This window comes from Vanellus vanellus, assembly GCF_965231255.1.
Source record: "Vanellus vanellus genome assembly, chromosome: 5".
Lineage (NCBI taxonomy): Eukaryota > Metazoa > Chordata > Aves > Charadriiformes > Charadriidae > Vanellus > Vanellus vanellus.
The window spans coordinates 810,770-880,408 of NC_138910.1; the positions used below are offsets into that span (position 1 = coordinate 810,770).

Here is a 69,639-nt window from a genome sequence, read left to right on the forward strand (position 1 = left end):
TACCTTTTATCTTCTTATCCCCTGTGGATAAAGGGGGCAACGCGAGTTTACTGCAGAAGTGCGGCTGCTCTGAAGAATGCAACTCCTTTTTAAACCTAAAACTTTAATTAATTTGCTGAGTGCTACTGATCCTGACCATGTAAGGGTTCTTAACCGCTTAACCAGCTCTTGCCCCGTGCCCAGACCTAGGCAACCCCTCCCTGAACTCGAGACCCTGCGCCAAATCTGGGCAAGGCACAGCCGCAGCACTCAGCCCCCGGTGAGCAGTGAAGAGGCCGACAGCCCACTGGAGGCCCGGGGAATAGTCTGGTCCCAACCCTTTTGGCCTGATTCAGCACCGTGCAGAGCGAGCTGCGGCTTCTCCAGCGCCAGAGCTGGCAAAACCTCTTTGCTTTAGCAGCAGAGCCTCACGCTGCTGCCCTGGTGCCGGCGAAGGGGACACAGGCACGACCCTGCTGCTGGTCCCTGTGGCTCCAGCACTGCCCGTGGGGCATCGCAGCGACCTTCTCCAAGGGACCAGATTCATCATGGAATCACAGAATGGTTTGGGTCAGAAGGGACGTTAAGGCTCACCCAGTGCCACCCCCCCGCCCCGGGCAGGGCCACCTCCCCCCAGCCCAGGTTGCTCCCAGCCCCGTCCAACCCGGCCTTGAACCCCTCCAGGGATGGGGCAGCCACAGCTCCTCGGGGCACCCTGCGCCAGGGGCTCACCGCCCCCAGAAGTGCCTCTGCTGCTGCCCTGAGGCCTCTCCCCCTCTCCCAGGCTGGCTTGCAGCTCTCCAGCCGGCCGTTTCCTTTTCCTTAAGACCTTTGCAATATCCCAGGGGTGGTTGTTTTGGGGTTTGGTTTGGGTTTTTGGGGGGGGTTGTTTTTTTTTTCTGGGCTCTCTTGGCCTGTAATTTCTACCGTGGAAATTTTTTCCACAAAACCATGAAACTGGTTGTGGCTTCTGCTGGGAACATTTCAAATCCAGTGGAAAATCATTGTGGCTTCAAGGCTGCGCTACCCTGCGAAAGCTCTGCCCTCGCGGATCGAAGGTCCAGCCCTGGAAGCTGCTGAAATACGCGTGGAGTTCCTGCGTTTCTCCGTCTGTCCGGTGTTTCTGCACGCCCTGGGTTTCCCTCCGCTTCAGCCGTGCCCGCGGCAGGCGGCCATCCCCTCAGCGGCCGCTTTTGTGCTCGTTTTCGGGGGTGGCTGCGTGGCTGCCTTCGGGTGCAGTTCTGCTCTGCTGAGTTCTGCTCTCGTACCCGCTGTTTCCTTTCTCATGCAGATGTTTTAGAAGTTTTCGTGTGTGGCGGCTGGTTGCACCCGGCTTTCGTAGCACTGAGAAGAAGATCAGGAAACGCAGTTATGGCGGGCGCCCGGGCCTCTCCTGCCTGCCGCCGCAAGGCAAAAGCCAGTAATTTATTGCTGCGCTGCCGGCACAGACCAGCCGCCTGTTGCCTGCGTAAAACTATGGCTGTGCCCCACACACAGATAAGCAAAAGCAAAGCCAACTCACCGGGTGGGTCACAGAAATCGCTGTCGCAGCGAGATCAAGCCGGCGCAGCCCAGAGGGATCCCGTCCAACCAGCCCCAGCCCTGAGCCCTTGCAGACTCGGTGCATAGCTGGTGGCCCGTGACAGAGGGTGGCGATGCCACGGCGATGCCATGGGCAATGCCAATGCACGGCTGAGAGATGCCCCGCTGGGGACAGGAGCTCCTCCAGCGCAGATGGAAGTGTCCGGGAGAGCGGGGCTGTTCTGGCGATGCTCTGCTGGGGAACGGTCCGCAGCCGGAATTGCTTCCATTAAGTTTGGCTCTTTCAGTACAGGTGGGGATTTTTGTTTGCTTGTTTGTTTGGGTTTTTTTTGTTTGCTTGTTTTTGGTTTTTTGGTTTTATTTGTTGGTTTTGGTTTTTTTTAAAGCTAAAAGAGGCAAAAATGACACCACCTCAGGTTTGTGCAAACGAGATGTTTTCCTCACCTTGAGAGTCATTTTTAGCCAGCTCTGTTCATAAATAGCTGCCTGCAGCAGGAGGAACCCGTGGGTAGTTTTCCTTTTCCCAAGCCCAGCTGTGAGCTCTGCCTGCTTAAACGTACCCCTGGGGATGCGGCAGCATCCCAGCAGCTTCCAGGCTCCCAGTCACCGCCATGACCTGGGGCTGGTGGGCGTCCCCTCAGCTCTAGGGGACGGTCTGGGGAGAGCAACCTGTGCGGGCAAATGCCTCCAAACAGGCAGGAGCAGCTCCCCCCTCACCAGCGATCCCTTCGGGCCCCGTGCGCCGCGTTTGCCAGGAAGAAACCCGCAGCTGACTGGTTTTTAACACTGTCAAAACTTGAACTGCTCTGCCTGTGCCCACGGTTTGTGACTAGCGCGCCCCTGCTGCATCGCCCTGGCGTGTATTCCTGTTTTTCAGAGGGAACGCCGCTCCTCCTGCAGGTGCCTCCAAAGCCGAGCGTGGCCGGGGCAGCGCCGGGGCGGCAGCAGCAGCGTCCCTGCCCCAGCACTCGCGGGGCTGGCTGGTGCCCGCAGGGCTCTGCCAGGGGAACGCCCGTGTTCCTGCCTTTCCTTTCGTCCCTCCCGCTGGCTGAAAAGTCAAAGTTCTGAAATTTTCTGCAGAGAAGGAATCCCAAGGCACCGTTTTTTCATAGACGCAAGGTATGTACCTCGCTGACAAAATGGAAATGCCTGGTTGTAGCTTGTTGCCACGATCCGCAGTTTTCCTCTGGGTGCTCAAGTGAAATGTAATCCCCCCCGGCTGCGCGTGGCGGTGGGAACGTTTACGTCCCATGCCACTGTGCCTGTCACCCTGCCCCGGCTTTCGGGTGGCATTGCACCTCCCTTGGCGACCCCGGCTCGCGCGGCTTCTGCTCTAGAGCTGCTGCGGTGACCCTGCGGGGTGTGCGTGCCGCCCCCGGTGGCACGGCCATGCATGAGCTGCTCCCAGGAACCTGGGGCTGGAGCAGGAACTGGGGAGCAGAGAGTTGGGGAGCAGAGAGCTAACGACAGAGGAGCCCACAGAGCCCACCCCCACACCCCCCCCTGCAGACACCCCCCCCCCAAGTCCCCCTGCAGCCCCCCCGCAGCCCCCCTGCCCCGGTGGCCTCTTCCTATTTCTGGGATGAACTGGAATTGCTGTGGCTCTGACGTGTGACCTTACTGACTTTCAAATCCCTGCTGTGCCCCAGCGCCTCTGAAGTCCCAGGTGCAATTTGTGAAATTTTAGCAAAGGATAGCTGCAACGGAAACTTCCTGTGCTAAAGGTCACACGGAAAATGGTTTGTAATAGACTCATGCAAATTGTGCTTCAACCACGAGGCACTTATTTGGGAAAATGTGAATGTCAAGAATCGTTTGTGTAACCAATAGATAGCACCAGGAAATACCTAAAATTGTTTCAATATCTTTTTGCAATCACGAGGTCATCGCCATCCCTGGAGGGATTTAACAGCCGGGCAGACGTGGTGCTGAGGGACGTGGGTTAGTGGTGGTTTGGCAGTGTCAGGTTGATGGTTGGACTCGATGACCTTAAAGGTCCCTTCCAACGTAGATGATTCTATGGTTCTAGGTCAGGCAGGCAGGTCCCTGGGGAGGTGGGGACAGGACCTGTCCTCGGCCCCAGGGAGCTGACAGGGCTCCCGGCTCAGCGGGGCTCACGCTTGCCAAGCCTGGCGCTACGTTTTCAGCTGTGGGTTATTTCCAACGTGAAGCCTGGCCGGGAGTTGGCCCTGCGCTCGAGCCCTGGTGCGGGATTCGAGCGGGCTGCGGTGCGCGTCCCGGGGTGGCCCTGCACCCCCTGCCACGGCCACATCCCCGCTCTGCCCTGGCGCCCGCTGCCGGGTCAGTGATGAGCCGGACTGGCCTGTGCGGGGCTGGAGCGGCACGTCCCCGCGGCTCTCGTGCGCAGAGCGAGGTGACGGCACGGACGGGCAGTGCGGGCGTCTGGCGGCGTCTGGGCCGGTGCGCCCGGGTTGGCGCTGCCTCTGTCGCCCGCAGGTCTCCCAGGTACGCCGGGCAGCACAGCCCCGGGCTGACAGCGCAGCAGGGATGCTCAGGCAGTCCCGGCCGTGAAACCTTTGTCCTGGTGTTTCCACACCAAGGGAAACCCCGGGGACAGGACCTCTTGAACAAGAAACCACCTGCAGTGCCCTTTGGATTATCTCAGGAATATGGAAATAGATTGATAAGAATAGAAAGTAATCTTCCAGTGCCTAAAGGGGCTCCAGGAGAGCTGGGGAAGGACTTTTGACAAGGGCATGGAGTGATAGGAGGTGGGGGAATGGCTTCACACTGGAAGAGGGGAGATTGAGATGAGATATTGGGAAGAAATTCTCTCCCGTGCGGGCGGTGAGCCCCTGGCGCAGGGTGCCCCGAGGAGCTGTGGCTGCCCCATCCCTGGGGGTGTTCAAGGCCGGGTTGGACGGGGCTGGGAGCAACCTGGGCTGGGGGGGGGTGTCCCTGCCCGGGGCAGGGGGGTGGCACTGGATAGTCTTCAAGGTCCCAGCCCAAACCATTCCCTGATTCTATGATTCCCCTCTCCAGCCGTCAGCCCATGCCGGGTACTCAGCCTCTCCTCCTGAGGGCTCCTACTGCTGCCTGTTGTCAACTGCCTGTCAAACCTCATCATCCATTCTTCTTGGATGAATTTTTCCAGCAAAAGGTTGCTTTTATAAATCAATTGCGCCAAACTCATTTTCATGACAATGATGAAAACCTGTTGATTTAAAAATGCAAATTCACACATGGACAAAAGCAGGGGAAAGGCTTTGGGTCCCTTTCTAATCAAGGTCTGAACTCGACAAGAGGATTTCCAAATCCTAAAGCCCAAAGATGTTGAAAATGTTGTACTGTGCGAACACAAAAAGTCATTCACAGCAGGAGATTACACTCTTACGTAAACCTGAGTTGAGGCGAGTTCAGCTTCGGTCAGAGAATGCCGTGGTGCTGCCGGGGCAATCCTCCCGCTTCCCTCTGTGAAACTGTCCCCTCTCGCTCCTGCCGGCCTTAGGTCTGGCCAATAACTGTGCTAAGCTCATCCCTCGCCCCTTTTATATTCCTTTAAAGAGAGTTTCTACTGCCCCACCTCCACCTCGGCTCACACCTCATCACAGAACATCACTTCGGCTCATGCTTCTGGTTTTCCCCTTCCAGTCCTGTCCCCGGGGGCCGAGCCCTCGTGCTGCATGTCACTGCGCGGGGAACGGCTGTGAAACACGCGTGGCCCTGCGCGGGCGCTGCGCCGTGTGCGGGGCATGTGCCCTCCCAACCAGCCCTTTTGTTCCCCGAGCAGCACAGAATGCCTTCATTGTCCGGCCGGCGGCACGGTGAGGTTTATCGGCGCACAAACCCCGTGGGGAATGTTAAGCGGGTTAGGTGGCAGCAGCGCCATGGGAGGAAGGTGGTCACCCTCCGGGGATTAGGGGTCAGAACAATCGCCGTCCCTGTGACCAGGCGGAGACACAAAGAGCCGTTGTGCCCAGAGCACAAAATCTCTGTTTATTACCGCGGAGCTGACATGCTGAAAGACCCGCGCTCCACGCCAGCACAAAAGCTTCCTTGCTTCAGATTGTTTGTTTATGTAAATTAAAATGGTGCATTTAATTATGCAACGGGACGAGGCTCAGCAACAAGGGAGGTGCTGATTGGATCGCCCCGTGGCCAGAGCCCGCTGGCAAGCCCTCGGCACATCTGATGGTGCCACCGCCGTCCCTGTGCCGCTGCAGCGCCCGCCGGAGCGGAGACGCGCGTTGACCGTTTGCGCAGGGGACCGAACCCCCCCGGGGGGAGAAGGGGTGAGGCGCAGCGCTCCCCACCCCGGGGTGCAGGAGCGGGGCCCCCGGCGCTGCACGGCCCCGGTCGGCGGCGCGGCGCGGTGCGGTGCGGCTCTAAGCATGACAGAAGAAGTCCCAGCAGCATCCCCCATGCCCGAGTGCAATGGGAGCGTAGTCCCGGAGAAGGGCCCACTCCAGGTCATCGGCGTCATCGATGAAATAGCAAAATCTGTCGGGACGGTGGTTCCTTATGCAAACACAGAAATGAGCCCCGACGCTCCACCGGCAAAAGAAAATCAGGAGGAAAATAGAAATTCGTTGGCGGAGGACATAGTTCATGGGGATTTTGATGGAGAGAAGCAATGCGAAGGTAAAGTACAAGGCTGCCTTTCTCCAAGTGTTTGGAGAGAATATCTTTATTTTACGTATAGTGTTGTGAGTAACGGGGTGTACTATGTGTGCTAGCCAAAATTCCTAACCTATGGTAATTGTAACAATGGCTCAGAGTAATTCAGAGTTCGGGACAAATTTGAGCGAGCAGTCACACAGGGTGCGATGAAAAGTACGGGACTAAAGAAACATCCAATTTTTTAATCTTCTCTGAAAATCTGCTGCCAATCTGCAACCGTTAAAACCTAATTATCGTCACTAACTGCTCCATCAGTCCCTTTCTTGTGCTTTGTATTCCCCAAAGCAAAGCGAGAGGAAAACGGTGGGACGCTACAGCAGGGCTCAGCTGATATCCAGGACACGGGGACCGACGGCCAGGAATCAGCAGGAGGTAATGGAAAATGCTGTGTGACGTGAGGTTTTCCCGAAGCAGAGCAATGAGTAGCCTCCAAAGACAGTGACATACAGGGGGTTATTATTTTTTTTTAATTCAGTCAGACCCTATATTCTGGAGAGCGGGGACTTGTTTCCCATCCATAGAGTTGCCGCGCCTTAGGAAACACGGCTGCTCTCTTTGTTCCTGAGGTTTGTGCCTATCTCCATGGCCATGGAGCACCGTGGGGTCTTAGACCAGGAGGTCTCCAACGGCCCTGTGAGGTCGGGAGATGCTTCTTCTGCTCCGCGCAGGGGAGCTCAGAGGATCCCCTCGGGAGGCTGTCAGTCAAAACCCTGTGGCCTCAAATCCCAAACTCTTTCCCTGCCCAATTCACCCGGTGTCTAAATCCCCCTGACGCCCAAGTATTTAGCAGACAATTGCCCTCCTAAATATCTGCTCCTGGGTCTCTCTCCACTCATTCCGAGGTGAAAATGGTAAAAATCAGTTGGAGCCGAGGCTGGGCCTCACACCCGCCTCCTGCAGCGAGCGGGGCTGCAGGGGGCTCGCTGCCCGTCCCCGGCAGCAAGTTAAAATGTATTGAATGTATATACACACAGATGGATGTATTTAATTATACTATGCAAAATGCAGCCGCTCCTCCAAAGAAGAGGAGTATTTTATTGAGTACTACCGAAGGAGGAAAGGGACACCTCCCCACGGGTGGGCTTTCGGCATCGCTGCCCGTCTGCATTTCCCACCCGCGGGCTCTTGCCCGCCCCGCTGGTTTTGGCAGCCGCAGGACGAGGGGTTGCGGGGCCGTGGGCTGCTGACCATGTTCTCCCCACAACCCACCCGTGCCATGGCGGGGGCACAGGGCCGGTGGCTCCCCGACCCCCGGCCGTGCTGGGTCCCTCCTGTCACTCACGCATCCCCCTGCCCGCAATGAGTCGGTATTTTCTATATGTCGGCTGCCATATACGTAGGACCCCCCCCCGGGAGAAGAGCAGGTTAACAGCCCAGGGGCGCTGCCACAGTCCTGGCAAAGCTAGCGCCATTGAACGCAGCTCTGAAAGGTGTGTAGCTGTGCCCCATGAATGGAAATGTTGCTTTGATTAAAAAAAAAAAATAAAATATACAAACATTTGTCATGGGCAAAATAATATTTCATAGCAACCGCATGGGTTGTGAGGAGGTGAATCACGATGGAGGCTTTCCCACTTGGAGCGGACATCCATCTTCCAGCCGTGTTGCTTTATGAGTGCACAATACAACCTATTAAACGGTCTTGCACAGCCACCCCCTCCGCACTCCCCCTCTTCCCCCCAGCCACAAGCACTTTATCTCTAAATTGCAGGCAGCTTTTTAGGACCTAACCAATTTAGCCTAATTAATGCTCGGGACCCCACAGGCAAAATGTTGAATAGACCATTTGTTGTGACGCTCAAGCATAATTTAAGGCAGAGCGGTGCCAAACAGGACAAATAGGAGATAGCCATCTCAGCCTGGTCGGCCACCTCCAAAGGGGGGGACGTGTCCCAGGGGGGCTGTGCCGGGGTCCCGCTGAGTGGTGGGTGCAGCTGGGTGCTGCCTGCAGGGCGGCTCCCTCCCTCCATGCCTCCCTCCATCCCTCCATCCCTCCATCCCTCCATCCCTCCATCCCTCCCCCCCGCACGGCAGGCAGAGCCAGCACCGGCACCGAGCCCCAGCCGCGGGGAGACAGGACCAGACCGGGGAGTTTGGCCCATGGAGTGCGGCACTCGCCCGTGGTGAGAGCCAGAGCGTGTCGGGAACACGTCTGGAAGGGCACGGCAGCGGGGCCCTGCGGCAGGGTGTGTGCCAGGCCGGGTCGGAGAGCGCAGGCGCTGCTCTCCCCTCCTCACCCCCGGCAGCTCCACCACCTTCTACAGCAGGGTGGCGTGGGGAGGGCGGTACAAAAGAGGTGAGCATTAAAAAATGCCAGAGCAGGTGGCCTTAAGGAGTGAGTTTGAGGATGTACGAAGCCTTTCTAAAGCGCACGCGAGCACTCGTGGTGACGGGGGCTCAGCCTGGAGCGGTGGGGAGCTGGGAGGCACCGAGAGCGGTGGGGAGCTGGGAGGCACCGAGAGCGATGCTGCAGCGGGATGCATGTAGGACGGGGCTATGAAGGCGGTGGAGAGCCCGTCCTCACCCGCTCTCCCTCTGTGTCGCCGCAGGGCCGGGCAGCGAGGGGCCGCCTGCGGGCAGCACGCAGCCAGAGCCGGGGACGGCGGCCAGCCCCGGCGGGGAGGCGGTGGGGACCACGGCAGCCAGCACCGACGGCAGAGGGAACGCAGCCGAGCAGGAGGAGGAGGCGGAGGAGGAGGAGGATACCGAAGAGGATGAAGTTCAGGTGATCGAAATCAAGAAGGAGAACGGCGAGGCGTCCCGCCTGGAGCAGCACGGCAGCGGCAAGGAGGCGTCCGCCCCCCCCAGCCCTGGCTGCAACGCCCCGGCGGAGAAATCCGGGCAGCTGCCCAGCCTGGGGAAGAAAAATGATATCTCCAGACACAGCTATTCCAGATACAACACAATTTCCTACCGGAGGATTAGAAAAGGAAACACCAAACAACGAATCGATGAATTTGAATCCATGATGCACTTATAAACTGAGGCAGAGAATTGCTTAACGAGCCGAGCGTTCGCTCTGGTTCTTGTTTTTCTTTTTTTGTTTCCCCCAAGACACGTCTCTGCACACAACGTGAGGTCACTGCTTTTTTCGGTTTTGTATATGATTTCATAATACACTGTGAAAATTTAACATCTTCGCTTTGACAACGGGCAGAGGCATCCATAGCGCAGGAAAATAAATAATCAGTTTGCTAAATATAATGCCATTTGATTTAAAGTTTATCCTCTTATTTTCTTTTGTAACCGTATTCAAACAATAGAATGTCTTGACCCGGCTGGGGCTCCTCTAGCTGCCGACACACACGTGGGCCATGCCGTCAGCCGCGCCGGTAATGACTTGGCAGCGCGGCGGCTCAGTGACACTGGCCGGGGCAGTGTGAATAATAAAAGACACGACTGTTCGCAACCGCAGTGCGCTCTGTTCTGCTGTCCGTCCGTGCTGGCGTCTCACGGTGCGCTGACAGCCGCCTCCTGCCGGTGACTGTCCAGTTCCACCTTGGAATGGGATGGAGGGATATTGGCATTCGCGGGTAGATGCTGATGTGATTAAAAAAGACGAGAGGGCACCAAGGCCCCGGTCCCCCCACTGCCACCCCTGACGCCTCCCATGGGTGGCGGGATCCCTTACGCAGCACCAGTGAGGACTGGAACCTGCTGGCCCCCGTGGGTGAGGGGTGACAGCCCACATGTCTTAGGCCATGGCGCCGCCTGCGGCAGTGTGACGGCTGGAGCGATGCACTTCACTCGTAAGAGAGAAGCAGAAACGTATTTCTTGATATAAAACAGTGATTTTGATAGTAAATGCAACAGTGGTTTAACAAGATTTGGGATGGGAAGGCGCACTTGGTTATTTCCCGCATGGAGGATGGGGTCAGACAGAGCTGCTGGGGAGACCCTCCCGTTGAGTGGAGGTTCTAGAGGACCCTCAGCGTTCTCACCGCCTTCTCGGAGAGGAGTCGGGCTGCGGCTGGACCCACTCCCGGTCCCAGATGTGGTCAGCAGTTTATGTCTGAAGGATTATATGTGTACAATCACTCTAAGACATAATCTTAGTGAAGGTTCAAAGCTCAGCACACTGTTAGTTCCGTACCGAGGACCTGCTGCGTCAGGGAATCTCCGAACCGCGCGAGGTGTACCGTCCCAAGGGGAGACCCTGGCGTGCAGCTGCTGCTGTGCGGGAGAGCAAAACGGGCTCTTGGGCTGTCCACTATGTACGGAGGTGAGACAATTGACCTACAGTCATGTTTGCATTTCAACCACAGTGTGAGTGTTGTGGTTGGGTGGGCCCTTGGCTGTTGGGGTGTTATCCGTCTCCCCAAACCTACGTTGAGTGGGATGAAGCCACCATGACCAGGCGCACCCGCTGTGACCACCACGGGTGGTCATCGCTTGGGCAGGGCTCTATGGGGAGACACGGCCAGGTTGGCAGGGGGAGAGCGCACCATCACACGCAGTCCCCACCACGGGCACCACTGGTCTCACGGAGCTGCCGTCCAGGGCGGTAGCATGAAACCACGGCTGCAGCCAGCCCAAACAGCCGCCGGTGACAAAGCAGCCCCTCTTCCCCACTGCTGCCCCTCCTCACTGTGGCCCCCAGCCCCACTGCCGAGGACTCCTGCCCGGCCCGGGGGCACTGTCCCAGGTGGCCGCAGGCAGTGCTGTCGGCGGTGGCCGGCCGCGGTGCCCGACCCCACCAGCCCACGGCAGAGGACCGGTGCCATCCGCAGCGGCACAGCCGTGGTCTGGGCCAGCCCGGAGGGCAGCAGCGTACACACTGTGCGTGTCCTGCACGGCATATGCCCGCATGTGCTTTGGTGCTCCCCTGGTAAAACCGGCCACTACCAGAAATCTGTATTTTCTCAATGCCACTAGTTTAGACTCTCTTACATGTCTTCTCAATCTTCACACTAAGTTTAGATGCAAAATTTTAAAGAATTATTTTTTCAAAACAGGCAAGTTTTATGCGTAATTTGGGTTTGTGCCATCTGAACCCAGCATTTCTCTCTTTTAAAAAAAAAAAACTTTGTTTAATTAAGTATTGTTGATGCAGTCTTTTTTTAACTATTTTACAGAAAGACTTGTCTTGAGTTGGGACTAAGCTTTGCAAACGTCAACCCAGAAAGCATCTGGGAATGTTGAGAGCAGCTGACAAAGGGAGAGGAGGTAAGAACAAAGTTAGACTCCGACTTCAGCTGCAGTTGCGTCCTTCAGCCATAAGCGCTTTTTTAAGGATTAGTTTTACATCTCCAGCAGCACTGAATATTGGTTTGACTTTTCTTGTTCTATACATAAAGGCAATTATCTATTGGCAATGCGAAAATAAGAAATGGCAATTCTGTATTGTACAAACCAGACACAGCCCTCATTGTGCTATTCAGACTTGTTTATTCACTCTTTGGTTTGGGGGAGTTCAGAGCTTTGCTTGTATGAACTTATACTGGGGGTTTGTTTGCCCGCGGACAGCTGCCCCCGTCCCTCCTCTCGCGGCGGTTCCTGTAAGAGCCACACGTTTCTCCCGAAGAGGTGACCACGGCCGGGGCTTTCGGTGACTTGCTGAGGTGGCAAATTGCTGCCCCGACCTCACCAGCCTCAGCCTCCGGTATTTGCATGCCCGTTGAGGGGGGCTGGTGGCCACCACCTCCTCGCCACGCCGTCTGGCCCCTTTTGCACTTCGGAATGTCAATAGCACATTTGCTTTACTGCAATTGTGCCCTGGTGGCCAAGAAGGCCAAAGGCATCCTGGGGGGCATCAAGCGGAGTGTGGCCAGCAGGGCGAGGGAGGTCATCTTCCCCCTCTGCTCTGCCCTGGGGAGGCACATCTGGAGCGCTGTGTCCAGTTCGGGGCTCCCCGGGTCAAGAAGGACAGGGAACTGCTGGAGAGGGTCCAGCAAAGGGCTGCGGAGATGCTGAGGGGACTGGAGCATCTCTCTGCTGAGGAGAGGCTGAGGGCCGTGGGGCTGTTCAGTCTGGAGAAGAGAAGACTGAGGGGGATCTTATCAACGCTTATCAATCCTTCAAGGGAGGGCGCCGGGGGGTGGGAACAGTCTGTCTTCGGTGGTGCCCAGTGACAGGACAAGAGGGAACGGGCACAAACGTGACCATAGGAAGTTCCATTTTAACACGAGGAGGGACTTCTCTCCTGTGGGGGCGGCAGAGCACTGGCACAGCTGCCCAGGGAGGGGGGGAGTCTCCCCCTCTGGAGCCATTCCAAACCCGCCTGGAGGTGTCCTGTGCCACTGCTGGAGGTGCCCCTGCTCTGGCGGGGGGTGGCACTGGGGGAGCTCCAGAGGGCTCTGCCAACCCCCACCACTCTGGGATCCTGTAATTAAAAAAAATGCAATAGGGAAGAAAACAACAAAACCCCAAAGTGTAATAAAAATCCAAGCTGAAGCGTGTTCCCCTCTGCGCAGGCGAGAAGCTGGCGCTTCCAAGGCACGCTATGGTGGCCATGCCAGATGCCAAGGGGCAGGACCTGCCCATCCCCGGTTTCCCTCGGGGTCCATGGGACATGTGGGTGCTGGTGCCCGGCTCTGGCGGAGCCGCTGAGGCTGGACAGGCGGGATGCGAGCGCCTGGCTCGTGCTGATGACGCAGAGGGCTCTGAGCAGCGCGCGGCACCGGGGAAAGCCGCCCGCACCGCAGGGAGAGGCACGGTGGGGTAGGCGGCAGCCCCCAAAGGGGCGGAGGGATGGGCACCGGGGCTGAGCGATGGCAGCGCAGGTACCCGGTGGGACAGAAAACCAGAGTTCACATACTTCCCCAGGGCGAGGGCAGTGGTGGCAGGAGAGGCAGCAGCGTTTCGTGGCCCGGCCACTCACTGTCACAACGCCCATCTCCGCCGGGGCAGCGTCTGGCTGAGCCCCTGGTGCCCGGGCACCAGGATCACCCCTCGTGCTGCCAGCCGGACGCCCTGCCACCGGCTGCACCGCCGGCCCTTAGCAAAAGGCAGAGCTTTCTCTCCTTTTTATCATACATCTGTCTGTAACAGTGTTTAACACGTGGCTTATACCCCCGGTGACAGTTACAATGCAGTTTCCAGACTTGAAGCGCAGGGTGAGATGCTTTGGGTACCGACTGTGGGCTCCGGGTCCAGCCAAGTGTGCAGCCTCGCCGAGACTGTCAAGAAACTTGGATGAGTTTTTTTATCTTCCTTGGAAAGCAAAGTTCGATCGGCTGAGCAGCGTGATCCTCCCTCTTGCTTTCCTTGGTAGCTGGAAAACAAAAATTAAAATCCCTGGGATGCTCCAGGGGCCTGAGGTTCTTTCCTACAAACACACCACCTCCTGCCATATGGAAGACGAGGGGTGCGCAGGCAATAAACAGGCAGAAACTGTTTCCAGCTCTCCGGTGGGACGTGGATGCCCTGCGCTGCTGGCAGCTCGGGGGCTGCGCTCAGGCACGGCGGGAGGACAGGGCAGGGTCCGCGTCCGGCCGGACCGCGGTCAGTGGGTTGGATGAGGCGCGTGGTGGAGCCCGGCAGAGAGCAAAGATGCAAAGATGTGAAAATTTGCTGCTTGGAGCAGAGGCGTTTTCAGGCAGAAAAGCTGCTGAGGATGGTATGATTCTATGATTCTATGCTGATTAGGACATGCAGCTCGAGGACGTGGCAACTACTGACCTGGCCTTCGCCTAAAAATAATTTTTCTCTGTTTCCACAGTACCAGAATAGGGCTGGTGGCAGGTACGAGGGGGACTGAGGCCATTTGGAGGGTCGTGATACCTTTCCACCCTCTCCGGACAGTGCGGCCCGGGGCTGTCTCACCTTTGGGAGGGGTTTCCAGGAGCGCTGTGGGCTCAACTTGAATGTGAATTAAACCGTTTCAGCAGAAACATGCCAGTTGCTACCACATCTGCAGCAGCTGCGGGGCACAGCAGCCAGCGCCGGCTATTGCCATCGCTGCACTAACAGCGCACTAAATGGGCATCCAAAGCACAGCCCTAAATCAGGGGAAATCGGTGCTTTGAAGGTTCTTCCCAGGGTGATGATTTGCGGTTCAGCCTGGCAGTACCTGGGGCAGGAGAGTCACTGGGAAGGGTCCGAATCGGTCAGAGGCAGAGTTAACACACAGGGCTCAGAGGAAGAAGCTTCATCTATTATCATTTACTCCCTTTTTTGAAACTTTTTTCCAAAAAAAGCCCAAACAGGGACTCCAACCGTCGCCACTGTGATTTGGGGCACTTATGGATGGAGGCATGGACATACTGCGCCCCTCGCCGCCACAGCTCGGGAGGCATTGGCTCATGGGCGGAGAAGCTGCGTGTTTCCCGTTGCCGACCCTGGGGACGACGACAGCTCCCGTTCCCGGCCCGAGCCGTGGCCCTTCCCACCCGCGTGCCTGCCTGCCTTTCCGTACCGCTCACAAAGCCCCCACGGCCCCCAAACCTCCAAGTGCCCCGAGGGGCGATGAGTACCCCGGCGCCGTCGGTGGGGACGGCAGAAGGAGCAGGCAGCTCACCGGGGAGGAGCGAGGCGCCTGTTGCCGCGTCTGCCGAGCGTGCTGGGAAAACCCCCTCTTGTTTCTGGCAGTTTCTGGCAGAGCAGGCTGCCGGGTGCCATCCGAACGCGTCTCAATATTGTGTAACAGCGGGGCCACAGCGCGCTGCCAGCAGCCCCGGAGGCACACGCCGGTCTTTAAGCAAAAGATGCCGACGTGGAAGTGAGCATTTACAGAAACGGGGCATCAGAGCGCAAGCGACAATCCTGGCGATGGGACGTGACTGTGACATACAGCCGCCTGGTGCCTGCTCAGTGACAAGTGATTGAATGTCAGCAAACAGAGTTCGCTGAAATCCACACTCCCTGATAAAAGATGACTGCACAAACGACGTCTGTGTCATTTTTCTGATGGTGACTGCAGGCTGGCTGTGCTGAAGGGGGGAGAGAAAATCGGGGAGACAGGTGGAATAGGAGTCAGCCGGGAAAATCTGTCGGGCCAGTCAGTATTTTGGCAGACTGAGCCTGTCAGATGCTGTCAGCACCGATCCGCCACACGAGAGGTAAGGTTATGCCGAGCCTTCTGAAAAATCAAAGGAGAGGTACGAGGTGTTTTGGGATGGTGGAGGCTCAGCTGTGGCCAACAGCAGCATGATAATGGCGTGCGATACTCAGCCCGGCATGTCCCCAAGGCTTGTGCTGACGAGGCCCCTCGCCCCAGCACAGGGCAGCGGGGCAGGAGGAGTGCCGCCTCCCCCGAGCGACACCGCAGTGTACGGGGAGCAACCTCCCACAGCGGCCACTGCTAACAGAAATGGGGGAAGGAATCCTCTTACAGATCCTGGATCTCAATTTAGTCTCCTAACAAATCTATCCCTTCAAAAACCGGTGATGGCTTTTAGAGACTAAACGCCTCACAGTAAAAAAAAAACGTGTCCACGACGGTAAGTTCAGAGGGACTTTTGGTGTGCGGAGCCCTGCCAGCGGCTGGTGCCGGCCGAGGTCCCGTGTTGCCCTCTGCAAGGGCTCCTGTGAAAGGCGTGTGCCGCACACACACTTGTGTTATGCAGCCCTGGCTGAGGCGAAGCCCCTGCTGGGCTCAGCGGGCGTCTCCATCCATCCTGAGCGCCGGCCGGGCAGAAGTTTTGGGTTGTGAGATGTCTCTGCCACCATGGTGAGGGGACGCCGTGATGGGGAGAGCTGCCCCGCCTGCGCTGCCGGCAGGTAAAGCTTCCCTTGGGAAAGCCCAGGCAGGAGCAGGGCGAGACACCCCGCTCGGGGCCGCACCGAGCATCACCGGGCTCTGGCACAGGCACCAGCACAACCCAACGCCCCGGCCAGCCGGGGGCCAAGGAAAAGCCATGGGGGCTCGGGGACACGGCTGGGACCCCGGCAGCCCCAGGTGGGGACAGCGCAGCCACCGTGGAACGAGCGGCTCTGGTGCACGCCGCCGGCAAGAATCGAGATGAGCGCACGGCACGCCTGCGTGGCGGCTCCTCTCACCCCCAAACAAAGCAGGGCATGCGCGTCCTCGCTGTCCGCAGCGCACGGGCAAGGCTGCTCCTCGCTTCTCCCACAGCCCCTGGTTTACCTCGTCTGCTGGGCGGCTTATCAACCCACACTTGCCTCCCATTATTGAAAGAAGGCTTTTTCAATACGCAATCGATCCCTAACGGAACCCTGATACTCATCTGTCAGAGGCAATGGGTCCCACAGGGCAGGATCCTGCGGCCAGATCCAGCACCGGCATGTCGGATGGATTTTTTTAATGCGCTGGTCAATAAACTTCCATTTTCTCAGGCTGGGGAAGAAAAAGCAGCCCAATTTGCTGTTTACAGACTAGAGAGCCCTGCAAGTATTTCTGTAGCTTATGCTGTTTTCCAGGGGGAACTGATGAAGGTTTGCTTACAGTAGGATGAGAGACTTCAGAAAATATTTCCATTTAATAATACAGAAAATTATCTGAGTTTTTGCCAAAGTTTTCCACAGTGAGGGAAAAACACGCCTACCTGTTTCAGACATCTTTAAACCAGATGTGCTGCTCTCGGTACTCTGATCTCTCAATATGCTGGTTTAAATCACGGATTTCAATTATCATTTGGAAATGAACTTCCAGTTTTCTAATTGTTGTCACAAGTCACACAGATGTCCTTGCTGAATTCACAAGATGAAAACACGGAGTTTCTGGTTCAACTGTGTTCCCTTCAGTCTGCATAGTAATTGCCAAACTGCCACTTTTGATAAGGATTTGCGGAGTCACAGGCATTTACCCTCAGGGCTTTGTGCGAGGGATCCACTTCCAAGCACGCCGGCTGCTGGAGGTGCTCTGAGACGATGTGGTCCGTCTGCAGGGGAGAGAGAGAGGACTTTAGGTATGGGATGTGCTGCAGCAGCTCTGTTTTTCTACCAAGAAAGCTTCATTCTTTATGGTGTGCCCTTTTTTTGGATTTCCCTAATACATAAGATCTCTTTGCTGACTTACAGGGACTTTTGGGTGGGATCCAAAGCCTGCGCCTGTTGTGAGCTAGGATCAGGCCATACCTTCTCTGCTTTGTGGCTTTTAGTCCACTGGAAATGGAAAGATTAGTTCTCTCGCTGTCCGGGTGGTAATTACCATGCAAAGGAAATCACTCCAGATGGTATTTGCAATACAGGGGAATGTATGGCAGGAGACTGATTTCCATATTTTGGAGTTTCTTGGCTGATGAACTCAAAGCACGTTTACTGTGCTGAAAAGGACGTTAGGTGACTTGGCGATGAAGTTCAAATGCTGGGGCAGCAAACTGGATTATGAAAGAATGAAGAGTCTGAGCGATCTCCATCCTTTCGCTTTTCACATCTGCTCGGTTCTCTCTGCTTAACCCTCGTGGCCAGCAAGGCAGCATCGCCAGTGCTGCCAAAGGTAAAGGACATTTTTGTGTCACCGCCTAGCACGGCAGCATTTCTTACGAACATTTGGTTAACACCCAGGTGAAATACTCCTGAAACGACACGCAGAGTGTCGTCTTGGCAAAAGTTGGATCTTTGTGCATGTAGTAAATGCACTTCATATCATTAATAGGACACAATGACTGTGACATCAGAAGAAGGTAAAGCATCCGAACTCCCTCAGCCAGCATTCACCAGCCATGGAGCTGCTCCGCAGCTGTCCTACTGCTGGCACCAGGCAAGGCTGGTGCCCTGTATTGACCGGGGCCGCCTGTCCCCAGGCACCGTGGCAGTGCCTGTGCCGGAGGGCAGCCAGAGCCATCCCTGGCACAGCCGCCTCTGCCCAGCCCCTGTGCCGGCAGAGAACACCCAACACGTCTAACGCAGGGCTCGAGGGGAGCTCCGGCTGGAACAGGAGACAAAAACTGCCCCCGCGCTGATAATGCTGTCTGGACTCCTAAGCGGATGCCAATTTTCATGTCTCTCACAAAACACCCTGGCCTTTGTGAGCCTCGGCGCTGCGACGTTCTGGCTTTGAAAGTTTTATTTTTTCAGACTAAGGAGAAATGGGAACTTGTCGATATGATGAGCATATAACTTGGCCACATTTTTTCTTTCTTAAATTAAGACTATTTCTTTCTTAAATGTGAAGTATGCCATTTCATAGCATTTTGGACAACTACTTACAGCAGGCTGACAAAGACAGTCGGGACTCTCTTGCCTTCTGCAGTGCCGGTAATAAATGTAAGTATCCATTCTCTTCCTTTTCATAAATGCTTTCTTTTAAAAAACGACTGTGAGCTGAATGCCAATCAATATCAAATAATCTCCATGTAAGTGCTATTGACAGTTTCTATGTAAAACCAGGACGTTCTGTTACTGCCATGCAGGCAGCGGCAGAGCCCCGCTGGAGCGAATGCCCGGACACCGCCAGCATCGTCCCTGCCCCGCACGCCGTGTCGGGGTGTTGGGCTGCACATCACCCGGACCGACGGAACCTGATGGCAGGGCGCACACCTCTGTCCCCACAAAGAAAGGCAGCAGGACCCGCACCCGGGCAACAACGCTTAACTTCAGGTGAAAAGACGGCTTTGGGAAAGCCGGGACCAGACGGCTGGTGTACATGGCACACCTTGCCCATCGGTTTGCACACCGGCACACTGAGCCAAACCAGCGGCGGGGCCACCTTCACCAGCGCCTCACTTACCAGCTCCGGCTGGAAGGCGGCCAGCGACCTGTGCAGCCACGTCGGGCTGCGGCTGTGGCCCTGGCAGCGGCGCAGTCCCAGCGCTCCTGCGGTGCCGGCTGGGGCCAGGCAGAGTTCTCTGTGCCGGATCAGCCTCAGCCAGGTGTAGTTGAACTTTTGGGCCTGTGACGAGGAACAGGGGAGAGCTGTGACCCGCTCGCCTTACCCCGGTGGGGCTGGCAAGCAGCCGGCAGAGGCTCTCCTAACCTTCCTCCCGCCCTCCCCAGGATGGGGGATCCAGGGATGAGGAAAGCCATGATCCATGGGAAGACCTTTCCTACGGACTTGCAGAGCTAAAAAGCTCAGGATGGCCCTGGTGCAGGCTCTAGGAATGGCTCCCACCGCAGAAGCCCAAACTCGACTGCCGTGCGCTCCCCTGCCCTCCCACCTCCCCCGGCTGCGCCCCGGCACTCGGCTGCCAATGGAAAATCCCCCGTATGCGAGGGGCCTCGGTCCACACACAGGCAGTGAGCAACCAGCAGGGAACTGCCCAAGAAACGCTGCCTGTAAAGGAAGGAAGAAGCTGTGTGCAGCGGCTGCCTCCCATCTAGCGAGAGCACGGCTGGATGCTCTGCAGCGGCACGCAGAACACTGGTCTGTGTTTGAACACTTCTCCCCAATCTCACATGCAGGCGCGGGGCGTGAGCAAGCTCTCCTATTCCAGCCGGAGTTTTATGGTTCTGGGGTTGGTGCTTGGCTACAGGCCTTGCAAACAGAGGGAATTCCTGCCCCTCGCTGCTCCAGGCATCCTTTGGCAGTGTGCCCCGGTGGAAGGACTGCGTTCCCTCCTGGGGAAGGGGCAGCTCACCCTGGGGAGGTACAGGAGCTCTACGCCATGCACTAAAAAGAGTCTTACAGCCTCAGTGTGCAGGGTGTCCTTACCTCATTGTTAACATCACACGCCTCAAAAGCTAGAGTGGTGTTTTCCACAGTGATGCATCTTGCCGTGGCTATGTTAACAAGCTGGAAAAGAGAAAAAAAATGCAAATTTAGAGATAAATTCCCAAGAGAGAGAGGAGGCTGTTAGGCTGTTACACTGCAGCTAACCTGCTGGGTTCGCAGGACACCAATTAATACTGTCCGCTTAACTGAGCAAAGCAGAGATGATGTGTCATAGTCTTTGGAGGGGTGTGTAAATGCACATCTGGTCCATTACACATGTTTTTCTACCAAGAGAAGTTTGAAACTGGCCCTTTCCAGAAAAGTTCAAGGCTGGATGAGACACATTCTTTTTTTGGGTTGTTTTTGGACATAGCTAATGTTCCTGTTCTGCAAATCCCCAAAACAACAGCTCCCAACAGTAACAACTGCAGTATCCCCTCCTGTTGCTATGCTGAGCAGCCGACTTGTGCAGATGATGCAAGAGCCTGGTGGCCCCATTCTAGATGAGGCATGGGGCCCTGAGCTCCAGCTGCCCACCGTGGACCCCGCAGCCAGCCCTGGGGAATGGTCCCATCACTATGTCCTCTTATAGGGACAGGCTGAGAGAGTTGGAGGGGTTCAGCCTGGAGAAGAGAAGGCTCCGGGGAGACCTTATTGCGGCCTTCCAGTGCCTAAAGGGGCTCCAGGAGAGCTGGGGAGGGACTCTGGATCAGGGAGGGGAGCCATGGGACAAGGGGGAATGGTTTGACCCTGAAAGAGGGAAGATTGAGATGAGATATTGGGAAGAAATTCTCTCCTGTGGGGGCGGTGAGCCCCTGGCACAGGGTGCCCCGGGAAGCTGTGGCTGCCCCATCCCTGGAGGTGTTCAAGGCCGGGTTGGACGGGGCTGGGAGCAACCTGGGCTGGGGGGAGGTGGCCCTGCCCAGGGCAGGGGGTTGGGCTCGATGGTCTTTAAGGTCCCTCCCAACCCAAACCACTCTATGATTCAGCCCCTGGCTTGCTGTGAAGGAGCATCAGGCTCTCCCTCCTCTGCTCCACTTCTCTTTGCTCATTCTCCCTGCAGCCATTCCCTGCTGGTGAGCCATCCCCCCACTGCCGGGCCAGCGCCAGCATCCGCAAGCAGCATGCTCTGCAAGAGGCATTCTCTTAACGCTGTTGGTACAGCATGTTCAGAGCTCACTCAGGAGCACAGATTACATGGGAAAGCTGCAAACGCTGGGCTGAGCTCTGCCAGCCCCCCCGTTCCTGGGTTGAAGCCCACCGCGCTGCAGGGACTCACGGCTGCAGGGTCTGGCTCCTCAGACAACCCTGGCAGTGCGGCAGTCGGGGCTGCTCACATCTCTGATTCCTTGCAAATGTCATTCCTTCTCCTTCTTTCAGAATTTCTGAAGAACTTATGAATTAATCCCGGTCACTAAATAGGCTCTTCAGAAAACAGTTCACAAGTAACTCTGGATAGTGTTCAGCACAGCTGGAATTTGCAGAGCTAGCTGAAAAACGTATTTTCTGCCTTATTAAATTTTGAGAATGAAGATAAAAGAGCGATTCAGGTGGCCCGAATCAAGACAAAGCATGGCGACATCTTGAACATTTTCACAAACACCTCTGAAAAGTTGGGGTTTTGGTTCAGTTGAAATAGATGCGTCTCTATATGGTCTAACTGCTTTGCACTGAATTTGACAAGAAGTTTTATTGTTCTAATTGAAACAAAAGAGCTGAAAAAGTGAGTATTTCTCAAGAAATTTCATTTTTTTTTATGTTCTCAAGGTTATTCTCTAATTCTTTTTTAAAAACATCCCTTAAGCTGATGTTTCACTGAAGCCTTCAGGCGTATCCAAACGGTGCTTTCCAGAAGGTGATGCAGGACGGGGGCTTTCAGCCGTAGGAGTTTTGGAGCGGCTGCCCCAGCAGACAGCCCTTGGTCCGTGTGGTTGCAGTGGCTCACAGCAGCGACCGGCGGCTGCTGCCACACCGAGATGGACGGATGCGTCCGAACGGATCCACTGCTCATAATCCACTCAAGTGCCTGAAACCAGCAGTTTCCTACAGCTTTTCCATGAGTGCGGAGAGGCCACCCAGAGGAAGCACGGCATCCCTCCCCGCGCTCTCTGCACTGCTACGCTCCCACACCTTCACGGCTCCATCACAAAAGTATCGCACTGTCTGCGGCCGGCAGAGAGCCAGACCTGATCCCTATGGATCCCTGTGACGGGGAACCTTCACATTACACCCTTGGCCCACGGACAAGCCTGAAACGCGGCCAAATGGTTGCTGTGCTTTTTCCTGGCTCCCAGAAGGGCCGGTGCAGTAGCTGGAGGCCACACACCTTGGCAGGGACGGGGGGGACAGGCAGTTCTTGTTCTCGCTCCCCGAGCCGTGCCAGCCCTGTGGTCACCGGCTCCCGGCCACCTCCTCTCGGCAAGTGCTGCTCTGGCCGCAGTGTGGGATACTGGCATGGGTGGGGAAGGCAGCAAACCTTTTAGTTTTCATTCCTGGCATCGCTGTAATTTTTCTGGCAAACCAGACATTTACTTTTGTTATTGCAATTACAACCAGTTTGCAATCAGTGTTGTATCTTCTCCGGGCAGAACACTTGAGGTTTCTGAATGTTCAAAGTAGCAGGTGATATTCTGCTGAAGCTCGGGGCTGGGCCAAATTCAGAACTCACATTTTATTCTCGTTTAATTCATTTTTCCATGTGGGTGAAGCTGCCCAAGCAGGACCCAGTGCCAGAGAGCACACGAGTTCCCCAGCGTGGAGCTGGAGGGATGCTGAGGGAGAAGCGGAGCCTGGCCTGGCTACGCTCAGCAGCCAGCCAGCCAGCCAGGGGCTTGCAGAGGTAGGATTTAACCTAAAATGGCCTTTAAGGTGCATTCTGCCCGCCGATCCCTCCTGAGGGCCGCCGGGACGGCGGGGGGCCGCTGCCCTGTCCCCCAGCAGCAGCGCGCAGGAAAAGCGGATTTCTGCTGCGCTCTGCTGGCGGCAGAGCCCCGCTACAAACCCTGCCTGCGCCTCCTGCCTGCGCCTCCTGCCTGCGCTGCCCGCCCTGCCGCCAAGGGCATCCCTCTTCCCCGGGCATCATCACTCTTCTTCCCTGGACATCGCTCTTCCCCGGGCAGCCCATCTGGTGTTCAAACGCTGAACCGGCTCTTTCCCGGGAAACTGGCTCTTGGCATTGTGACCCACTGGGGCATCCAGACCACGTGACACACCAAATATTCAAAAATGTTACCAAATGCCAGGGAATCAACTCAGAGACAGCGTACCAGGATCAGAGAATCATCGAATGGTTTGGGTTGGGAGGGACCTTAAAGATCATCTCGTTCCACCCCCCTGCCCTGGGCAGGGCCACCTCCCCCCAGCCCAGGTTGCTCCCAGCCCCGTCCAACCCGGCCTTGAACACCTCCAGGGATGGGGCAGCCACAGCTTCTCAGGGCACCCTGCGCCAGGGGCTCACCGCCCCCACGGGAGAGAATTTCCTCCTAATATCTCATCTCAATCTCCCCTCTTTCAGGGTAAAACCATTCCCCCTCATCCCATGGCTCCCCTCCCTGATCCAGAGTCCCCCCCCCAGCTCTCCTGGAGCCCCTTTAGGCACTGGAAGGGGCTCTGAGGTCTCCCCGGAGCCTTCTCTTCTCCAGGCTGACCCCCCCACCTCTCCCAGCCTGTCCTCCCAGCAGAGGGGCTCCAGCCCTCCCAGCATCTCCGGGGCCTCCTCTGGCCCCGCTCCAACAGGTCCATGCCCTCCTTGTGCTGAGGACTCCAAAGCGATGATACCAAGTGTATAGCCAGCCACTGAAAACATTTAAATGAAGGACAGCAAGTCATTTGGGTACATACCAGTCCACTGGCTTTAACCAGGGGAGCCTCCAGGTCCGGGTAGACGTTCTCCAGGTACCACCGGAAACTTTTGCACCGAAGCTTCTTTCGCAGCTGGATTTGTTGAGTCAGGTTGCCAACATCCAGGTTTTTCAAGACTAAGTGGTAAGCGTGGCCATAGAATAACTCCTTGTACTCGTCCAGCCAGACCTCCGCAACACGGGCCAAGTTCCTCTCCACTGTTCTCACCCGATCTTTCGGGAAGGAATAAGGATTGTCATTCCTGAAAATGTGCCCAACTCTGGAGCACGGAACAATCTCAATCTCTCCTCCGCACATCCAGACCTGAGAAACAGAGATTGCTTTGATAGAAACACGGGCTAGTGTTGGGTGTTGGCTTTGTGCAAGCCAGAAGAGAAGCAGAGGAGTAAATAAACTGCCTGGAGGGACGGGGTCTCCAGCACGGGGCTGAGCCCCATCACCCGAGCCAGTCTGGGCAGGGACGCAGCCGTGCAGGACAGGCTGTCCAGAGTGACGTACCTTGAATGAGATCTCCATATTTTCACCTCCCCAAACATCCAGCCCGGGGTCGTACGCTCCCAGCTCAAAAAAATACTTCTTATCCATGGAAAACAGGCCACCTGCCATGACTGGGCACCTGGGAACAGAGAAGCCATACAGCATGTCAGCTAGTGGGGAAGCACCCGTCCCTTTCCCCTTGCTTTGATGAGGGAATCATTGAGAAGTTGCGGGCTACTAAATGCTTGGGGACAGGGCCCAAGCTGGCACTCACAGAGACAGCAAGGACCACCCGACGTGTCGCTTTGCTGCAGGTGGGCAGATGCAACGTTAAAATAGACAGTATTGGGGTGGTTTTACCCAGCCTGAAAGCTGTAATTTGGCATGGAAGGGAAACATGCAACGGTACGTGCCCTGCTCCTGGCGGCACTGGTGAAATGCCGGTGGTACCGCAAGGGATGAGAAAGGCTTGCTGGGCTGTGCCCATGTCTGGTGATGTGACTGCCCCCAGTGACCACTGCCTCTGTTTTCCTTATAAGTGAAGGAATAACATTTGCCCTGGAAGGAGCCTTTGTTCCTAAATTATTAACAGTTTGGTCCACAGAGCTCTTACCTTTCCTTTTTTTACCTTATTATATCAGTTTCCTTGATTTTATTTTTCTCGACGACCTCTTGTGGAATCTGCCTCCATCCAAAATTCATTGGCCAAGTAAAAATCCCACGCTGAAAGTTGTCCACGGTCATGTAACTAAACGGGGAAAAGATGGGGATGACTAATTCTGAGTCACATTCCTGATTGAAATGTCACCCTTAATGAGTGAAGATGAATATCTGTACATAATTAAAACAAGGTTTTAACAAATTTCATCAGAAATCCTCTTCATGTACTAAAAGTCACGAAAAAGGGAAAAGGTGCGTGCAATAAATGAAGGGGCCATGTCCACTGCTAATGTGAATTTCTGGTGTACAGCAATGTTACGTATCCCGTGTGAAATGCTGCCGAAGGCCAGTTAGCAGGTCTGGACCTGTGTCTTCCTGTAATTAACACACTAGTGGTCCCAGTAAGAGGGTTTGCTCAAGCCACTGGCACGGATTTTGGGTTTCCCAGGGTTGCGAGCCGCCTTACCTCATGTCCTTGTCGCTAATGACCTCGATGACGGGGCAGGCAACCTTGGTCCGGCTCAGGCGGACCCTCTCCAGCAGTGGCTCCAGCCATCCCACGTTGCACTCCACGTGTGAGTCCAGGAAAGTCAGGACAGCGCCTGCAGCAGAGCCCAGGGCAGCATCAGGCCCCCAGTCCCCATCCCGCTCCCCGCAGGCTCAGGGCACTGCTGACGGTGCTGCCACTCTCCATGGCTCCCCAAACGCTCCCAGCCGTAACCCAGAGCATCTTTCCGCTGCTCGCCATCGCGGCCTGCAGAGCGAAGCGGGGCGGCTCTGGGAGAAATGGGGGTGTCGGTGCGGACACAGCCTGGCCATGGCTGGAGATCCCGACTGCTGAGGGTTGTGCGGAGGGGCCAGACAAGCCGCAGCTCATCCCCTCGTCAGACCCTCATGCTTCACGTATGGAAAAGATGACCATAGTCCGTTGGGAGGGGACTAAAACTCAGTGCCGGAGATGGCTTATTGGCACCTCCAGGGGAGCCCAGGCAGAGCTGTGAAATGGCTTTCGTCCTACCTTTGGCGATCTCTGCTCCTGCCAGTCTGGCCCGTATTAGACCGTGCCTCTCCTTAAGGTGGAGGATCTTCACTTTGGGGAACCGTGACATGTATCTGTCCAGCTTCTCCTTGAGGTACTCTGCAGGGAAGGAGAAGGCGAGCTTGACTTACCCTTTTCACACCTAATTCCAGGGTGAAAAGCAGTGGGCAGAGTTTCCTTGGAAGCACCTCCAGGACACACTGGGGTCCTTAGGCCTGGGGCACAAACATCTGGGCACAGCTGCAGGGATTCCGATGTACAGCATCACAGTCTGAGCCTGCTCTCTAGTGAAACTCCCAGCACATCAGTGCCAGCGGGTTTAGGATGAAGTTGATGAATGTCATAGAATCATAGAATGTATTGGGTTGGGAGGGACCTTAAAGACCATCGAGCCCAACCCCCTGCCCTGGGCAGGGCCACCCCCCCCCAGCCCAGGTTGCTCCCAGCCCCGTCCAACCCGGCCTTGAACACCTCCAGGGATGGGGCAGCCACAGCTCCTCGGGGCACCCTGCGCCGGGGGCTCACCGCCCTCACGGGAGAGAATTTCTTCCCAATATCTCATCTAAATCTCCCCTCTTCCAGTGTCAAACTGTTCCCCCTCATCCTGCACCTGGGGAGGAAGAATGCAAACACCAGTACAGGTTAGGGGCGGACCTGCTGGGAAGTAGCTCTGAGGAGAAGGATCTGGGGGTCCTGGTAGACAGTAAATTATCCATGAGCCAGCAATGTGCCCTTGTCGCCAAAAAGGCCAATGGAATCCTGGGCTGCACAGGGAAGAGTGTGGCCAGTAGGTCGAGGGAGGTCATTCTCCCCCTCTACTCTGCACTGGTGAGGCCACAACTGGAATACTGTGTCCAGTTTTGGGCTCCCCAGTTCAAGAGGGACAGGGAGCTGCTGGAGCGAGTCCAGCGAAGGGCAACTAAGATGATGAAGGGATTGGAGCATCTGCCTTATGAGGAAAGGCTGAGAGCGCTGGGACTCTTTAGCCTGGAGAAGAGAAGGCTGAGGGGAGACCTTATTATGGTGTACAAGTATCTAAAGGGGGGGCTGAAGGAGGATGGAGCCGGGCTCTTTTCAATGGTTCCCAGTGACAGGACGAGGGGCAATGGGCACAAGTTAGAACACAGGAAGTTCCGTTCAAATACACGGAAACACTTCTTTACGGTTCGGGTGACAGAGCACGGGCACAGGCTGCCCAGGGAGGGGGGGAGTCCCCTTCTCTGGAGATTTTCAAGACCCGCCTGGATGCAGTCCTGAGGAATGTGCTCCAGGCAGTCCTGCTTTGGCAGGGGAGTGGGGCTGGGTGATCTCTAGAGGTCCCTTCCAACTCTGAAAACTCCGTGATTCTGTGATTCCATGATCCTGTGGCTCCCCTCCCTGATCCAGAGTCCCTCCTCGGCTCTCCTGGAGCCCCTTTAGGTACTGGAAGGGGCTCTAAGGTCTCTCCGGAGCCTTCCTGACTCAGATGCTGAATTTAAAAATCTCTGTTGGAGATGTGTCTGCTGGTACTCTGTGACGGGTGTGGAGTTTGGTCCTGGGGGCTCGCCAAGGGCTGCCCGGCTGCCCTGGCTCTGCTCCCCCAAAGGATGGGGCCACAGGTGGTGGCATCATCTCCTGCCCCCTGCAGGGCGGGCACCGCTCTGCATCAGTGCAAACCCAGTGGGTGCAGCAAAGGCGGACCAGTATGTGATGCTGGGCGAGCGCGGTGACTCGCTGCACACAGGAGACATGGAAGTGGAGAGCAGCAAGTGCAGGGCTTTTGGTGACAGGCCATGCACAAAATCCCAGTGGCCTGACTCGGGTAGTTCATAATCCAAACCAGGTATTGAACGACTATTCAAAGACTCCAAAATGATTTTTTTTTTCTTCTTTGCACGATAATTGCAATTAAAATCTGTTTTTTTTCCTTTGGCTAAAAGAATTTTTTTTTTTTTGTGTCCTACAAATTTCTCAGTATTAAGCACCACATTTAAAGACTCAGCCCGGGTTTAAACTGCAGGAGGGTTTGCTGTGGCACATCTCTACTTTTCAGGTTGTCCTGTTCTCCATGTGCTTCGTTTGGAGACAGCCACCCACTTATGTCGTTTGGACTGTGGGTTCCCCTGACTGAGGGGCTTCGTTTATACTCTCTGGGTTTCTCCATGAGAATATAACTCTTTGCGTTTCAAAAGCCCATTAAAAGCTTTGAAAGGCTTCAAAGGTGAAACACTTGTGGACATGTTTGCTGTAGGTTATTGCTGCTGCTGCTGCTGCTGCTTGGATTACAGCAATGCTGAGCACGGCTCTCTGTAATTCCCCGGCACTCACGAGGGTCCGGTCCCAAACCCAGCGTTGCAGACGTTCGCTGGCTAACGAGCAGGTAGAAAAGGAAGCCACAGGGAGAAAGTAAAGAGGAAACTTGAAGAGATGATTTTGAAGGGAAATAGCATGAATGTGTTTTAACGATTATTTTAAAAATGAGCAAACTGAGTCTTTTTCCTCCTTTTTCCACGTATTGTCTTGTGGCATTGGAGGCTCTCTGTATGCGTGGCACGAGCTCTGAAGTTTGCCTGAGACAGCACTTTCCCTGAAGAATGAGCAGTTGGAAAATTACATCATTCCTAAATTTTTCAGGGCTGAAGTCAGCAGAGAGCCAAAGCATTACAAAGCAGAGGTTTGATAGCATCTGAAATGTCTGTGAGTACACGTGCAAAGCCCCCGAGCACGCGCAGATGCCCGGCTCACCACTGCTTTCACTGCAACTACCCCCTTCTCTGAGCAACCCGGGAAACGCGCGCTGTTCCTCCCTGCCGCCAGCACCCACAACACAGGGCGCTCGTCTGGAAACTGCAGAGAGAAGGGTGACAGCGTCTATTTTATAAACACACAAGCCCTTGAGCCAGGACACCTGGAGAGGTGTGGGTTGGGGGGACGCAGCTCCCTGGCGCTCCCGGAGCGCCGTGCCTCCGCCAGCCTCTGCCACACGTGTAAAGCAGCGCAGGAGCATAACTGAGCAATGCACAGCTGTAAACGTGGCAGCTGTTTAAGTGAGTGACCGGGGATGGGAGAGACGTGAATGATAACATCTGGCAGGGTGTTGGGCAGCTGCCACGGCTCGATCCCCCACAGCCACCCCCAGCGCCCAGCGGCCTCTGATCCCCCTCACCCGGGAAGATAACAGTGCCGGCTGGGGACGCACTTCAATACATCGCAAGGAGAAAATGCGATTTCTTTCTACTATTCAGAATTGAATTACGGAGAACAAATATAACTTGAGGCCAAAATACAATTAGTTTCATAAAGGTGGAAGAAGCTTCACCTACCTTTGGTGCTGAAGTCGTCCACCAAAATGACTTCTTCAATCAGGTGCGGAGGCGATCTGCTGAGGACGCTGTGAACGGAGCGGAGGAGGGTGGACCACACTTCATCCACGAAGCACATGATGATGGTTGTGGTCGGGAGGTCGTCGTGAACCCGCTGCTCGGAGCACCTGCAACGGCAACACGGGCTCACAGGCGACGGCTGGTCACACTCCTGAAAACGTCCAGGCTTAGGGTTTGTTGGGAAAACGCGCAGGGAGGGGTGAATTGCCAAACATGAAATACAGAGGCAAACCCCTGCAATGGGAATTTTCTGGGAGGAGGAGCAGAGGGGTGAGCGGGAGGAACTCCCCACACAGCCCTGGGGCATCTCTCATGGGCAGCCCTGTGGGGACAGGATGCACTTGCTCCTTTCTAACGGGGACCTCTTCTTAACTCCCCACCCCTGGGTGATAATATCCCCTTTCCACGAGCAAACGGTGCAAAGGCCCCGGAGAGCAAGGCTGATCCCAGCTCTGCGCCACTAGCCTCAGGGACTCCTGCGGGGAAAGGATCCTGTGATGCTGCGAGTGCATGCAGGGCTTGGGATGCCGGGCTGTGTGAGATAGCCTCGCTGGAAAAAAAGAATGGGTATTATGTTCAAAACACAGGGAAACAGCCATTTCCATGAGGGGTTACTTGGCACAGCAACTTGTCGAGCATGCAGACAGGGAGGAAGAGTCACCCAGTCGGACTTCTGCAGCTAGCCCAGGCGGACGGGAAAACATTCAAGCATCCGAATCGCATGTACGGCGGCACCGGTGAGTGCGCTCCCTGACCACCCCGTATCTCACGCCCTCAGCACCCACGGCTCCCAGGGCCACCCCAGCCTGTCCGGCCGTGCCCCGAGCCTGTGGGCAGGGGCTGCGAGCCAACAGCCAGCGACACACGTCAGCAGATCCCAGGAGCGATAAAATTTCTCCTGTGTCTATGAGTTTGTCATTTCATTCTGTGACAGCCAAAAATGCAACAGCTGGGTCAGGGCTGTGCCTTCAGTGTTTGAACAAAAGGTCGACGAGCAGCTTTTCTCATCCCCCCCTCTGCAATTCAAGCACTGCTGTGGTGTGCCGGGGGAGTGGGGCTCCCTCCGCTCCCCCATCCCTGAGCGGATCTCCGGGCCTGCAGAACGCCTGGCAGAGCGCTCCTCTCCCCGAGACCCGCCGGCTCATCCCCCGGTACCCATGCATTGCTGGGACTTGCTTTCTCTCTCTCATCAACAAGCTCAAGTCTGAGAGCAGGTTCTTCTCTCTTGTCCTTCCAGCGCAGACCTCCTGCAGGCAGGACAGGCACCAGCCTATCTGCGGATGCAGAAAATTAATTTCTCAGCGAGGATCAAAACCACTGTTCGCTCTGCTGTCAACAACAGGCAGAAAACAGGCATATGGGAACATATGGAAAATTGACTTTTTCTGTCTCAAAGAACGGGCCCTCAGGTTCGGCTGGCGCTGGCTCAGATGCTGATGCCAGGGCACCGCACAGCTCAGACCATGTGGTGGTGTGAAGAAAATTCAGAGTTATTTCAGGGCTTCACAGCTAATCAGAAGTGCTCTGGGTAAGTAAAAATAACCCCAGAATTACTCTCTGTCGCAATCCTTGCGATGTGTCTTCCCTTCTCCTTCTGTAGCCTGGTTCACCCCGGGCAGCGGTGGGGCTGGCTCCGCCAGGAGGAGATGTGCCGTTTGACGTGGTTTGGTTGGAAACCACGAGGGCGTTGGCCCGAGACGATGGGACCTCTCTGCAGCACGGGGGGGGGGGTGGTCTGGGCATGCTGGCAGGGCTCCGGGGTCGAGGGAGACAAGGCAGGGGCTGAACTGCCGGGGAGGTGGCTTGCAAGAAGGAGCTGGGACAACAAGGAGAGGTAAATGAGGAGAAAAGAGATGAATTGTAGTTGGTCCTACAGTGAATCCAAGGAGGCAGCTCATGGGGGAAGGAGGGGCAGAGGCCACGGGTAAGGCAGGAGACAGCTGCTGAGCACAACAGCTTTCAATGCACGGAGAGAGGGAGGTGAGAGCAGCTGAGAAAGCGCAGCTGGGACCCACGCTGTGAAGGCTGCGTGCAGCCAGGCAGTACCTGCTAAGAGGACTTCTCTCTTTAGCCCCTTCATTGGCAGCAAACAGGCTCCTGGCCAAAGCCTGCGCGTACCCCGGGCAGCTGGAAAGCGTCCGCGCGAGGGCAATGGGAAACCTCAAACTAAGGAACATCTTTTTCTCTTCTTGCCTAGAAAAGTAAGATTTCTAGGCAGAGAGCAATGGGTTTGTTACTGTTGACCCCCAGCTAAAGATACTTCACTACGTCCTGTATGAGTCTGGGCTCCATTTCTTTGCTAACTATATATGTATATGTACATACATACATATTTTTTAAATATTCATATATAATACTTAATATCATAGAATCATAGAATGGTTTAGGTTGGAAGGGACCTTGAAGATCATCGAGTTCCAACCCCCCCGCCATATATAACTAATGTTAAGTAGAAGTCAAATCCTTTTGAAATTCCACCCCTAAACAGGCTTTTAAACAAAAACAGGCTTTTAAACAAAAACAGCCCACAGCCTTTATATTCCATCGACATCACCCTGAAAGTCAGCAAAACACAGGCTCTGAAGTAGCAGATAAAGTTGCTTTGGGAAAACGTCACCTTAGATCTGGGTCCCTGTCTAAACCTGGATAATTGATTGTCCCAGAGAGGCTATGGGGCAGCCTGAGGAGAGGTGAGAGGCACGCAGGGACCTTCACTGCCAGCTGGAACGGGGTGCAGGGCTGCGAAACTGGGGTCTGCAGGGAGAGCTCCCCCTGAGCCTCCTGGCCACCCCCGGCTTGAGCATCTCGCTCCTCCTTGGTGGGACTCCTCCTGCAGGCGTTTCTGCAGAGACACGGTGCTTGGCAAGCACCTGCATGGTCGGTAAAGCTCGGAGAGCAGCAAACATTGCACATGGAAGGCTGTGACAAGTTTCCTTTTGAAGTTTGAAGGCTGTGACAAGTTTCCTCTTGGCCAAATTTCAGTGGTCTAACTCCAGCACTCCAGCAAAGATCACAAGAGGAACTGGACTCTAAACTGGGAGAGACTGGAAGACTCCAGCAAAAAAGTGACATGCTGTTTGATCACCGAGAGCTGCCAACAGCCGTTGCCGTGAGCTGGCACTTGCAGCCGGATTTCTGCCGTGCCCCTGTTTGGCCAAGGCGTTCCTTGTGACGTCCAGACAGCGATGCCGTCTCCTCCCAGGCAGGTGCGTCACTCCTCAGCGCGGGCTGTGCCTGCCGGCACTCCTGGGAGGTGGCTCCTGCTCTACAGCCCCAGGGCTTTGTCGTCAAAGACCAAATGCAGACCTGGCTTTGAGCAGCCCCGGCTCTTTTTCTGTGCAGAGGTGGCTTCTGTAGCTGGTATCTGCCTGCTGAAAGCAGTCCCAACCGTCTCCCTCCTCCCCTGCCCCGTTCCTTGCCATGCAGGGCCTCACCCCGGCTCGCAGGCGAGCACCTACAGCGCCGCGGGAATGCCTGTGCACTGTCCCAGGGGATGGGGGACAACTGACGGCACAACTCCCAGCCCACCGCACGCATCGCCTGCGAGCGTGGGCAGAGGGACACGGGAGGGTCTCTGCGTGAGGCAGGTCTCTCCCCTGCCAAGTCAAAGGTGTTCGCAGCAGGAAAAGCCGAGTGTAAGACGAACCGGACATTCACCTGAACTGGCGCCTTCCCCGGACCCCCCGACAGATGCCGCAGCACAGTCCCTCTGGACAGGGACCCCCTCCGGCCCCACAGCCCTTCCACCGGCGCTGCTCACACCTTCCCACCCATTTCTTTTCTATGGGGACTACAGGGAGGGAGCGTCTCTTTTGAAGCGCAATGCTGAGATTTGCACATTCAGCCACCCATTTTGTGGGGACGGCTGTAACTGAACGACAGTTCTCCGCACCAAAACTCTGCATCCCTCCCCGTGTGTGCCCACAGGTCGGGGTACCCCCGAGCTGCCTCCGAGACGAGCCAATGGGGCGCAGGAGCGCTCCCGCAGCCAAACGCGTGGATATCGAAACCAAACAGTGCTCGGCGCGGCACCTGGTAAACCAGGTAAAGTGCTTTAAGGCACAAAGAGGCCCCCATCGCCCGCCTCGGGCGCCCCAGCCTCTTCGGACAGCAGGGCTGGAGACCATCTGCAAACTCTACCCGGTTTTATGTTTAATAACAAGCAGCTCCTACCTGGAAAGGCAAAGCCACCTCGTGGGTGGCACGCACGAAGCGAAGGCCTCGGTGTGCCCCGCGCACCCCCCCGGGAGCCACCGAGCAGGTATTAGTGTTGGGGAAGCAGATCTTACCCAGCGGGCCTGGTGTCTGCCACGGCTCGGTCCACGGGGATCAAATCGCTGAGGTAGACGTTAAAGTTTCCTTCTTTCCATCTACTCTTTGCTTCTTCTTGTTTATCGTCAGGGACTGCAACAGGGCGCCCAAACTGGCCGGGAGCCCGGGGGTCCCGGGGGGCAACCGTGGCGTCCAGGGACAAGACCCTGTGCGTTCCCAGGCTGCCGCCGCCTGCCCGCTCCTGCCCGGCCTCGCCGGTGACCGGTGTCCCAGGCGCTGCTCCTTGCGTGGCACCCGGCGTCCGGCTCCGGCCACCCAGCGCCGCAGCCCCGGTGATGGCGTTTGCAGTAGGGCCACCGTCGCCGTTTTCGGTAGCCAGCTGCCGCTCTTCGGGCTCTCCTTGGCTCTTTGTGAAGTTGCCCGCGGGGTCGGACCCGAGGCGTGGGGCTGCGGGGCCGAGGGCTTGTATCCCCTCTTTGCTAACCAGGACAAAGTGATTTTCGGAGGAAGTTTCTCTCTTCCCCACCTCAGCTCCCTCCGGCCCCGCTGCCCGGGGCGCCGCGCTGCCTCGGGGTCCCCCCGCCACCGTCCCCCCGACCCCAGCCGGGCGGGCAGCCGGCGGGGTTGGGGAAGGGGGCTCGCCGGGGGGCCACAGCCGTGCCCCGCGCCGCCCGCCGGGCTCCGCCGCGACCCCCTCCGCCGCCCCCGCCGGGGCTCCGCCGGCCGCATCCCCCGCGCCGCCTCCCCAGCGCACAGACGGCCGCGGCGGGGCACCCGCGGGGCTGCCGGCGGCGGGCGGGGGGCTCGGCGGGCCGGGGGCTGCCCGGGCGGCCGCGCTCCCTCCGCGGCCGAGGCCGGCGGGGCCGGGCCGGGGGCTGCCCGGCGGCTGAGGGGGGCCGCGCCGCAGCCCCGCCCGCCCCCGCCCGCCGCCCGCCGCCTCCCTCAGCAGCCGCCCGCCGGCGTCGCCCAGGGAGAGGCGGAGCGCGGCCATGTCGAGGAGCAGCCAGGCGACGGAGGCGGCGAAGACGAACGCCAGCGCTCGCCCGCTGCCGCGGCAGAGCCGCCGCAGCCCGCTCATCCCCGCAGGCGGGCGGAGGGGGGCGGCCGGGCCGCCGCAGGCCGTGCCCGCAGGGAGCGGAGCGGAGCGGAGCGGGGAGGCGGGCCGGGGCTCCTCTCGCCCCACCCCGCACCGGAGGAGCCCGCCCGGCCCGGCCCGGCCGCGCTGGGCTGGGCCGCGGGCAGACCCCGAAAGGCTCCAGCGGGGCGGTAGGGGGCGAAGGGGGTGCGAAGCGCCGCGGGGGGCGGCGGGTGGCAGGGGCTGAGGCGGCGGGGGGGGGGCGGCCCGCAGGTGTCCCGCCTTCAGCCACGCAGGACCGGTTTATCCGCTAACGCCTGGGAAACTGCGCGTTCGGAAGGCTGCAGTGTGTGAACGTGTGCAAATACGTACTTTACACGCAGCCATGGGGTGCGGGTGTCAAGGTGCCGGTGTTTCCGAGCTCGCCGGGTGCGGGGATGAGGAGGAGCGAGACCCGGGCACTGCGCCCGCGCTGCCCCGCGGGGTTAGTTCATACCACGGACGGCACAGGCGGCATCAACCAGAAAGTTTGTGAGGAGTTCTCTCGGAGCCCCGAGAACTCCTCGCCCCGGTGCCGCAGCCCCGAGCCCGTCCCTTCCTCCCGCGGCCGCGGCGCTCGCGGGGTCCCGCAGCGGCTGTCACTGCGGGCAGCGCGCGGCTTCTGCGGGTAGAACGGGCTGAGGGTAACCCCTGTGTAGTCCGTACTGGTATCGGGATCGATACTGGTCCTTTAGTGCTATTAATGTTAACTATCGAGTCTTCTCCCATTAAATCTGTGTAGGTTTCACCCCTCGGGTTTCCCTTTTTTTTCCCAATTCCCCTTCCTGGGTGGGGAGGGGTCATCAGGTGGGAGAATAATTATCTAAACGACAATAGATTGTTGTGGGTTCCTCAAACCACAACAGCAGGTTAAGCTGCTGCAGGGTCCCTGGCAGTTTCCCACACGCCCTGTCAATGACCGGGGAGATGAGCCACAGCTGGACCATGGCTACTGAGCCCAGACTGGGTCAGAGCGAGCCGTGGAGCCAGCCCCCTGCTCCTGCCTGCAATGTGGCGGGTGAGGGCAGGGCTGCCTGCAGGGACCCAGCACCAGCAGTGCCTGGTTGCAATGGGAATCCTTGGGTGGGCTTTGCAGGGAGTCCAAGAAACACCCCACTGCATCTGGTCACATCTGTATGGCTGTGGTTATATGGACACCTCCCCCCAGCCCAGGTTGCTCCCAGCCCCGTCCAACCCGGCCTTGAACACCCCCAGGGATGGGGCAGCCACAGCTTCTCGGGGCACCCTGCGCCAGGGGCTCACCGCCCGCACAGCCAAGAATTTCCTCCTAATATCTCAATCTCCCCTCTTTCAGGGTCAAACCATTCCCCCTCATCCTATGGCTCCACTCCCTGACCTAGAGTCCCCCCCCAGCTCTCCTGGAGCCCCTTTAGGCACTGGAAGGGGCTCTGAGGTCTCCCCAGAGCCTTCTCTTCTCCAGGCTGAACCCCCCCACCTCTCCCAGCCTGTCCTCCCAGCAGAGGGGCTCCAGCCCTCCCAGCATTTCTGGGGCCTCCTCTGGCCCCGCTCCAACAGCTCCGTGTCCTTCTGCTGTGGGGACCCCCCGAGCTGGAGGCAGCACTGCGGGGGGGTCTCCCCAGAGTGCAGCAGAGGGTGTTGGTGGGTTAGCAGGTGGGTGCAGTGTCCCACGGCATCCCCCCGTGTCCCCTGCATCCCCGGGTGTCAGGGTGGTGGGCTGTGCAGGGGTAAAACCCAGTGACTCATCAGCAGAAGTTGTTCCTGCAGACGCGATGGCGTCGGGTGGGCTGTGCAGGGCTGGGATGTTTAGGAGTTGTTCTGCACTGGGTGGAGGTGTGCCCGTTACGCCGAGCTCCGCGTGCTGGGATGGTCACACATGGCCCCCACGGCTGCATTGCACCAACTGAGCAAAACCGCAGCGTGGGGACCCTCTGCCATCCCACCGCTGCCAGGAGCCGTGCAGCAGAGACCCCATCACCACCGGGCACTGGCCCACTGCCCTGTCCAGGAGACTCGATTCCCGGAGCCAGGCTCCCCATCAAGCAGCTTCCCTCCATCAATAAACACTGTAATGTGGCAGAGTCGGTGCAAGGGCACCGTCACACAGTCAGTGTGGCACCCGTGGCACCTGTGGGCACGGCCACGTTAACAAGCTGCGAGGTGTGCTGTGATGTGCGGGCATGGGCTGAGAAAGCTCAGGGCTGGGGCGCTGAAGGGAAAGAGGAAAAAGCCCGAGCGGGTCAGTATTTTGCAGCTCTCAAACTCTGGTAGTAATAAATTTAAAAGCAATGCCCGGTATCCCAGATCACAGAGCAAGAGATATTTTTAAATAAAGGACTGCAACCCGCAGCAGTGCACGCCAGCATTGAAAGGAAAAGAAATGAGGGGAGAAGATTACATATTCATACTTTAAAATAGTAATTTCAAAGTCCAGCCTATGGTTATGCTGTGAGATCGAAAACATGTCTTTTTAAAAGAAATGGCAATTCTGATGTTTTTCCAAGGCTTTTCTTTGTGAAGCAAACTGCACTCAGACGTGGCAGGCGGTTCTGATTTCAGCTTGCGTGTGTGGCGGGTGCGTGCTTCGGGGCGTTCAGCGAGAGGGAGCGAGGGATAAGGTTACAGGAGCACCGCTGAAAGGGGAAAACAACTGAGTCGCTGTTTGAGAGTAGGATTGGAGTCAAGATTAAACTTAAATGAAATACTCCCTTGGGTTTAGGAATAGAAATTTAAGATAAACCACGGACTGTGGGTTCTCTCACTGCGCTGGCACCAGTTTTTCATTTTTATTTTGTTTTCTTCCCTCGCCGTTCCCGACCGTCTTGCCCAGCAGCAGGAGCGCTCAGGAGCCGGCTCTGGTGTGATGTCCCAGCGTGGATGGCATCCCCATGTCTGGGACTCGGCCACTGCGCCCGAGGGCTGCGCTTTGGGTGCTGGGTCCGTGCGACCCCCCAGGAGCCAGCCCGTGTGTGCCGGGGAGCACCGAGCCCCCCGGGAGCTCGGGCCCCTGGAGCTGGGGGACGTGCGTTCCTCTGCGGGCAGGAGAGGCCACCAGCCTCTTCCCCTGCAGCCGGGCACCCCGCTGGCACGGCCAGCCCCGTGCAGGGCCGGGAGAGAGCCCCACCGCATTCCTCCACGCTTCGGCTTTGCGCTTACGAGTTATGACAAAGTTGTCGCCGTTTTGGTACGGTCGGGCATTCCCGCTGCTAACTCTGCGCTTTGGCTCTCCTCCTTGGCAAGTGTGAATGTTCCAGAGAGCTGAACAGATTCCTTGACACAAGACAGCTGCTTTTGTAGGGAGGAATTAATTTAATCATGGCTACTCCATCATTAAAATAATCTGAAGTGTCAGATGGAAAAGCACAGAAGCGAGCTAGCTCGAAGATGAAAACTCAACATTTTTTCCAGCCAGAAGTGTCCCAGAAGATGCGGTAACGTTATAATAAGTCACTCTGGGTCTCCGTATAATATTTTAGTAGTGTAAAAAAAATATTGTCCCAAGAGAAGTCGGGAAGGAATGATCTCTTTCTAAAGCCCGGCTGGCTTGATAAATTGTATTTCTTCTCTGGAGCATAAGAGACTGTGTAGAGTCGAAGACAGCACAGTGGTCCACAAAGGGCAAGATTAGACTCATGTGGTCGATCCTACCATGCAGAATACAAGGGCCCTTTTGACTGAAAATAGCAGAAAATACTGCAAGCAGGTAGTGCAGAAAGCCATCAAGCTCTTCCTTTTGCCACTGACAGGATCTGCTGTACCTTAATTACTTGGTTACTTAACTACTTTTTCATCATAGAGCACCACAGTGTCCTCACTCTTCATGGGCAGCCCACACGGACGCGGACACAGGCACTGCATTACGCAAATCATGTTGAAAAAAGACATTTGTTTAAAGAAACCTGCTCTGTGTGTAGAAGGGGACAGCAGCAAAGTAGACATATTTCAGCAGGAATGCAAACAGAAGAAGGAAAGACCTAACAATTAAGGACCTTACTCAGAAATTGGTGTATGGATTCATGCGTATGTGTACAAAATTTAACGTATGAGTACAGCACAGGTGATGCTAGAATAGATATATATATATATTTAACTGGTAGCGTCCTGCCAAAAGACCAGGGCGCCTTTCTTTGCTGTCATTGCAGCCATACACACAGCCACGTTTTGCTGGGGGAAGGGCTGTACGCACTGCTCAGGTGCGACCGCTGGGTTCTGTCACCCCAGAGGGGTGATGTCCCTGTCCTGAGAGCAGAGCCGTGTCCCCAGGTTTTGGCAGGAGTTTTGGCAGCTGCTGGCGGCTGCGGTCGCTCGGGCTGCTCCATCGCCGAGTGCCTGAGGGCTGCCCGCAGTAACAGCAGCTATTTTAAATGAAATACATCTCGGCAGTTTAGATCTTCCTTGCATGACTTTTCCCTAACTTGAATGCTTCCCTCCTGAGCACAAAGGCGCCAAGCTTCCCGCAGCCTGGCGTGATATTCAGGAGAAATCTGGCAAATGGTCCTTAGTGAACGCAAAGGATACAAACTGGGAAATCCTGATGGGAAAGCAAGTGAGGAGGGGAGAAGAGAGCCCAGAGAACGCGTGCTCGGGCTGTTGCAGGTTAGCAGTCGGGGATGCCTCCAGGCACTGCCGGCATCGAGGTGTCTGTCGTCTCGAGGTGGTTAAAATGTCGTTGGGCCCATTGCCCCCGGCTGGGACAGTTTGTGGCTGTGGCAGGAGTTAGGAGAGGACTTCTGCTGGCAAAACACTGCTCGCGGCTGCGACTTCCCTGGCGAGGTGCTCGACTCCTGGTGGGCAGAGCTGTGAGAGCTCAGCAGGTCCCCGAGCCGCGTCCTCCCCCTCTCCCTCCAGGACCCCGGGCACCTCCAGCGCGAGAGCTGGCTGAGCGCGCTGGCTCTTCCCGTCTAGATCACACCATATCTTCATACACATTCCCGGCTAGGAAATCGTGGGTTTATGTCTGAAATACATTCATTCCTACCGAATGTTATTAAACTACTAGAATAGTAGTGAATTATTTGTGAATGATTTGTTCATTAAGATATAAAGTTCCATAGGATATTAATTATATAAAGTAAGAATGATAGGATAAAAATCTGTCTCCCTGTGTCTGTGTCCTCTCTGAGGTCCTATTGGCTTTTGAATGTGCTGACTAATTGAGTTTGACAAAAAGATACATGTCTTAAGACATTAAGTACCCAAGTGGAGGAAAGAAAGACCCAACTCAGCATCCCACTGAAAAAAAAGGTGACTGCTCAGCCACTGTATTAGATATCAGAGAATCCACACTGGTGGGCTGTGACATAGGGCTGGGCTGCAGGATGCACTTCACCAGACTTTTGCCCTGTCCAGCGGGGACACCCGGCAGCGGGCAGCACGCAAAAACCCGCTTGTTCCTTTGGCCACGGAGCTACGTCTGGCTTGTTTTCCTGCTGCTTTCCACAGCAGGCGCTGCGCGGCTCTGGGCAGGGGCCGGACGCTGCTCCAGGCAGTGACTCACACAGTGGGGATCTGTGAGCCACGAGGATGGATGCACGGATGCTGGCCATCCTTTCCCGGGAGGCACTGGCCAGGCACAGCCTGGGCAACCTGTGGCCACAGCCACGACGGCTCCTTTGATCACTTTCTGGAGACTTAGAATAGAACCATAGAATGGTTTGGGTTGGGAGGGACATTAAAGACCACCCAGTGCCACCCCCTGCCCCGGGCAGGGCCACCTCCCCCCAGCCCAGGTTGCTCCCAGCCCCGTCCAACCCGGCCTTGAACACCCCCAGGGATGGGGCAGCCACAGCTCCTCGGGGCACCCTGCGCCAGGGGCTCACCGCCCCCACAGCCAAGAATTTCTTCCCAATATCTCATCTCAATCTCCCCTCTTTCAGGGTAAAACTGTTCCCCCTCATCCCATGGCTCCCCTCCCTGACCCAGAGTCCCCCCCCAGCTCTCCTGGAGCCCCTTTAGGCACTGGAAGGGGCTCGGAGGTCTCCCCGGAGCCTTCTCTTCTCCAGGCTGACCCCCCCACCTCTCCCAGCCTGTCCTCCCAGCAGAGGGGCTCCAGCCCTCCCAGCAGCTCCGGGGCCTCCTCTGGCCCCGCTCCACCAGCTCCGGGGCCTTCTGCTGTGGGGACCCCCCGAGCTGGAGGCAGCACTGCGGGGGGGTCTCCCCAGAGCAGAGGGCAGCAGAGGGGCAGAGTCCCCCCCTCGCCTGCTGGCCACACTGCTGGGAATGCAGCCCGGGATATGGTTCACCTTAGTTAATAATGCAAATAATTTCAAATAAAACCTTAATTCTACCTAGGAGGTAGTTGTTACTGCTGGGAAGAGGGGTTTTTGAGCATTTGGGGCCGGGGCTGAGGCTGTGCGTACGTGCCACGCTGCAGGAGGTCTCAGGCACGGCAGCCTTTGGCCGGCACGAAGCCCCCGCGAGCCTCCCGGCTGCCGTGGCGCCTGTTGGGGTCCCCGGGCAGCACCTGCACCTCGCGGGTGTCCCAGGTGAGCCGGGGCCAACGCTCGCCTGCAGCGAGGGGCAGAGGCGGTTATTTGTGTGCCGGCACACGTTTGTGCTGCGGGAGCAACCGTCCGGGGGCATAGCCAGGGCCCCTCCGCCGCGCCCTCCGCGCCTCTCCATTACGCCGCTTTCCGGATAGAAGTTGTGAGTGTAACGGAGCAGTGGGTACGTGCGCTATGCAAACACGCACATGTCCTACGCTATGTTGGCAAACCACAGGGAAGCCTCAAAACTCGAGTTAAGTCCCAGTTGTGAGGTGGCAGAGAGAGGAGTTTCACCTTCGCTGCGCTTTTCGCGAGCAGTCCGGTCCGTAAGTCACTAACTGGAACCTCCGGGGTGGGATATCTTATTTCTCTTACTATGGAAATTCAGTCAGTAAAGACTTAGGAAACACTGAACTCTGATTGCCCCGGTAGTGCATCTGGAACGCCGGGCTGTTCGCTGATTTTCTCGCAGTCTCCACACACAGCAATTATACAGACAGACGAGAATGGAAACTTTGGCTTTGACGGGAAAGCTGAAGGTCGTTTTCCGCAGGAAAACCACAATGCTGTCAATGGAGAAAACTGGGAAATAGCGGGCAACTCTGTCGGACGCTTGAAAATCTGAAGATTAAGAAACTAAAGTTTACATTTCTATTTTGAAAGTTTTCCGGATTTTTCAGGCTGACCTCATTATTGTGGGGGCGGGGTGACTGTCGGTGCACGATGGCAGCAAAGCTCTATTTTTAGACGGCTGTTTGCACAAAGTGAGAGCAGCCTTCCCCCAAATGGAGCTGGTTACATAATAGAAGATTAGAATAGCCGTTTATGTTTATTTTTTGGTTATAAATAGTGACCCAGATTCACTGTGGCTCTCGTGAAATGCGCGGCTGTGACACGCGAGGGGCACGCGGACGCCGGCGAGGGCAGCGGGGGTACCCGCACGGGGGGGGGAGTGTGCCGGAGCGCCTTCACCGGGACTGGGAATGGAAATAGCAGCGGGGCTCGGTAATTTGCATAGAGGTCATGTTTTCCTAATATGTGTCTTGTCGAAGCAGACAGCATGTAAAAGAGGATGGTTAAAACCTGACCCGGCAATGTTTTTAAATTTCAAATTATGCATAAAGTATGCATTAAATTAATTAGGGAATTCATTAAGAAAAGAAGAGTAAAGAAACTAGTTAGCAGTGTGCAACATTTAGTAATGTAAGCCATTTTCTATAATTGTTATATATAATTTGTCTCATAACATTATCCTTTGATAAATTATTGCAGCATAATATGATATATGTAGCTTATTAACAGTTTCATTAATTACTATTAGAGCAAAGACACTCTGAAATCTGGTACACATAAGAACAAATGTTGAAGCAGATGGTTGAAATTAGTGAAACGCAATTGGTTGCTGAACCCTTTTACCTAATTACATTATTACATCAAAATAGTTAAACTAAATTTGTCAAGTTGTTGGCACAGCTCTGGGGTGTTTGGAGCCGCCGCCACGGTGCGGGGATCACCCGGGACCCCCAGCTCCCCGCGGGGCCCAGGGACCCTCCGGCCATCCTCCACTGGCTCCAGTGCCCCTGAGCCCTCCCCGGACCTCCTGGCGGACCTCGCACCTCATCTGCATCCTGGGCCAGCCTCCTCCTCCTCCTCCTCCTCCTCCTCCTCCTCCTCCTCCTCCTCCTCCTCCTCCTCCTCCTCCTTCTCCTCCTCCTCCTCCTCCTCCTCCTCCTCCTCCTCCTCTTTCTCTTCCTCCTCCTCCTCCTCCTCCTCGTGGCCCCGAAGAGCATCGTTTCCCGCGCCTTTCCCGGGCAGCCTGGCCGTGGCGGTGTCCGGGACCGCGCAGGGATGGGTCCGGGGTGGGCAGCTCTCCGGGGGTCGGGGTCGGGGCCAGGGTGGGTGGGAAGGCTGTGCTAGCGGTGGGGGCTGGCTACGGGGACGCCCAGCTCGGCTCTGCGGGAAGGGACGGAGCCGCCTGCTAGAGAAGTGATACTCCCCGTGACGGGCAGCGATGGCAGAGGTCCTTTGTGTCCTTTGTGCCTCTCTCTGAAGAAAACCAACTGTGACAGACAGCGCTCCACAAGTACGAGCGCCTTGACAGCAGCAGCACCGGCTGGGTGATTAGGTAGATTCACCTAAACAGTGCTGGCTGGGATTAGGTAGATTTTGATTAAATATTAGGAAGAAATTCTCTCCCGTGAGGGCGGTGAGCCCCTGGCGCAGGGTGCCCCGAGGAGCTGTGGCTGCCCCATCCCCGGAGGTGTTCAAGGCCGGGTTGGACGGGGCTGGGAGCGACCTGGGCTGGGGGGAGGTGGCCCTGCCCGGGGCAGGGGGGTGGGACTGGATGGTCTTCAAGGTCCCAGCCCAAACCATTCCATGATTCTATGATTCTATGATTTGCTGATTCTGCATTTCAGAGGGAAAGAGTCCAACTTGCCAGCTGGCTCCTCTGCGGCGAGGAGGAGATCCCTTTGGGGGGCAGCGGAATCACCGCGGAGAAGCGAGAGTGGCTTTTGGAGCTAGCGCCCAGCGGTACCAGTTCAAACTGGCTCTGTAGCCTCTTTCTTCAGCCCATAGCACACAAATATTTTTGTTCTTCACACAACTCTGAGATTTTTTTTCTTTTTTTTTTGAACCAGGAGCCATGAAAAAAGGTTCGGCAGATAAAACCAAACCCAAGTGACAAAGACAAACAGCGCCAAGGTCTGCTGGGGTACTTGCGGTGGAATCCTTGAGCCACGAGCGCAGTGCGGACAGGCACCTGCATTACTGTGTGCTGTGAGCCAGAGAGCTTCACTGGCTGCCCAACACGCAGAAACGCGTATAACTGGTTATATGCACTGCTGCCAGAGTTAGGAGAAGTGAGGAATCCCAAGCGTGGCATTAACGCTCTGAGCATTCTCTGTTCCTGCAGGTCCCAGGCACCAAACACCCTTACACTGTGCGTTTCTGCTGCTGCAAACGGATTTACAGCAGTGCTTTGTTTAAGTTTCCTGATTTTTTTCCTTTTATACCCAACTAAAGGCAAAGAAATAAGAAGCACGCAACTTCCCTGTGGCCTCGCAGCCCAGCTGTCCCGGGGTAACCCCCCTGGGGGGAACCCTTCCTGCTCCCCCAGCTAAAGCGGTGCCCGGGGGCTAAGGGTTGGGGTCTGTGCGGTGTCGGGGCTAGCCCTGCCTCCTGCGCCCCAGCAGAGCTTCGGGGGGAAGCTTACCTTCTGCAGAAGGATTTTGAGGCTTCAGCAGCTTTGAGCTCCAATTATTATCAAGAGTGTCCAAATCTGCAAGAAAATGCCAGAAAAAAATAATCACTTAGAATCACTTCAAAATAGGGTATGTCATACGAGAGAATATAAATTACTTTCAGAATTAGTGAAGGAAGAAATTTAGAAAAGAAACACGGCTGCAACAACACGGACAGGAGCATGTGAATTGTGATAGGACCGTGGTTTTTTCTGTCTTTCTTTCTTCTCTACGCTAAATTTTAGCAAATGTGCACATTTTCCGGAGGACGGGGCGGACCCTGCGCCCCACCTCTCCATCCCACCCGCTGCAGTTCCTTCCTGGGCTCTTCCCACCCCATCCCGCCGGTTTGGGAAGGCCAATCTTGCCCCATCCCTTCCCGCAGCCGCCTGTTGGACTCCCCACGGGCAGGGGGGAGCCTCCCCCTTTGCCCAGGCCCCCCCGCAGCCACCAGCGGCCCTTCTGCCCCCTGCGCATCCCGGTCCCCGTCGTCCCTTCCCGATGCTCCAGCTGCAGGGTGGACCCCAAAGCAGTGCTCGCAGCCCTGCCGGGGGGTGGCTGTGGGGTGGGAGGACCCCAGCCCTGCCGGGGGGTGGCTGCGGAGCAGGGGGACCCCAGCCCTGCCGGGGGGTGGCTGCGGAGCCCCCAGCCCTGCCCGGGGGCAGACCCCGGCCCTTGGCTGGAGGCGGCGGCTCCCTCTGCGTGCCGAGGATGGCGGCCCCGCCAGGAATGCGTTAGCGGGAGAGCCCAACCTTTCATTCCCAGCCTCAGTAACGCACGGCCGGATCCAGATTTTGGTAAATACATACTTCTGGATGTGCTCAGCTCACGGGGCAGGGGGTCGAAGTCTGTTCAAAATATTTATTGAATATTTGAGGTATTTGACAGCCCACCTCAGCTATACGTTATTTTCTCTGTCTCCTGCCTGAAAGGCTCAAACCGTTCATAAAGATACCCGAAGTGCAGGTTCCGCAGGGTGAGTCAGAGGGGTGCGATCGTGTACACCGTCGTTTGCCGCAGACAGTGGCACCAGCACCGAAGGCGACTTTCCTCTAATATTTGCACGGGCAGGAGTGGGCGCACGGATGTTAGTGAACAGCAAACACGAGGGCAGCGGGACAGGGCTGGGCTATATCGCCCGCAGGAACTGAGGCAAATGTCTCCCCACATCGTTTTGGGGTGTGTGCGGGCACACCACCACCCCCCCGGGGTGGCCGCCCGTGGCTCTGTCCCTGCGCACACCGCGGGGGATGCAGAGCGCCTCGGCGGGGGCTCTCCTGCCCGCTGCCCCCCCGGGGGTCCCGGGGGTGGGCGCGCGGAGACTCCTCTCCCACCCGTTGCGTTCTGCCCTGGCGCCGCAGCGGCGCCGGCGGAGCGAGCACAGCGTGGCAGCAAGGCAGGACGGGGATGGGGGCAGCTCCTGCAGCTGAGGGGGAAAGCCCGGGTCGTTCCCCAGGTACGTCCAGCCCAGCGCCAGAAGTCTGCTAAGGTGAACTGGTAGCGTTGCTTCTCTTCATCGACGTAAAATGAAGGAAGAGAGGGTCCCTTCTGAGCCGCAGCTTACTCCTTCGGCTCTCGGTGAGGGATGATGGCTCACTCTTCGGGGGCTAAAGCTGCTGGGTAAATATATTAACATGCATCACTTCTTGTATTAGTTTCTGTACACAATCTTTTAAGGAAAGAGGGGCATTTTCCTCGGGCGGCGGGTGCGTGTCTGGTGCTACTCCTGCGTGCCAGCGCGGCGGGAGCAGCTCCCGGAGCGGGGCTGAAGCCGGGGGTGCCTCAGGCCGGTTCCTCCTGCTCCCCGCGCAGCATCGCTCTTCCACTGCAAAGGGAACGGTGAGCAATTAGTAATTTTTTTACCATACCTATTTCTGGGAAGAGCTCTTGAAAAGTTTTGGTCGCTGATCTTGCTAATCCCTTCGACTAGGACATCGGCAGAAATTAAAACTCGCAGAGTTCAAAAGGGTTAGGGAACAAACCCAAAACGATTGGGGTTGGATGTTTTTTCCTCAGCACTTCCCTCTCTTTGGTGGCGCGCAGATGTTTGAGAACCCTCAGTGACGCGCTAAATCCCCGCACAGGCACTGGGAGCTGTGGGCACCGTGAGCATCCTCCCCCGGGGAGGGGATGCTGTGCTGGGCGCCACAGGCAGGACGGACGCCTCCGCAGGGGTATGGGGGGGTGCTCTGCCCCCGCAGCCCCGCTCCTCCCGCACCCCCCAACTCCCCCTCGGGGTTCTCTGCTCTGTCTCTCCTGGAAGGCACCGGGCAGGGTGTGCTCTGCACCCTCAACTGCTCCTGCAACATGGTAATATTTAAAAAACACTGTGATTGCTAAAGCGACTAATAGCAGCAAATGTATATTCCTTATATAATATTTTAACACGAGTGATCACAGAAACAGATTAACCTAAAAAAACCTCCCATGAAACCCGGGGTAAGCAGGCGGGCGCTGCGCTCGGCAGTCCTGTCCCGAGGATGAGCGACGATGTTTTGGTAGTCTGATGGCCATGGAACGATACGTCATGTAAAGGCAGTCTGCGCCATCGCCGTCAGTCAGTCTGTCATTGTCTCGCCGGGCGATTTGCATGCATGGTGCACAGGAAAGTAAAACCACTCAGTAATCCATTGCGAGGTGGGGAAAGTCATGAGCAATGCGTAACCCGCTCTCTTTGGGCCTGCCCGTCAGAAGGGTTTCCTGAGCGATTTCGAAAGCCCGTAGGTTATTTAAAGATGAATTCCTGGTCTTGTTCCTGGCGTGCCCAAAATCAAGTCCCGAGTGTTCCCATCACCTCCGGCGGCGGCAGGAAGGGACCCGCGGGGCAGGCCCCCCCGCGGGGCAAGGGGGAAGCAAATAACCAGGAACGGGCGTTTTAAAGCTGTTCTGCACCGTGGCGGTGAAAATAACCTGAGAACCTGCTCCCTCCCGCCGAGGCTGCGCAGGGCACTGCGGGCTCTGGGCATAGCGCCGGCGGCTGTTTTGGGCGGGGGGGGGGGGTGCGGGGAGGCTGTGGGGCGCAGGGAGAAAACCGGCGTATTTAGAGAAACTGAAGCGAAACCAGTGCAAGGAGCGTTCCCTCCCAGTCAGGAGAGGCCGTTGGCTGGACACGGGGTGCCCGGAGGCTGGGGGGGCCCGGAGCCGGGGCTGCTGCTCTCCACCCCCCCCCCCCCCACCCCCGCCCCGGGACCCCCCGTGGGCACCGCCGGGGTCGGGGGAAGAGCGGGGCCGGGGCCGGGCTGGACGCGGCGGGGCCGTCCCGGGGCCGGGGCGGCCGTCCGCGCTCTCCCGCGGCACCGGGAGGGCTCCGCGCTGTGGAGGGGGCGGGGGCAGCGCGGGGGTGCGGGACGGGGCGCTGCGCTCCCGCCGCCGCAGGGGGGAGCGTTTGTCCGACGGATCGCGCCGGGTCCCGCCGTGCGGCACCCGCTCCGCACCGCCGCCCGCCCCGCACCGCCCCGCACCGCCGCCTGCACCGCTCCGCACCATCACCCGCTCCGCACCGCCGCCCGCCCCGCATCACCGCCCGCTCCGCACCGCTCTGCACCGCCGCCTGCACCTCTCCGCACCATCACCTGCTCTGCACTGCTCCGCACCACCGCCCGCACCGCTCCGCACCACCGCCCACACCATCACCTGCCCCACTCTGCACCGCTCCGCACCATCACCCGCACCGCTCCTCACCATCACCTGCACCATCGCCCGCACCGCTCCACACCACCGCCCGCACTGCTGCGTACCACACCATCACCAGCCCTGCCCGGCTCCGCACCATCACACCCGCACCACTCTGCACCACCGCCCGCACCGCACCAGCCCCGCTCCTCACCGCAGCCCGCCCCACTCCTCTCCGTCACCCATCCTGCTCTGCACCGCACCAGCCCCGCTCCGCACCATCACCAGCTCCACACCACACCAGTCCCGCTCCACACCACAGCCCAGCCCACCCCACTCCACTCCATCCCCTGTCCCGCTCCGCACCATCGCCATCCCCGCAGGCAGGACCCTCTGCAGGGCGCAGGGTCCGGGCAAGGCTCTGCTCCGGGCAGGCTCGCTGCAGCCGGCCTGCGCCCGGGACGCCGGCACAGCCCGCGGGGCAGTGGTACAAACAAATAAAGTGATTTCACATCCCCACAGCCTCTTCCTCGTGGGAAAGTCTGTTGGGATTTCGTAGTGACTGAGCCACGGTGCTCTACAAACACAGATATGAAATACACTTCCATATGTTCTATTAGCTGTATCAGAAAGCTTTGTAGCAGAGGTGTAATTGCCTATCTGCTTTCTGCAGGACACGTTTAAATATCGTAGAATCATAGAATATCAGGTTGGAAGGGACCTCAAGGATCGTCTGGTCCAACCTTTCTTGGCAAAAGCACCCTCTAGACAAGATGGCCCAGCACCCTGTCCAGCTGAATCTTAAATTATCCAGTGTTGGGGAAAAAATATCGACATAAGTGCTGCTGTTTCCTATTCCACCCGTTGCGAGCTGTTTCAGGCATGTCTCACCCGCCAAGGCACAAGCACAGTAGTCCTGTGCCGGGTCCCTTTGCAGAGGCATGCTGTGCTGTGCTGCGCGGGAGCAGGAGCTGCTGCTGCCCCTTTTCAGCCTCGGTCAGGCAGAGGATGTGAGGACTCACCCAGCCTGAGGACACGAGGACCTGTCACACACCCCACGAGAGGTCGGTCCCCCCAAAATCCCCGCAGGACCATCCCCTCCCCACTGCCACCCCCAGCTGACCCCGCGCCCGCCCCGCTGGACTTCAGTGAGGGCGATGCCGGAGCCGAGACTGCGGTACCCGGCCATGGGCTGGGCAGGCTTCCGCATTTTGGCTTGCTCTGTCCAAAAATGTTAGACAGAGTGGAAATGATACTACTTTCCTCTTCTCACTTGTCCCAAGTTTAGTGATCTTTAAATTTTTCTAAGGGTTTGATATTTCATTTGCATGTTATGAAGGCTCTGGCTCTGCCGGGAGGCGGATTTTGTGGGCTCTCCCAGGTGATGGCTGGTGCCACTTTCCAGCGCTTGGGTTAAAGGGGATCAGACCATTTTTTGCAAAAGTTACTTTCAAGAGAGGTCTGAGCACTCGAGCTGGGTGCCGCCGTGTGTGGAGCCGCAGCAGCGTATTTCCGTGCACAAACAATGTCAAAATCTGTCACTGGCCCTCCATGTCTCACCAGCTAATGCACCACCGGTGCGTAACGCCCTGGCTCCTTATGCCCCCGTTATGGCCTGAATCGCACATCCCGCAGGTGGAACCGGTGGCTTTGGAAGTGATGTTCAATCACCTGTCCGGGACGCTGGGGATTTCTGCTGTCTGTTCAAATCATACTGAAGTTCACGTCCAGCGAATGATTCCCACCCTACAGAGGTCAGCCAGCGTGGAAGAAGCTGATGACCCTGAGATCAGATTTTTAAAAATGCTTGAAAAGATCTTGGGGTACAAGGCCAGTTGCAAGGCGGATTGTAGGGAGTCTCAGCAGATGCCACAACGGAGCCAGAGGAGCTTGTGGCTCTAAGCCGTTCGGCCCTTGGCAAGCCTTGTCCTACACAGACAGGTTTCTCAAAGACCCAAAAGTGATTTGATCCATAAGTGACTTAAAAATTCGTTCGGGCAGGCGTTACTAGTGCTGCCGCAGCCGTGGGCGCTCAGGGCCGGCGAGCACGGTGAGGGCGGGCAGGAGACACGCGGCTCCCGGCGCCGGGGCTGCCCCATCACACGTCCCCGCCACACGGATTCTGCTGCCACGTTCAAACACCGCTGTCCTCTCCACAGACCTCCAGGAAGTTCAGAAATTCGCCGCTGTTGAAAGGGAGACAGGCAGAGTGGCCGCCTTGGGTGAAATCAAGCGTTTCTGCTGGCTGGGACTGGGGCTTTTTTGGAGCACATGTGTATTTTAGCGCAGTTTTAGCGCAGTTTTCAGGCTAAGGACATACGGCCTAACGATGTATTTGGAGACGGACATTTGCTCTATTTTCCACCTGTATAGATTTAAAGGCACAGCTGAAATTAACATGTCACATCTTCATTTGAGAAGTAATCTACTGTCATGTGGATGCTATCGAATCTGTTAATAATTAGAACTTGGCGCCTCAGCTTGGGCGCAGCCACTGATTCCAAGTCATGGTGTTTAGCTTCCTTCACAGCGCTGCTGGAAATAAGGGCACTGGATTGCTGACAGCAGATCTTTTAGATATGTTTAAACAGATTTGCTTACCTCTTCCTTAATTGAAGTGAATGTGATGTAGGCACCTAGCTCCTTTTGATGCCTTCGGAAATGTTCTCCTTTAACCATAGTGTTAGCTCCATAATAGAGACTGCCTATATGGTAATTGATTTAGTAGAAACGAAATTAAGCTGAAGTATTTAAGAGCATTTCTCTCTTTTTCTCATCTCTGGGTTCCTGACTTTTAGCACAGCCGCTCTCCCGGAGGAGCCGCTAAAGCTGCGGGAACGGCTGGTCTGCGTGCCGACACGTGTGATTTCCTCGGGTTTTCCAGGAGAACCAAGGGAAGGCTCCTGGTGGGTATCTCCACCAGCCGGTTCAGCACCAGAGGGCACAAACCGGAGGGAGCTGTGAGCTACTTCCATCACACAGGTGGGAGAAGGGCTTAAGAATGAATGCACAATTATGCCACAGAAGTCCATCACAATGATAATGAGCATAATTCACAACAAATTCCAGCTCTGCTCTGAACCCTGAACCCAGTCATTAAATGATCTCTCAATTTTTTAAAGAGGCCTTTACCCATTGGGTACTTTAAATAAGTGATGTAAAATAATTCTCTTAAAAATGCAGCTGCTCTGCTGTGAGTTTTCTCTCCAGAAGGGTTTCAGGTTAGCCAGGACGGCTGAAGGCATCTCCGGTAGGTTTGCAAAGCTGCCGTCACGCTGGAGGTGGCCTCAGACGGGCAGAAGAGAGAGTGTGGAGCTGTAAGTACAAAGCATGAAAACCCCCAAGTGCTTCATTTCTGCCTGAGCATCAGAAGGCGCGTGGGAGGAGAGTGGGAGTGCGTGGACTGAGTCACTGAACACAATTTCATGTGTTTGGGTTTTATTTTAATTATCCACACCAGCAGTTTTCAGGAAACCTCCCACCTTTGCACTCCTCCCAGCGCCCCCCTCGGGGCACTCAGGCATGGGCTAGCATCCCTGGGGCATTGGCTAGCATCCCTGGGGCATGGGCTAGTATCCATGGGACATGGGCCAACATCCCTGGGGCATGGGCTAGCATCCCGGGGCATGGGCTGGGGGAGATTTGTCCTTCACGTAGTCTGTGCCGTCCCAGGGATTTACTTAGAAGGTGAAATCACAGAGCGAATGGCGGATTTATTACCCACAGGCGCCTGTCCATGATCAGGCTCCGCATTTCTATGATTTCATGTCAGTCTGCCCTTACAGGGGGTCTTACGCCGCATCTGGGCATGCAGGACGTGCAACGGAGACGTCGGTGTCCGTGCGATGAAAGGATGGGTAAGGGCGCTGTGCTGTGCCTGGAAGAAAGCACTTCACGTTTGTGTCATCCCGGCTACAGACGGCAACATCCCAGCGACGCCTTCGGTCAGCGGCACCACGGAACTCCTGAGAACCCTTCCAGCAAAACTGCTGTACGGATGGCAGAGACATTTCTTCACTCAAGGTGCTGAAAATTATGATGGCCAACTCTTCCCCCGGCCTTCCCTAACACAGCAGCCCCCCTTAGTCGTGCCAGGACCCGATCTCGGGCTGAGATCCGCGTCCCGATATCCCGACTGACTCACCAGTCTGGGCCGCGGAGGTGGGGGCATCAGCAGCCTCCCACAGCCCCTCTCATTCGGGGCTCTGCGCGGGATGCTCCTTCCCTGTGCATCCTCTGCTGGGTTGTGACCCAAAACTCAGTCAGTAAATTCTGGAAATCACTTTGCGACATCAGCTCAGAAGGTGCGGCCAATGTCCCAACTGCTGCAGGACCATCTGTGCTGCTCCATCAGGGACCCACATCCCTCACTCCGTCAGGGCCCTTCTACAGAGCTGCCCAGTGACCCCAGCGCAGAAGGGGCTGCCGGTTTCTGCAGCACCGTCCGATGCTGCCCCTTCTCGGCTTCTATGGAGGAATCTGGCGCGATGGCCTTCTCCTCGGCCTGGCTGTCCTGTTAACCCTCTCGCGCAGGGGGGAGAGCCAGCGGGAGCCGTGGAGGGAACCAACAGCTTCCACAGTGGCAACTTCTGGCTTTAGAGGGGCTGAGCTGCAGAGGATAAATGATGCTGTTGCTAAGAAAGCATCATTAAAACCCCAGAAGATTAGTGCTTTTAGGCTGCAAAGTCAAACACTTCAAACTTTGGAAATATCAGAGTTACTTTGCCTCTTGGTAGGGGCCCACCACAGAATCCCAGAATCCCGTACTGGTCAGGGTCGGAAGGGCCCTCTGGAGCTCCCCCAGTGCCACCCCCCGCCAGAGCAGGGGCACCTCCAGCAGTGGCACAGGACACCTCCAGGCGGGTTTGGAATGGCTCCGGAGGGGGAGACTCCCCCCCTCTCTGGGCAGCTGTGCCAGTGCTCTGCCGCCCCCACAGGAGAGAAGTCCCTCCTCAGGTTGAGATGGAACTGCCCATGGTCACGTTTGTGCCCGTTCCCTCTTGTCCTGTCACTGGGCACCACCGAAGACAGACTGTTCCCACCCCCCGGCACCCGCCCTTGAAGGATTGATAAGCATTGATAAGATCCCCCTCAGTCTTCTCCTCTCCAGACTGAACAGCCCCACGGCCCTCAGCCTCTCCTCATCAGAAAGATGCTCCAGTCCCCTCATCATCTCCGCAGCCCTTTGCTGGACCCTCTCCAGCAGTTCCCTGTCCTTCTTGACCCGGGGAGCCCACAGCTGGCCACAGTGCTCCAGATGTGCCTCCCCAGGGCAGAGCAGAGGGGAGGATGACCTCCCTCGCCCTGCTGGCCACACTCTGCTTGATGCCCCCCAGGATGCCTTTGGCCTTCTTGGCCACCGGGGCACATTGCTGGCTCATGGGCATCCTGTTGGCCACCAGCACTCCCAGGTCCCTTTCCACAGAGCTGCTCTCCAGCAGGTCAGCCCCCAGCCTGTACTGGTGCATGATACTGAGTTTGGCACATTGCACCCAGAGCCGCGGCAGAGCCAAGCGGGGCGTGATGGCAGTGCGCCCCCCTGCCCTGCCAGAAGGACGGGGGGAACCGGTGGCCCAAAGACGGTGCTGGCTGCCCGTTGGAGCCGCTGCCAGCAGCGTCCCAGCATGAAACCAGCGTGCCATATGGTGAGTAGGTACGACAGCATCTGAGCGGGGTGGTGGGCAGCGAAGCGGGACCATATATGATCATCCCATGAGCGCGCGAGAGGAAGGATTCCAGGCCCAGAATATCAGTGCAATGCTGTCCCGGGCTTGTGCGCATATGGCAGGGAAGATATACTATTATGAGTCATTGAGAAATGTAATAAAAATAGGTTCTGCTACAGCATAAAGAAAATAACGGGTACTAATTAATGCGGGCGCTGTCCCTGGCCCCGGGGAGCAGCGGGGGCCGCCCTCAGCGCGCTGCCGAGGCGCGAGGCGGCAAAGGCGGTGGCGTGCCGAGAGGGTTGGCAGAAAGGCTGGGAAACCCTCTGTGACTTCAGCCGAAAAGACTCTTCAGATATATTCTAATACTATTTATAATGCATATGCAACCGAGCAGGCACTTTTTTTTTTTTTTATTTTATTTCTATTCCACAGGAATTAAATTAATTTTAGAAATGGCACTATAACTATTTTCCTGCCTCAGGGACCATTTGTTTTAAAATCATTAAAGATTTTTATATGACACCGCACTGACATTTGATGTGAATAAATTAAGGGAATTAGTATAAAACTGCATTCTTTCTTCGTAGACTTCCCAGCACATATCTGCACACGCGCACGTTGGGTAAGGGCAGCCTGTGCAAAGGCAGCGCTGCCTGTGTGTCCCCAAAAGAATGACTTTACAGCACCAGGGTGATGTCTCCCCAGCTGTTCCCGGCAGCTGTGCCCATCCTTAGTGGGGGGACCCCCCCCCCCGCTGCGCTGCGGGAACGCGGCCGTGTACAGCAGCCACCGCAGGGGGACGGATGGTCCAAAACTGAGACCCCATCACTGCATCCCACCTCCTCCCTCTGGCTCCGGAGCCAGAGCATCCCCGCCGGGATTTCGGGCACCGCCGCAGGCCCGGATGCCCTCACCGGGCGCCGCAGCGGGTGCAGAGCGTGTGGCCTGCCTGCAAACCATGCGCTCGGGTGCTCAGGGGCCCCGGAGGGGCCGGGGCGGCAGCTGCCCGCCCGGGTTTGGTTTTGTCCCCGTGTGCAGGTTTGGCGTGCCACGGGAAGTCTGCGGCACACACTGCCGGGCTGCAGGCACCGCGCAGGGAACGACGCTGTTTGCTTCCTCCTGCCGGGCTGCCCCGTGTACCCTGGGCCCTACTGACGGCTCCCACGAGAGCGGGAGCGGGCATTTCCCCGGCAGCGGGCAGTGGGGCTCGGCAGCCCCCGCCCCCCGCCGAGCTGGCCCGACGCAGTTGCTCCTCGGCGTGTTCAGTGCTGCCTGGGGACTCAAACCAGATATTTATTTTAATAAATTAAAAGGGATGGGGTGCAGCGACTGCCTGAGGCCTTCTTGGTGCCGTCAGCCGCTAGGAGAAGGTGTGCTGCCGGCACGCAAGGCAGCGAGCCGTTTGTACACAAGCAATACGTACTGCTTGAGCTTGTGCTGTAACTCCGTCTGAAGAGCTTCATCAGAATGTAACCTGCGTTCAGACCTCACCTAAGAAGTATTAAAGCTTTATTTCTTTCGCTCTTTCAGAGGAACCCGGGGTGCCCGTCGTGTTTAGCTCTCGGGACGAGCACTCCTGGGTACGGCCTGTGGGGACGTTACTGCCCCGCGAGTCTCAGCTCCCGCTTTGCCTGGGTGGACGAAAGGGCGTACTGCTTCGCCTCCTACAACCCTGCAGTCCCGGTCCGCAGTATAATTGCCATGTGCACCTTACTGGAACCAGCAGGGGAAATCGAAGGCCTCGGAAGGTACGTTAAAAGGAGACATACTTTTTCTGTGTTCTAACCCTGCCGTGTGATATTTAAGCAAACTGCACGATTCCGCTATTATTTTCCCCCACCGGGAAGGTCGCGGTGCCGCACGGGCCCCTCGCTTGCTGCGGCGCGGAGCTGGGCTGGGGGAGCCCCGGGGGTCCCCACCATGGGGCTGGGCGCGCTGCAGAGCTGCGGCGGCAGGGCAAACCCGGGGGGGGGATGGGCTGCAGCTGAGCAGCACACAGCTTCTGTCCCCCCCCCCCCCCCACCTCCCCTAACCCGGCACCGTCCGCTGCTCAGCCCTCTGCTCCCGCCTGCTCCCTCGCATCCCCCCAGCACCGAGCTCCCTGCTGAGCCCAGCCCAGCTCTGGGAATGCCGGGAAAGGCGGGAGGAGAGAGCCTGTGCCTTCGTTTTGCTCTGCTTCTGTGATTTCTCACTCCAACGGCTGCTGGGAAATAGACGGCGTTTCAGCCGGGGCGGACCAGGCGGTTCCCACTGCAGTCAACGGCAAAGGTTGTCAGAGCCGTGGGCGCTGGCGAGAGCACCGGGGAAGGGGAAGGCACTTCATGAAGTGCCGGCGTAGGCAATGCCATGGAGGGCGGATTAATGCGATAGACTCGACATGGGGTTGTACCTGAAAACTGTTTGGGAAATGAAGACAGTGCGCGGAGCAGCTGCTTTTCTGTTAGGAGCAGCACCGCGCAGGGAGAGCACCGGAGCTGTGTGCCGACCTCCGGCGCCGGCGGGAGGGCTCCCGGCGGGGTCCGTGGGGCAGCCTTCACCCGGACAGCAGGGACGGCGGGGGGTTCCCATAAGCTTCCGAGATTCCCACCCCTCTCAGTATCTCAGACAGCCCCTGGCTCTGCCTCACGCTGGGGCAGGGCAACAGGTCTGGTTCGTGAAGAAATCCACTTCTGCTGGTGGCCACGGGCCAGGCTGCACAGCACGCGCGGAGCGCCGGTGGGGCCGGTGCCCCGTTATGGATGCGGCAGCATCCCCGAGCGATGGGGACACGCGTGGGTGGCAAGTGCCCGACCCGCCGCAGCGCGCCCAGGGCTGCCCAGAGCCGGGCCCGTGTGCTGTGGGAGGAGGTACAGCCAGCGGTTATGGCTGCAGCATCCCCCCTCCCCTCCGCCACCCAGCTCGCCCAGGCGGAGGCAGCCGCAGCTCGCCTTCACCTCCCCCAAAACCCCGAGCCCCCCCGTGCCACCAGCCAGCACCGCCGCAGGACCCCCCGGCCGCCCTCCCGGGCGCTGTTCCCCCAGCCCAGCCCCCGCCTCCGCAGCAGGTTCGGTTCATAATTCATCCCAAATGTCACAGGGAACCTCTTCACGGCGACTCGGGCTTTGCTGCGTCCCAGCCCGGCGGTCCCAGCCCCGCTGCCCGCGGCGCGGCACCCTGCCGGCTTGTCCTCGGGGCCACAGGGACGCCCTGAGCTCCCGCCCACGACTGACCGCGCCGGGAGCCCCAGGGGATGGGGAGGGAAGAAAAGTGGAAGGAAAACATCAATAGCCAAGCAAGAAGGCCCGAGCCCTTGGATGAGCTGTGGGTGTTTGCCGCCAGGATTTCTTGCTTCCTAGATGGTTACCCCCAGCGAGCGGCGCCTTTGGGCTCGCGGCGCCTTTGGGCTCGCGGCCGTGGCTCTGCCAGCTGGGGGAAGCCGCCAGCAACTGCCTCTGAAAACGAAGGCCACTTTTCTGGGCGTTAGGAACGAAAGCAGGACTTTGCGATTATTTGCGGCTCCACCGGGCTCGGGAGAGGCGGCGCTGGGTGGCCGCTGTCCCCTGGGCTGGCCCCGCTCCCCTCTGGCCACCCCCTCCCCGCGCAGCCTGGTCCCAAATCCCGCTCCCCGTTTGGGGGGGACAGGACCCGGGATGCTCCAGCGAGGGTGGGAGGGGAGCTTTTGGAAGCAGGTGCTCTCTGTACCAGCAGTTTCCCACATTTTCGGTGGGTGTCACACTGTTTTGTCGAAGCAATCCCCGACAAAGGAGGGCTGCCTAAAGTGGATTAGTTTAAATCGAGCGCTTATCCTTTCTAAATGTCAAGAAAAGGCAGTTTGGGCTTTCCGAGGCAACGCGTGCCCCGCGCTGTGTCGGAGGGGTCCCCGCTCCCCTCTGCCTGCCTCACCGCTGCCCAGCACCCGGGGCCACCGAGGGACCGCTCCGCTGGGAGTCGGGATGCCCGGGAGCGTGCAGCCCCCTCAATACAAACCAAATATTTAGCAGGCAGGTGTGCTGTCAAACTTCACTGGTAAATATTTTAAAGCAGCAGGAAAATATTTGGCACTAAGGGTTTTAGCAACATGTGAGCTGTCATTTCCCTGCTCCTGGTGAGCGAGGTGCTCTGTGGCGGCCGTGGGAAGCGGGCCGGGGACACAGCGCGGGGGCGCGGGGCAGCTGCCGGGGGGGCAGTGCCGGCAGGACACGGGCTGCGAGACCGGACAGACGCGTCCCCAACTCTCCGTACTTGTGAGGGAAAGAGGCGCAGCCAGCTCCAGGGCTGGGGGTGGAGCGTGTGGGGTGCGGGGTGAAGGATGTCAGGGGTGCGGAGTGCTGTGTGCAGGATGCAGGATGCAGGGTGTTGGATGCAGGATGCCGGGTGCAGGGGTGTAGGATGCAGGGGTGTAGGATGCAGGATGCAGGGTGCAGGGGTGTAGGATGCAGGGGTGTAGGATGCAGGGGTGTAGGATGCAGGATGCCGGGTGCAGGGGTGTAGGATGCAGGGGTGTAGGATGGAGGGTGCAGGGTGCAGGGGTGCAGGGGTGTAGGATGCAGGGTGCAGGGTGCAGGGGTGTAGGATGGAGAGTGCAGGATAGAGGGTACAGGATGCAGGGGTGCAGGATACAGGGGTGCAGGATACAGGATGCAGGGGTGCAGGATGCAGGATGCAGGGTGCAGGATGCAGGGGTGCGGGGTGCAGGATTCAGGACGCAGGATGCAGGGGTGCAGGGGTGTGGGATGCAGGGTGCAGGGTGCAGGGTACAGGGGTGCAGGACGCAGGGTGCAGGGTGCAGGGGTCCAGGGTGCAGGCTATAGGGTGCAAGGTACGGGCAGCCCCGCCAGCCTGCAGCCGGAGGTGGCCAACCACCCCGGGGGCGGCTGGCGGGACTGTGGCTCATGTCCCGTGGCGGGATGCTGAGCGGTGCGGGGATGCTGAGCGGTGCGGGGCTGCCAGCCCAGCGCGACCTCCCTGTCCCTCCGGCCCAGCCCCTGAGGTGGCAGCGTGGTGGCAGCGCGGCGGCAGCGCGGCAGAGGGGTGGCAGTGGCCGGGTGCCTTCATCGCCCCGCGCCTTCGGCCCCGTCGAGGCCGGCGGGAGGTGATCGCGGCAGATATTGAAACCCGGATAGGAGGGGAAGGAGAAGAGCTCGTCAGCGTTCCTTCTGTCATCTCGTACTTGTACAGCAAAGTACTGTTAATAATAATTTAAATGCTTTGGTTGTCAGTCACTGCTCTTTCTTTGTAAATGTTACTCGTTTCATAAATAAATCAAAACCTGCAGACCCTGGGTTTTCAGAAACTTGAATGCTTTTGTTAAAATTGTATGAAGCAAATTCACAAACACATGATTTATATTATCTCAGCACAGCACAGGAGATGATAGAATATACTATTTAAATTAACTTCTCTCCCAACAAATGAAATCAATTCTGTTCTTGGGTTACTTTTCATCTGCCTTTTGTCTTGTTGCTGAATCTTTTCTATTTCTTTCACTCATTCATCTATTGTGCCCTTTCCTTGATCTGATAGCATTAAACATATAATTAAGTCATAAAGGAGGGAACTGATGAGTATAGCAGATGGTAATTGCTTCCTACATTTGAATGAAATGATATGCATTGCTACAATTTACAGCTCTCGCCTCATATTTTATTCAGGAACCTTTTATCTCTTTTCCTGCAGAATTATTCTGCAATAAATTTAGACATCTTATCAATAGCTCGTGCGATAGTAGCAGAAACAGGGAAGAACTGAACTTTGTGCATCTGAATGTTTAAAATAATTTTCTACAATAATTGAATTATCTACCGGCAAATATCATATACAGAACCTGACTGACTTGGCTGTTTTCCTTTTAAAAGCTCCCCCCATGATTAAAGAGAAAAATTAGCTTGTATGAGTGTAACTTACTGAACCAGGAGGCGCTGGGAACCCGGTAAAGCCCTGTGTCTCGTTTGGGTGGGTTTGATTTTTCAGCGCTCTGAGGCTCTCACTGAGTCGGAGGTGTCAGAGAAGGGGCAGACGGAGCGCGGGGAGCGTCGGCGCGTCTCTCGCCGTTAGCGCGCGGTGTGTGCTCCGGCGATTAAACTGGCAGCGGTACGGGAGTTCACCGTGCACTCCCTATTCCTCCATGCTTAAAATAATTAAAAAGAAAAAAAAGATAAAACTTATTTTCTCTGCAGACTGAGACCACGGGATTGCTGAAGTTTCGGGGCCTGAGGGGCCCTGGGAGTGCTTTGCCATGAGGCTGCGGGTGCCGCGGCGCGGCCAGCGTGGCGCTGAGCGCAGGCAGGGGCTGCGCAGCAGCTGCGGCTGCCGGAGCCCCGTGGCCTTCCCCAAAGCCTCGCGCAATTGTCGTCTTCTCTCCTGGATTTCTTTTTCTGTCTGGTTCTTTAAAGTAAGAGAATTTATCACTTGGATGATGGAAAATGGAAGAGGCACATGGCCAAAAAATGCAAGTAAAGGGGAAAAGGGATGTTTTGGGGAAGAACATCCACGTTTTGACACAATTTGTTAAAGAGCCAAAGGGGTCACGGTAGAAGAGGCACTGGAGTGTAATTAAATCAGTTGGCTTTATCTAGATGGACAAAGTGGAAGAAAAAAAGGGGCATATTAAAAGTTCAGGACTGAGTCCTTAGTTCTATTCTATTTCTTAGTTTCTATTCTATTCTATTCTATTCTATTCTATTCTATTCTATTCTATTCTATTCTATTCTATTCTATTCTATTCTATTCTATTCTATTCTATTCTATTCTATTCTATTCTATTTGTTGATGCCACTTTGGCTTTGGCAGTTAAGAGCACAGCCAATTGCCGTCCCACTGGGAAGGCGGCACCTGCGGCAGGCTGAGACCTGCTGCAACTCATGTCGCTGTGCCGTGACACCGCGCGGCGGGAGGCAGGTCAGGGCTCGGGAGCCCGGTGTAACCGAGGTCCCCATGGCCGGGAGAGCCCTCCTCCGCCCAGCGCAGCCCACGGGCGAGGGCGGGTCTCACCCCAAGGGCGCTTTGTGCCACTTTATTCTTTGAGGTTTTTTTTCTTTTAATGCTGTTTGTAGAAGGAGAGGCTGCCCTCGGGGCCTGAGGGCTTTGTTACACAGTGCCCCTCAAACCTACCTGGAACCAACTCAGCCGTGGGGTCTCATCCCAAATCTTCCTGCCCACCCCGGGCCACGGAGCGCTTTCCTTTGCCCTCTGGAGACCTGTGGAAGAGCGGCACAAACCACCCCCTGCCAACCCGATACAATTTCACACTTAAAAACCGGATATTTGCGGTCACTATTAAATTTGAACCTCAACATTCAAGTTGCTCTGCAAAAAAAGTGACTTTCTTTTTGGTACCATACGAGTGCAGGCGGATGGGTTGGGTCAGTGCCGTCTGAGCAGCCGGCGGCGGCGGCGGGAGCCCTGCTGCTGCGGCCGCGTCCCGCACACGCGCTTGCTGTTGGTCTGTAAAGAGGACTCAGCGCCACCCGCACCGTGTCCGGCGGGCAGGAGCACCCGGGGAGCGGGAGGCTCTGCCGGTGTGACAGCGGCACCGGTGGCACCGCTTCTCGGTGACACCCACACTGTGCCTTAGCCAAGGCCGGTCTCTGACCCCCTCTTCTGCCGTCCCCACACCACCGTCAATGCTTCGAAATTTTCCAGAAAAAAGTGGCGCTCTCTTTCCCTTTTCACAGGTGGTGAAGTAGAAATGACACCTCTGTCCTTGCGACAGTCCGGCTATGAAGCAGCCCGGGAGGAAAATCCCACGACGGGGAAAATCAGGAGGAGCTCTGCAGGCGACCGAGGCGAACCCCCCGCCGGTAAGGGAGAGGGATGGCTCCCCGCGGCGGGACAAATCCCGGTGGCAGTAACGCAGCGTTTCTGCCCACATTTCTCAAGACAGAAATGGATGTGGCCACACACGATCATGTTTTTTTTTTTTTTCACAGGAGATTGTTATAATAGTATGAAATGCAACAATATCGGCAAGAAACTGGTTTTTGTGTCATTCCCCCCCATCGCCTTTTTTATTAGGTTAAAAGCGTGATTGATAAAAGCAACTTCCCCGCGATGATATTCTCAGCTGCAGCGCGGGCAGAGGTCAGCGCTGTTATTAGACTGCTCGTGCGGTCGCAAAACGGACAGGGCTTTGGGCGCCCGGGCTCTTCTCGAGGTCTGAGACAGAACAGCAAACTTTGGGCGAAATAATGCCCCAAGTGGTTCCCAGCTGGGGAGGAGGGGCTCAGCGAGGGCGCAGGGACCCGGCCAGCCCGGAGGGATGGGGCAGGGGCGAAACACCACCCTTTTGACAAGGGCATGGAGTGATAGGACGAGGGGGAATGGCTTCACACTGAAAGAGGGGAGATTTAGATGAGCTATTGTGAAGAAATTCTCTCCTGTGAGGGCGGTGAGCCCCTGGCGCAGGGTGCCCCGAGAAGCTGTGGCTGCCCCATCCCTGGGGGTGTTCAAGGCCGGGTTGGACGGGGCTGGGAGCAACCTGGGCTGGGGGGGGGTGGCCCTGCCCGGGGCAGGGGGTGGAACCAGATGGGCTTTAAGATCCCTTCCAACCATAACCATTCGGTGATTCTATGAAATATGGTCCAGATTTGTGTGGGCAATGAGCCACCAGAGCAACCCGTTTTGGGACAGGGTTGGTTCCGCAGGAGGCCGAGATAAGTGGTACTTTTAGAGAGATGTGTGAGCTCAGGAGATATAGTCTTGATAGGGATGGGTGAAGGTTTTGGTCTAGTTGCAACAAAGCTCTGGCTGTGGTACATCACGGTCCCTGGAAAGCCACGAGCCCGCTGACAGCTCGGGGTTGGGGATGTGCGTGTGGGTCCCCACTCCCCGGGGCAGAGGGACGGACCCGGGGGGGTTGCCCCAGGGCAGCTGGGCAGAGGGGTCGGCTCTGCTTCGCTGTGCTTTGCCCTCGCCTCACGCCTGGCAAGAAGACGGCCCCTGCGGAGGTGCCCGCGAGCGAGGCCAGCGCTCGGCTCTTCCGTCTTCATGGGCTCAGTGCTGTCTTTCACCGCTTTTTCTCGGGATTTGCATTTTCAGTACCTATGCAGGTGCTAAAAAGCACCCAGAATGTTTCACGGTTAGTTATTTCCTTAAAATGTGATTTCTGCCATACTTAGCCAAAATTAGACATTTGCAACAACTTGCACTTGACGCTTCTGTTACTCCAGGTGAAGTTTAGGAGCGTTTTGCTTGCGGCGTACGCCACTGCCGCAAGGCGTTGCCTTACACAGCCCGTGTGTCCCGAGCGCGTGCAGCAGCAAACCCACGAGCTGACATCGCGCAAGGCATCGTAACCTCCCATCGCTTCCCTTCTGTGGCGCCAGGCAAGAAAGAGTTGTCAGTAATAATTTCCTGAGTGGTTTTTAGAAACCCGTGACCCACTCCCTTATTAGTTTTAATAAAGAGTCACCGCTCCCTAAGCTTGCTTGGGAAATTATTACCTATCAGCAAGACAGAAGACAAACATATGAGCTATTGACAGCAGCGGAGAGTGACCCCTCACGATGGCTATTAAGAGACGAGCGTTACCTTTTTCCCCACAGCCTACCTGAAATTAAGTTCTTTTTGCAGCGCGGTGCTCCGTGGGGTCCCCTCCCTGGAGCATCTCCCCTTGCTGAGAGCACCGCCAGCGCACCCCGGCCCTGGGGACGGTGGAGATGTCCTGATTAGCAATCTCCTCGTTAGCCAGGTTCGTGTGACACGGCATTTCCACATCCTTATGTAAAAAGCCCGATGGTCAGAAAAGGACGCGTAAACCCTCCCCTCTTCCCCAGCTCTCGCTTGTTTGTGAAGATGAGGAGTACCCCCAGCAGGACTGGTAAGGTGATGATGCGTCTGAGCCCCGCGTGTACCCCGTGCTGTCTGTGCTCAGCCGGGACACGCTGGGTTTGCCCCGGCGCTCTCTGCAGACGCATCTCCCTAAGAGCGGTGTGAGGGCGGGATGGGGAGGGACGGCCGGATCCTGCCCGGGGCTGAGCAGGTACCGTGGCTGTGCCGGCGTGGGGCAGCCCGGGGGAAGGCCGCGTCACCCCACGCCGGGAATGGGCAGAGCAGCACGGCGCGGTGCCGGCGGCGCTGGCGCACGGAGGGCGCCCACGCGGAGGGACGGGACAGGTCACTCGGTGACATCGGGCTGGCTCCGGAGCGGGGAGTGTGCAAAGCAGCTTATACCCAGGAGTATTCATCGTAAGTATCAGGTTTGTCAAAAACGAAATACTAGGAAATAGCAAAACCCGCCGGTTTGCTCCGGCCCACGTGGCCAGCCGGGAAGCCGTGGGCTGGGGTGCAGACGTGTCCCCAGGACCCCCCGGGGAGCCCGGGCAGGCACCGGTGACGTCCCCGCGCTGTCGCACGGCCATTACCACGCAGCTGGAGTTTAACATGACACAAATAATTCCCAGCATTTTATGAAATTTAACTTTTTCTAACCTTCAGCTCAGGAAAAATACAGTCATAATGCAGAGAGCTCGCTGTTTGCAGAGAAAGGAGGGGGACCGGAACAATTCGGATTTGGGGGGCCGATAGGCTAAATCTACAGTTGTGTGTGGTCAAGCTGCTATTGATGCTTGAGAGTTTCCAATTGCTGGTAATAGACTGGGGAAAAAAAGATAATGTGTTTGATCGATCAGCATGGACAAATTTCATTTAGGGGATCAATAACAGTTCATACTTGACAGAGCGGAGGGACCACATTTATTTTTCCCTTTGATTGAATAAATGTTTTCAATGAGACTGCAAATGTAAAGCAATCCTAACCATTTCTTAACTCGAGGCACAGCTTCCCGCTCCAGTGTTATTGCAAGCAATGTGTATTTAAAACTAATATACAGCGCAACGGATAGCCAGAGGCTGGAGCTGCTGAACGAAACTAATGTGCAGTTTATTAAAACAGAAGACATGGAAAGCGCACGGGCTAGTTTTCCTGACTCCCAGCAATGTGAAATACCAGAAAGAGACATCACTTGGGCATATTTTTCAAGGGTGGGTAGAAAAGGGAAGATTCTTTCTCTGATTTTTTTTTTTCTTTTTTCTCTATCAAGCGTAACTCCTTTGAGCCTCCGAGAAGATAGGTGGGAGGGTAAACACGCAAGAGAAAACAGCTATGTCTCCACTAACATGTGTCGCCTCTGCTCCCGAGCAGCCGCCACGTCTCCACGGTCTCCTGTGGCAGCCTGAGGGACGGGGTCCGGGCCGGGGGCTGCCCGTGGGGCGCTTGGCTGCCGGCACCGCCGTGGCCGGGCACCACCGCGGGGCCCGGCCGGCTCCAGCTTCTCCCCTCGCTACGGCCTTCATTGCCCGTGTGAACCGGGAGGTGTGCGCGGCTGGCCGGGAACCCACGGCAAAGCCCGGCTCAACCGCGGGGGCAGCCTGGGGGGGGGGCACAGGTACCCGCAGCCCTCGCGCGGGCTTCTCCCATCAAGGGGGGTCACTCCGGGCCATGCGGTGACATCCCACCTTGTCCGACCTGCCCATCACCAGCTGGACGCCACCTCAAAACCATCTGCCTCTTCTGCCCGGTCGGCAGCGAGTGCTCCGGGATCTTCAAAACCCTCAAAAACTCCCCCTTGGAGCAGACCCGCTCCCCGGCGGTGCGGCAGAGGCGGTGCGTGGCCTTTCCCAACCCCCGGCCGGACCTCGCCGGGGAACATCCGTCCCTGCCCCCGCACCGTGTCCCCGCGCCGGGGGGCACAGGACAGCCTCTCAGGAGGATCAGAGGGGCGTTAGGGGAAGACTGCGGCTTACCGCGGACCCAGAGGTTCACCGTCACCCAGAGGCGGCCGCGGGTCCGCGGGGGTCTCACTCCCACGAGGGCAGCTTTTAATTAGCTGGCAGGAGCGCGGCAACCACAGCAACAGGTGAGCAGGCGCTCCTCCTGCGCTGCGTGTCCGCAGGCGCTCAAGGTGAGAACATATGCTGCGCGGAGCCTGCCGGTGGCGATGCAGCAGAAAGTGTTCACTCAGCACCATATGGTGGTCTTGCCAAGGCGCTCCTAAGCAGGGGATCGTTAAATACCGCGCTTCGTGATCGCAATAGTTAACGTTGACTTTGGCTTTCCTACTCGAGGCAGTTCTCGCCTCCCTCCTCGCCGCTTTGGGTTTGCTCTATCAGAGCGAAGGAAGACCTGCAGTAATCGGCTTTTTGGGGCCATTTTAGGAGGCGGAGCAGGGCACGGGCTCGCAGGCAGACCCCGCTTCCAGGGCTTCCAGGTGCAGCTGCTTCTGCCGGGGAACTCGGCTTTGCACGGCTTGCTTTTTCCGTGCAGCATTTCCTTCCCTTTTTGTTGTTGTGGTTTATGAACTCGCTCTAAGAGAGGCTTAAAATCAAATTTGGCTGGTGGCAGATAGTAATTAAGTTCCAGATGACGCAGATGATAACTTTCCCTTGCAATATGGAGCAAATGCCAATAATAAATGCAGCTAGTTTCTAGCTCCAGATGCATCAGAGTGTTTCGTTAGCTGACTTGCTCATCAAGGCGAGAGAGCTGAAATAGTGAGAAGCCTGCTTCAGAAGGGGATCTGGGGCCCGATGACTATTTTAGGCACGCAGCTTGGAATTGTTTAAAATGCATATTGTCTGTGTACATTTCAATAAGGCAAATGCCAAGTACGAACGCCGTAGGGCTCCTTGTATGTCAGATGATTAAGTCTTCAAGACTTGCAGCCACAGGGTCATTATCGATGGTACTTCCAGGTCATTGTGTGCACAGCGAAGTTAGAGGCGATGGTTGACCTTTTGACAGCACTGCGGGGCAACAGAGCTTCACGAGACATAAATAACCATTTCTAATTTGTTTTTGTGAGGGGTATTTATTTAAAAATGCAAATATATTATAACATATGTGACTTAAGGATATTCAGATGGGAAGGCAGAACGCCTTTCCTCCCGTTCGTTTTCCCCAGTGAATTTCCAAATGAAATGCTTAATGGGGGAAAAGGGAAGAGACGGAATAAATAATAATAATAATGATGAAGATCACTTACCTTGTTCTCTTTATGACTGTCTAGTACCTTTTTGTCAATGACACGCTCGACGCAAAGAGTCTTCTCGCGGCTGAATTAAGTTTGTGATATTAACAAAAACCATGCAGTGAACTGCTTGTCAGCCCCGTTTCGTTTCATGCCTGATGTCTAGCGTAAGGGAAAAGCACATATGACCTTATTTTATACGTAACGTACTGTAGCGCACGCAAAATCGGGAAGCTTTCAAGAGCCTTCTTTCTTTCGTCTTCAATAAATTGTAAAACCAGACCTTTTAAAATCCTGCCTATTGCACTTTGCGGTGACCTGACTTAAATGCGGAAGCCGTTGGTTGACTTTATTTTTATCCTTGCAGGAAGAACAGTTGTTTATAAAACTCAACAAGCATAAAACAATATGCTTCGGGATTATAAACAGCATCTGAAAAGGTTTTGAGATTACACACTATTGCCTGAAATACTACAGGGCAAAATTCTTCATCTTTATTCAGGTAAACGAGGAGTTTTGATCAAGGAAGGACAGTCACAGCTTCAGGATGTGGCCAATAATAACTCAATAAATCAGCGATGATACGATCTGATGGTGTTCAGCTTCCTTTCAACACATAATCAGTAAGCACTTAATTGTTAGAAGTTGTATAATTACAGCACTGCGGCGCAGGGGCTGCGCATTCTGTAACACCATAATTTCCTGTATCGGCAGCGGCGGGGGCTTTCATCAGAAGCGAGCTATCAAACTGCAGCTCATCACGCCAGCGATGAGGGTAATGCGTATTCCGTAGGTGTCTGACAAGTCATTTAAAGCAACGTCTAGAGTCCTTAATGCACTAAGCAGGCAAAACAGAAGGTATAGCCATTTATGCAGGCATTTATATAGGTGTTTAGAAAACTGATCCTGAAGTTGCGAGAACTAAGTGCACGCACAAGCACGAAGGGATCAGATGAATTAATGTCGCAAAATGACGGGGCCAATCACAGGCAAAACAGTCCCGTCAGCCCAGCGGCTGCTTGTGGCGGTCAATGCGCAGCTTTACATACTGCCCTCAAACTCCGCTGGAGAATTTGCATCCTCACAGCCACACAAATGCGATCTTGGCTGCGATTTGGACAGGACACTGGTTTCACCTCCACGAAGTCAATAGTTCGTGTGCGAGTGCCGTGGTGGGATGACAGTGTGGTCCTGTTGGATACGCAACAGGGCTCAACCGCAAGAAGACAATGTGTATGGCAGGACCCTCAGCTGGGTCTCCTGCTCTTGCAGAAGATGTGGCTTCCCACCAGATTTGTAAAGAATAGACTGCTGAAGAGGTTTGGGACAGCAAGCTCTGTCTCTATACACCACGTACCGATGGGTTGGCTGTGGTTGTGTAAGACTTTTTTATGCAGCAGATGGTGTGCTATTTCAGAACATGTATTCTTATTTCTGGTCCATTTTCCTCTGTGGCTCTTGGTGATATTTTTACATATTCTTCACAGCAGTCGGAGCTCGCTGTTTCTGACACTTGTCTTACGTTGTGAGCGCGTGTCACTGTTGTGTTGTATTGCATACGCGCTGACGACGAGGAGGAGAGAAGGGAGAGGTGTTCCTACTGCAACGTCTTTTCAGTTGCATGAGGTCACGTCCAAGAAAGCGAGCTGCCAGGAGGGAGCAGGCTGTGCCTCTGCCGGCCTCCTCAGGAACGTTCCAGCTCCGGCTGTAGCGGTGCGTGCTGCACTGGGAGCTCTAGGCGCAGCAAGACGCCGCACACGCAGCAGAGCTGCGAAGATGAAGCCACCTCGCCAGCATGCCATCACGGCCACGCTCGTTAGAGGGCACCTTCCGCTCCCTGGGAGCAAGCGCAGTACCAGCAGTGTGCGTTGTATGAAGATGAGCAGGTGAGACCGAGCTGGAGCCCTGCTCCGGGTCACCATCTGCTGCTGCTGTGGAAAACCTACTAATTGGGAGCAGCAGCACCAGGATTCCACCACCAGGAATCAAGCCCAGATGATAGCAGGGTGTGCCCTGCTGTCTTTCTTGGAAGCCCATCCTGTGGGAACCAGAAGTGCAAAAACATCACCCCTGTCCGAGAAGCGGTGCGGAGGCATTCCCACAGACCTTGGGAGGGTTTGGGACCAGGGTGGGCTGGAGGCAACTGCTCCTCTTCTCCACCTGGTGTAGTCCAGGCAACCTCAGGTGCCCACAGAAAGTGGCGTGCAGTGGTTCTGCAAGTACTGCAAATAGCAGCTTGGTCCTTAAACGTGAGCAGACTCCGGAAGCCTCCAGGAAGGACTTCAGGTGGCTCTGAGGTCTAATGCACCCGGGGGAGCATCTCCACAGGGGAGGCAGATGGGGAATGACCACCCTAGAGGAAGCATGCATAGTGCCGAGGATGGCCCTGGGTAATTTTGCGATCATCCAGTTTAATCCAGTGGTTAATGGATTAGGAGCAGAGAGGTTCACAGCCATGAGCGTACACGGGCAGTGTGAGTGCGAAGGGTCCCCAGCCCCGAGGAGGCACCGGTGGGCACTTGTGCATGTTTACCGCTGGTTTCAGGGTGCTACCCCTCAGCTCGGCCCTTTTAATATCAGAAGAAACACATATTAGATTTGTTTCTTTGTCCAGTCCTCCGTGTCCCCACCCTGCTTGACCTCCTTCTGGCCATGGGGCCCAATGTCAAAGGGAGGAAGAGCCAGGTGGGCAGAAACGGTCTGCTTTGGTCACCAAGTGGACACCGCCTACTCCCCAGCCGGGCTGGGAAAGGCGAAGGCTGTGATGGATGCGTCTGCTTCGATGACCGGGAACGGTCTCTTCTCCTAAAGCGATAATGTCTCTTCTTCCAGCGTGACGGCAGCCGTGTCCCTCAGCGCCCCGCGCTCACGCTGGGCGACAGCGGAGAGGAGCGAGGTGCGGCTGTTCCAAGAAGACGGCGACGTGCCGTTGAAAAGGAGCATCTGCCATTTTGTGGACACTTAGGAAATTGCTGTGACATTTGGGTGACATTTTACTTCGTGCTCTGACCAATTGCCTCTCACCTGAGAGCATCAAACGGCGAGCCTGCCGCCAGGCCGTTAGCAGAAGAGGTGATTCCCGCACGTGGGGCGGTGCGTGCCTGCTCCCGAGGCGTCCCGGGATGCACAGAGGTGGGAGCGCGCCGGGTGGGCGCCGGTGCCCGCGGTGACCCCTAGCCAGCCGCCTGGCTTGCCCGCGCGTCCCCGGGGAGCAGCGCGCTCCCTGCCCGCGGGGCTGCGGCTGGGGCACGCGTGGCTCCAGGAGGGCT

The 69,639-nt window shown here is 56.7% G+C and overlaps 2 protein-coding genes across 2 annotated transcripts; one reads left to right on the forward strand and one right to left on the reverse strand.

Moving 5' to 3' along the window:
• Window positions 1-5,873: 5,873 nt before the first annotated feature.
• ERMN (ermin) lies at window positions 5,874-9,142 on the forward strand (the record flags this gene model as incomplete). Its single annotated transcript, XM_082483937.1, has 3 exons — window positions 5,874-6,123; window positions 6,448-6,534; window positions 8,712-9,142. 3 exons carry the CDS (start codon window positions 5,874-5,876, stop codon window positions 9,140-9,142), a joined length of 768 nt encoding a protein of 255 aa, XP_082340063.1.
• Window positions 9,143-16,654: 7,512 nt separating this feature from the next.
• GALNT5 (polypeptide N-acetylgalactosaminyltransferase 5) lies at window positions 16,655-34,410 on the reverse strand. Its single transcript, XM_082483430.1, has 11 exons — window positions 34,128-34,410; window positions 33,343-33,962; window positions 28,994-29,160; window positions 25,671-25,790; window positions 25,119-25,254; window positions 24,621-24,740; window positions 24,014-24,131; window positions 23,495-23,818; window positions 19,655-19,735; window positions 18,734-18,895; window positions 16,655-16,943 (listed from the first exon to the last, which is right to left on the reverse strand). The coding sequence occupies exons 1-11, from the start codon at window positions 34,401-34,403 to the stop codon at window positions 16,803-16,805; spliced, it is 2,265 nt and encodes a 754-aa protein (XP_082339556.1). The 5' UTR covers window positions 34,404-34,410; the 3' UTR covers window positions 16,655-16,802.
• Window positions 34,411-69,639: the final 35,229 nt, after the last annotated feature.

Bases quoted from the DNA above. Each gene is read 5' to 3' on its own strand.
- GALNT5 (XM_082483430.1), bottom strand. From the start codon at position 34,403: ATGAGCGGGCTGCGGCGGCTCTGCCGCGGCAGCGGGCGAGCGCTGGCG. The intron at 33,963-34,127 runs CCCCCGCCCGCC...CCCCCCGGCGAG, and splicing joins CAGCCCCCGGCCCGCCGAGC to CCCCCTTCCCCAACCCCGCC. The intron at 23,819-24,013 runs GTACGTCACTCT...TCTGTTTCTCAG, and splicing joins ATATGGAGATCTCATTCAAG to GTCTGGATGTGCGGAGGAGA.